Source organism: Rattus norvegicus, chromosome 1 (genome assembly GCF_021556685.1).
Source record: "Rattus norvegicus strain SHRSP/BbbUtx chromosome 1, alternate assembly SHRSP_T2T, whole genome shotgun sequence".
NCBI classification, from domain to species: Eukaryota; Metazoa; Chordata; class Mammalia; order Rodentia; family Muridae; genus Rattus; species Rattus norvegicus.
Genome location: NC_141534.1, coordinates 223,143,581 through 223,215,669, shown reverse-complemented (window position 1 = coordinate 223,215,669; position 72,089 = coordinate 223,143,581). Strand labels below are relative to the sequence as shown.

General features: G+C 37.8%; 3 protein-coding genes and 2 pseudogenes across 3 annotated transcripts; all 5 read right to left on the bottom strand.

Moving 5' to 3' along the window:
- Nucleotides 1-10,311: 10,311 nt before the first annotated feature.
- Or5b113 (olfactory receptor family 5 subfamily B member 113) lies at nt 10,312-11,238 on the bottom strand. The gene has a single exon (NM_001409149.1). The coding sequence runs from the start codon at nt 11,233-11,235 to the stop codon at nt 10,312-10,314; it is 924 nt and encodes a 307-aa protein (NP_001396078.1). The 5' UTR covers nt 11,236-11,238.
- Nucleotides 11,239-20,234: 8,996 nt separating this feature from the next.
- Or5b109 (olfactory receptor family 5 subfamily B member 109) lies at nt 20,235-21,167 on the bottom strand. Its single transcript, XM_087610537.1, has one exon. The coding sequence runs from the start codon at nt 21,165-21,167 to the stop codon at nt 20,235-20,237; it is 933 nt and encodes a 310-aa protein (XP_087466663.1).
- Nucleotides 35,100-35,973, bottom strand: Or5ay1-ps1 (olfactory receptor family 5 subfamily AY member 1, pseudogene 1; annotated as a pseudogene).
- Nucleotides 58,052-59,002, bottom strand: Or5b3l-ps1 (olfactory receptor family 5 subfamily B member 3 like, pseudogene 1; annotated as a pseudogene).
- An 8,296-nt stretch (nt 59,003-67,298) lies between these two features.
- Nucleotides 67,299-68,231, bottom strand: Or5b107 (olfactory receptor family 5 subfamily B member 107). The gene is given in 1 exon segment (NM_001000556.1): nt 67,299-68,231. A coding segment is annotated over 1 exon segment (933 nt).
- Nucleotides 68,232-72,089: the final 3,858 nt, after the last annotated feature.

The following is a 72,089-nucleotide window of genomic DNA, read 5'->3' as shown; positions in this document are numbered from 1 at the left end:
ATGATAGTTTGATGTGCTCTTGCATTCAGTTGGCCAGAATTTCATTGAGTATTTTTGCGCCGATATTCAGAAGGGAAATTGGTCTGAAGTTCTCTTTTTTGGTGGGTCTTTGTGTGGTTTAGGTATACGAGTAATTGTGGCTTCATAGAAGGAATTTGGAAGCGCTCCATCTGTTTCATTTTTGTGGAATTGTTTGAATAGTATTGGTATGAGGTCTTCTATAAAGTTCTCATACAATTCTGCACTGAACTCATCTGGACCTGGGTTCTTTTTGGTTGGGAGACCTTTCATGACTGCGTCTATTTCTTTAGGAGTTATGGGGTTGTTTAAATGGTTTATCTGTTCCTGATTTAACTTCAGTACCTGGTATCTGTCTAGGAAATTGTCCATTTCCTGCAGATTTTCAAGTTTTGTTGAATATAGGTTTTTGTAGTAAGATCTGATGATTTTTTGAATTTCTTCTGATTCTGTAGTTATGTCTCCCTTTTCATTTCTGATTTTGTTAATTTGGACACACTCTCAGGGTCCTCTTGTTAATTTGGCTAAGGGTTTATCTATCTTGTTGATTTTCTCAAAGAACCAACTTTTGGTTCTGGTGATTCTTTCTATGGTCCTTTTTATTTCTACTTGGTTGATTTCAGCTCTGAGTTTGATTATCCCCTGCCTTCTACTCCTCCTGGGTGTATTTGCTTCTTTTTGTTCTAGAAATTTTAGGTGTGGTGTCAAGTTGCTGATATATGCTCTCTCCTGTTTCTTTCTGCAGGCATTCAGAGCTACGAGTTTTCCTCTTAGCACAGCTTTCGTTGTGTTCCATAAGTTTGGGTATGTTGTACCTTCATTTTCATTAAATTCTAAGAAGTTTTTAATTTCTTTCTTTATTTCTTCCTTGACCAGGTTATCATTGAGGAGAGGATTGTTCAACTTCCATGTATATGTGGGCGTTCTTCCTTTATTGTTGTTGAAGAACAGCTTTAGCCCGTGGTGGTCTGATAGAACACCTGGGATTATTTCTATCTTTCTGTATCTGTTTTATGACCAATTATATGGTCAATTTTGGAGAAAGTACCATGAGGTGGTGAGAAGAAGGTATATCCTTTCATTTTAGGATAGAATGTTCTAGAAATATCTGTTAAGTCCATTTGATTCATGACTTCTTTTAGTCTGTCTATGTATATGTTTAATTTCTGTTTCCATGATCTGTCCATTGATGAGAGTAGGGTGTTGAAATCTCCTACTATTATTGTGTGAAGTGCAATGTGTGCTTTGAGCTTTAGTAAGGTTTCTTTTATGTATGTAGGTGCCCTTGTATTTGGAGCATAGATATTTAGGATTGAGAGTTCATCTTGGTGGATTTTTCCTTTGATGAATAGGAAGTGTCCTTCCTTATCTTTTTTGATGACTTTTAGTTGAATATCGATTTTATTCGATATTAGAATGGCTACTCCAACTTGCTTCTTCAGATGGTTTGTTGGAAAATTGTTTTCCAGGCTTTCACTCTAAGGCGGTAACTTGAGGATGAGTTTTGGGGAGAGGTTGGTAATGGGGGGAGGATGGGGAAGGGAATACCCATAGAGAAGGGGAGGGTCAGGAGTTAGGGTGATGTTGGCCTAGAAACTGGGAAGGGGAATAACAATCGAATTGTAAATACGAAATACTCAAGTTAATTATGAGAAAAAAACTAATACAAAAGTGACTAATGCATTCATGTATTCCTCAAGGAAAAAAAAAAGCAATGACTTCAGGAAATTCTCAGGCAAATGGATCCAACTAGAAAATATCATCTTGAGTGAGGTAATGCAATCACAAAAGAACACACTTGGGATGATGCATTCACTGCTAAGTGTTTATTAGCCCAAAAGCTTGGCATACCCAAGATATAATTTACAGACCACATGAAGTTCAAGAAGAAGGAAGACCAAAGTGTGGATACTTCAGTACCTTTTAGAATGGTGATCAAATGCTCACAGGAGGAAATATGGAGTCAAAATTTAGAGCAGAGATTAAAAGAAAGGTTATCCAGAGACTGCCCCACCTGAAGTTTCATCCCATATACATTCACTAAACCCAGACACTATTGCAGGTGCCAAGAAGTGCATATTGACAGGAGCCTGATGTCACTGTCTCCTGAGAGGTACTGCCAGAGCCTGACAAATACAAAGGCAGATGCTTGCATCCAACCACTGGAATGAGAACATGGTCTTCAATGGACGAGCTAGAGAAAGGGCTTAAGGAGCTGAAGGAGTTGGCAACCCCAAAGGAAAAACAAGAAGATCAACCAATGAACCACCTCATAGCTCCCAGGGACTAAACAGTCAACCAAAGAGTACACAAGTAGCAGAGGATGGCCTCATCAGGCATCAATGTGAGGAGAGGCGCTTGGTCCTGTGAAGGCTGATGCCCAGTGTAGGGAAATGCTAAGGCGAGGAAGCAGGAGAGAGTAGGTGTGTTATGTGTGAGAGCACTCTCACAGAAGCAGGTATAGGGGGAAGGTATATGGGGGTTTTGGAGGGAAAACCAGCAATTGGATAACATTTGAAGTATAAATACCGAAAATATTCAATAAAAGAAAAGGAAAAAATAGAGGAAATTGAAAGGAAAAACCAATAACCTAACTTGTTAGCAACTTTATTTGGGACTTCAAAGTCCCTAAAATCAAAGAAATAAATGTATGTTGTCTACATGTGTAGTACTGGAAATACTTGTCATTCGACATCTCAACCATTATACTATGAGTGATAATTTTGAAATTTTTACTCGAGTCAGAAAACATAACATAACTGGCTACTTCTGATATTCTGTGTGGGGGTGTAGAATGAGGTCAGGCATTTGATTACCATTTTAACATCCGGAAAAATGACATGAATATTTTGAAGTTAGTCTGGAAAAATTATGTAAATCTTCTGGCAATGGTGCTGAGGTTGCTGAATTCATTCCAATTCTCCAAGTGGATGATATGAAAACCAAAGTTATCCATGAGTTATCACAGGGGGTTTTGATTAAACTTCCATTTGAACATTCTAGGTTACTTAGAGAAATTGGCCTCCATAATGGAATAGCCATCATACAGTCATTCAGAACTCAGATTAACACATTATGCTGATCTCTCTGAACAAAAGGAATCTCTTTAACAGTTCATCTTATTGTTGATTGTACTATAAAGCTCCTCTTGAACTCTGCTTGTGGGTTTTTGACTACACTGGACCATGAGTTTTCATGTGTATTTACTGAGGTCCAATCCTCCAAATTAGGACTTGGTAATCTCCAAAATTTAGTAGTATCTATTATTTAAATAAAATATTTTAAATGTTATAATTGTGTTTCTTTGAAATACAAATGTTTTTTAAATGTTTATATTCTATACTGAAATTCATTTTTAGGGTTTGAAACTTCCATACATTTGTCCAGTGAAATTTAGTCATACATACTTCCACACCTCCCTCCAACATTGCCAAGAATTACCCAGTATGTTTTCCTTCCTAATTCATATAATTTGCTATTCAATATTGTAATCAAAATCTAATTACAATACTTTAGTTTCACCCTCCAACTGCTCACATAGCACATCTCACTTTTTCAAATTGATGGTATTCTTTTTCTTATCACCACCACCACCATTATTACCTTTGTTGTTGTTGTTGCTACTGCTGTTGCATATATGTTCATAAAACTGTCTGTATCCATTTAATGTGTCTTTTGCTTAAGAAACTTTAGGTCAGAGCACATGACATTGAATAATCAATAAAAGCCTCATCCTCCAAAAAAGTTATTTCTCCCTCTCAGTCCTAGTTGCCTATGCTTCTTGGTCTGTAGATAAGATTGTTATGCTTTCTACTCATATGTTTATAGTTGTATAATTATTGACTGGGATAAAAACCTACCAACAGACATCTTCTAAAAAAAGTAGGGGTTGTTACAGATGTCCCACTAAGGGATGAACACCACATAGTCACTTCCCAATTCTTAGTCCAGGTGGTATCCTCTCTAATATCCTCTGCTCCATAAAATAATCATCTTTGATAAGTCGAGCCGCACAAATCTATGTATGTAAGGGTTTTAAGTAATAGTATTGTCTTTTTACTTTTTCTGAAACACACATTATATATAATGTATATAGTTTATTAATTAATTTTAAGAATATACTTATGTGATGTGAAACTTACCACTTAATAAAAGATCAATCCTTCATAAAATTTACTTGAAGTTTGATGTTCTGCTGGATAAATTGAATGCCAGGAATTAAGTAGGCATAAGATGAGAAATGGAAACTAATTAGTATATATGAAGTAGCATTTCAGTAGAGCAAAAAATTTTCAGTGTTTATTAAATAATCTGGGCGTGCCTCCACAAGGCAATAATTATGTGTAATTCATTGTCATGATGGATGATTTTTTTAATTTTTTTTACTAGATATATTTCTTTGCCTGCATTTCAAATGTTATTCCCCTTCCCACTTTCCTGTCCAAAAGCCCCCATTCCCTCCCTTCGCCCTCCCCCATACAGGTATTCCACTTATACATCCCCCTTACTGCCCCTCCATATTCCCCTGCACTGGGGGTCCGAACTTGGCAGGACCAAGGGCTTCCCCTTCCCCTGGTACCCCAACAAGGCTATTCTCTACTACATATGCAATTGAAGCCCTGGGTCAGTCCATATATAGTCTTTTGGAAGTGATTTAGTCCCTGGAAGGTCTGGTTGGTTGGCATTGTTGTTTTTATTGAGTTGGGAACTTCTTCAATTCTTTCAATACTTCCTCTAATTTCCCCCAAAGGAGCACTAGTCTCAGTTTGGTGGTTTGCTGCAGGCATTGACCTCTGTATTGGACATGCTCTGGATGTGGCTCTCAAGAGAGATCTATATCCAGTCCCTTTCAGCATGCATTTTTTAGCTTCATCAATCTTATCTAGTTTTGGTGGATATATATATATATATATATATATATATATATATATATATATATATATATATATATATGTGTGTGTGTGTGTGTGTGTGTGTGTGTGTGTGTGTATGTATGTATGTATGTATATTCATATGACACAAGTTGGGCAGGCTCTGAATGGCCATTCCTTCAGTCACTGCTCTAAACTTTACTTCCATATTCCCTCCTATGTATATTACCCCCCTTTAAAGAAGGAGTGGGAGCATCCAAATTTGGTCATCCTTCTTCTTGAGCTTACCGTGGTCTGTGGATTGCATCTTGGACAATTTGGGCTTTTTGGCTGAAATCCACTTATGAGTGAGGGAATACCAAGTGTGTTTTCCTTTGATTGAGTAACCTCACTCAGGATGATATTTTCTACTTCATTCCATTTGGCTATGCATTTCATGAAGTCATTGTTTTTGATAGCTGAGTAGTACTCCACTGTGTATATGTACCACACATTATGAATCCATTCCTCTCTTGAAGGGCATCTGGGTTCTTTACAGCTTCTGGAAATAAGGATGCTATGAACATAGTGGGGCAAGTGTCTTTGTTGTATGTTGGAGCATCTTTTGGATATATGCTCAAGAGTGGTATAGTTGGGTACTTAGATAGTACTATGTCCAATTTTCTGAGGAAACTCAAGACTGATTTCCAGAGTGGTTGTAACAGTTTGCAATCCCATCAACAATGGAGGAGTGTTCCTCTTTCTCCACATCCTCACCAGCATCTCTTGTCACCCGAGATTTTTATCTTAGCCATTCTGACTGGTAGAGGTGGAATCTCAGGGTTGTTTTGATTTTCATTTCCCTGATGACTAAGGATGCTGATCATTTCTTTATTCTCTTTTTGGCCATTCAATAATGCTCAACTCGGAGTGTTTTGTTTAGCTCTGTACCACTTTTTAAAATCGGGTAATTTGACTCTGGAGAGTCTAACTTCTTGAGTTCTTTGAATATTTTGGATATTAGCCCTCTATCAGATGTAGGATTGGTTAAGATCTTTTGCAAATCTATTGGTTGCCATTTTGTCCTAATGACAGTGCCTTTTGCTTTACAAAAGCTTTGTAGTTTTACGAGGTCCCATTTGTTGATTCTTGATCTTAGAGTTTGAGCCATTGGCGTTTTGTTCCGGAAATTTTCCCTAGTGCCCATTTGTTTAAGACTTTTCCACACTTCTTCTTCTATTAGTTTGAGTGTATCTGGTTTGATGTGGAGGTCCTTGATTCACTTGGACTCAAGTGACTATAGATTAAGTGACTATAGGTGTGTGGTTTGATTTCTGCTCTTCAATTCTGTTCCACTGATCTATCTGCCTATCTCTATACCAATACCATACAGTTTATGCAGAAGAAATTTTATTCATTCATGAAATGCTTACTAAAATGTTACTACATAAAATGAGATATATGGAATCAAACAGAAGAGAAATTGGGAAGGAGCCATGAACTCAGTGGCACAGTCAGAAATTTCCTAAACAGACCTCCAAAGACTAACACTTTAAGATCAAGAATTGATAAATGGGACCTCATGAAACTGGAAAGCTTCTGTAACACAGAGGACATAGTCAATAAGACATATTAGCACCCTACAGATAGGGAAAAAATCTTCACTAAGCCCACATCTGATAAAGACTAATATCCAAAACATGTAAAGAACTCATAGTCGAGGTATCTTGAATGACTGAGAAGCACCTAAAGAAATGTTCAAAGTCCTTAGTGATCAGAGATATGCAAACAAAAATGACCCCGAGATCCCACCTTCCACCAGTCAGAATGGCTAAGACGAAAACCTCAGGTGACAACACATTTTGGCAAGCATGTGGAGAAATAGGAACACTCCTCCATGAATGGTGGGATTGCAAACTGTTGCAACCGCTCTGTGAAATCAATTTGGAGGTTCCTCAAAAAATTTAGAAATAGACCTACCTAAAGACTGAGAAATACCACTCTTGGGACTCAAAGATGCCCCCCACCCCGTCCCACAAAGGCACATGTTCCATTATGTTCATAGCAACTTTATTTGTGATAGCAAGAAGCTGGAAACAAGTCCAATGTCTCACAACAGAAGAATGGATACAGAAAATGTGGTTCATTTACACAATTGTTTACCACTCTGCTATTAAGAATAAGGATATCTTGAGTTTGGCAAGCAAATAGAAGGAACTGGAAAGTGACATCCTGAGTGAGGTTAACTCAGACCCAAAAGGCCATACACAGTATGTTATCAATGATAAGTGGTTATTAACCCCACAAAAAACCCCCACAAAAATAGTACAGAATATCCAAGATACAGTCCACTGTATCCAGGATACAGTCTAAAAGTTGATCAAGCTGAAGAGCCCCAGTGTGCACAGCTCAGTTCCACTTGGGAGGAAGAAGAAAGCAACCACAATATGGGAGGGAAGGCAGAAAGGGGTGAAGGAATGGAGATTGGCAGACAGGGGAACCTGATCTGGTATTAGGTGGAGGAAAAGGACTGAAGCCCTGAGGGCCGGCAGAAAGGGTGAAAACAGGCAACCTCTGGAGAAAGGAGATTGGGAGGACGCTCTAGAATATACCAGACACCCAGGATGTGAAAGACTCTCATGATTCAAAGTGGCATAAGACCCTAGATGAACAGCCATACACTGAGTTAGCCCTACAGTCCTACAGGGAACATATTGAATCCTCCTCCAGCAGAAAGACAAGGCATCAAGTGATGGATGGGGTTGCTATCCCATAGCCGAAGCTCTGACCCATAATTCTTGCTGTCTGGAAGAAATGCAGGAAAAAAAGGTCCAGCAACAGACCCAAAGTGTGATCCAGTTCAAGGGGAGGCCCCAAGACCTGATACCATTACTGAATCTATGGGGCATTCACAAAAAGGGACCTACCATGACTGCTGTCCAAAAGACCCATCAAGCAGCTGAAAGAGTCAGATGTAGATATGTGCATGCAACCAGTGAACAGAAGCTGCTGACTCCTTTCGTTGAATTAAAGAAAAGATGGAGGAAGCTAAGGAGGAGGGTATCCCTGTAGGGGGACCAGCAGTGTCAATTAACCTGGATTCTCAAGATCTCTCAGACCCTGGATCACCAACTAGGAAGCATACCCCGTCTGAGATGAGGCCTCCAACATATATACAGCAGAGGAATTCTGCATTCATTCAGAGAAGATGCACCTAATCCTCAAGAGATGGAGACCCTAGGAAGTTGAGAGATTTGGTGTGGTGGGTGCTATAGGGACATCCTTCTGGATACAGAGAAACGAGTGTGGGTGAAGGGGTATAGGATGTGGAAGTTTTGGGGAGAAGACCTGGAGGGGAATAGATCTGGAATGAAAAAAAATTAATTAATTAATTAGTTTAATTAAAAAGAACAAAGACGAAAAATAAATAAAAAGTTACTACTACAGAGACATCTGATAAAATGTTAACTATCATTAACTTTATCAGTATATGTTAATTATACATAAGTTTCCTTATAACAACTTTATGCAAATCAAATTGTATTTATAAGCTTTTGTCTAATTTATTTCTATCACCATCTGGTGTGTGTGTGTGTGTGTGTGTGTGTGTGTGTGTGCACGTTTCTGTGTGCACATGCGTGTGCATGCAGGTAAGTGTGTGTATGGTCATGTGTGTGTACAAGTAGAAATATATTTGAATGATATATTTGAAGAAAATAATTTCTTCTCCCATGAAATTTGTATTCCACATTTGAAAGATGGACAACATCAAAAATGTGCATAGTCAGTGAACAGTGACAAAACTAACTAGAATAATATAGGATGGCAGTTTATGCAATGAGTTCAGCATAACCCTTTTATGAAGGTTGGAAGAAGGGTCCTATGACAGAGGAACAAAGTGCAGAGATACTGAAGCAAGATAATAATTGTAGCCCTAAGAAAAAGCAATGATATACCTGGAAATAAGGCAGAAAAGAATGCAACTCATCTAATGTAGGAAATGAATGACTCTTTCAGACATGAGAGTATGCATTACTACTTTGATATAAATAATCTAAAATATTTAGTAATAGATGAAAATATTAACTTCCAAACTATTACATTTCTGGCTATTCTGACAAATTATCCTTCTGAAAATTATAATAAAAAGATATGTTTAAGCACAAATGTCAGATGAGAGATGTCAGTCAATGTAGGACATATTTCAGTAAAAGATACAAAAGAAGACACTCTGTTATTTAATAATGCATATTTTGATACTGGACTCCTAGAATGTCTGTAAAATAAATAAATAATATACAACTTTTCCATCATCATATTCAAATTTGAAATTAAATTATTGACTATGAAAACTGATAGATATTTTCTGGGCTCTCTATTGAAACATAAATGCAAAAATAGAATATGTGTTCACACATATATTTTTGAAGCATATATATATTATGGGTTTGGTTTTATGTGATAGTGGTGTATAGAAAACTCCCAATATATTGGCCAAAGTCTAGGGAGTATATTCAGTCTGAATTTGGCATCCTAAGCAAGGGAGGGAATGAACTGACTAATGACAATCTTGAAGCTCAAATAGAAATTCTCACATCAAAGAATGAGAGAAGACATATGCCATAGTTAAAGGAGGAAAGGAAGGGAAAGAAAACAGAGAGTTGGAAGAGTGAAAGAAAAGAGGAGGAAGGAAGCATGGAGAGAGTGCGAGACAGGAGAGAGAGAGAGAGAGAGAGAGAGAGAGAGAGAGAGAGAGAGAGAGAGAGAGAGAGAGAGAGAGAGAGAGAGAAAGAGAGGAAAGAGAGAGATTCAGCCACACACAGAGAGTGTGAGGAAGAACTAGAACTTTCACTGATTTCTGTTCTCTTCGGTAAAGCCAAATTGGATGTGAAATTGGCCACAAATATTGAGGGCAAATCATTATAAATCCTCTGCTGTGAGTAGAAGATATTTTTGAGAACCAGTTTTAGACATAAATAACCACATGTCTTATGAATTACCTGGATTTATCGGAGTCAATTCAAATCAGTAGATAACAATAACCTCCAGAGAAGCCATGTTTCATTTAACTCTGAAAAATTTTCTGACATCCTCAAGTGTCATTCACTGTAGAATGCCCATGTGCACATCTTCTCTTTAAAAGACTCTGTCTACACTTATGTACTCTGTATTAATATCTTATTGCCAAATGCCAGAAAAAATAAGTGAATTAATAAATATCCTGATTGAAAATTTATGTAAGCAACTCCTGAGTATTTTAGGCATTCTCATTCAGATAAGTATTTCTGGACATAACATTTTCTGTTTCTTGGTTTCTGTAAAACAATGTTTTCTATAACTTGTACAAAAGGTGGATTTTAAACATAACCCAATAACTAGACAATATCACAAATAATGAATCCAAGTATCATGGGTCTCTGAAGTGAGAAATCAGTCATAAAAATCATGTTGGCTCTAAAATGATCTTTTTGAATGCACTCTTAACCTCTTTATTCCTCAGGCTATAGACCAGAGGGTTCAGCATGGGGATGACCATGGTATAGAACACTGAGGCAATTTTATCTGTGTCCATGGAGTGACTGGAGCTCGGCTGTACATACATAAAAATACTAGTTCCATAGAAAATGGAGACGGCAGTGAAGTGGGAGGCACAGGTGGATATAGCCTTGTGGTGGCCTTCAGCTGATGGCATCTTTAGGATGGTGACAAAAATGAACATGTAAGATATCCAAATAACTATAAAGGCAAAAAATATGTGGAAGCTTACTATGTAGACAAGAACCAACTCACTGGCATGTCTGTCAGAACAAGAGAGAACCATGACTGCTGGAATATCACAGAAAAAGTGATGAACAACATTAGACTCACAGAAATAGAGCTGGAACGTATCTCCAATGTGGATGGAGGCATTCAGGAAACCAGTGACATAAGAGCCAATGATCAGCCATGTACACATACTTGTAGTCATGGTGGTGGTATAATGTAGTGGTTTACACACTGCTGCATAGCGATCATAGGCCATTGAAGCCAACAGATAATTCTCCACAGTAATAAATGCTGCAAAAAAGAACATCTGAGCAGCACAGTCATTGTAGGAAATGACCTTGTCTCCTACAAGAAAACCAGATATGACTTTTGGAGTGACTGCTGAAGAGTAACAAAAGTCTACCAGAGATAAGTTACCTAGAAAAAAGTACATGGGCGTGTGGAGCCGTGAGTCCATGAGAATCAACAGGATCATCCCCAGGTTTCCCACCAGAGTGATTGTGTAAATGAAAAGAAATGTAATGAAGAGTGGGATCTGTAGGTGTGGGTCATCAGTGAGTCCCAGAAGGAGGAACTCTGTCACTTCTGTCCTATTCTCCATGTTGAACAATCTATACAGCACTAAAAAATTAAAAAGTACAGTCTGATAAGGAAATGAAATTGTAATTCAAAGGTATGAAGGTGGTATTATTCTATGACTATAGTTAAAATTATATCAAGATTTTTCAAAATATAAGTAAACTTGAAAACAGAGGACAATGTATTAGCACAGCACCATATGTGAATGATATACCAAAATTTAACGTTTTATGAATTTGAAAACAGACATATGAACAATGTAATAATTTGATAAAAATGATTAGTGTAGCTGAACCTATTTGATAGCCCATTTCTCCTAATTGCAGTTAAACCTCACATTTCAATATGCTTACCTGTCAAAAATTGCAATGGATTTTTTTTAAGATCGTGGGTAACATTTTATTGGCTTTTATGACCTACAGGGAATAAAGGGCTTATTTTTTTCTTCCATTTTTATTAAACTGGTTATTTTTTATTTACATTTCAAATGTTATTTCCTTTCCCAGTTTCCTGTCCATCAGCCCCCTAACTCCTCTCCCTCCCCTTTGATGTAGGTTTTCCCCTCCCCATCCACCACCCATTACTGCTTATTGTACCCTCATAAAACACATTCACTAATGATTCTTTTTACATTCATATATATTAATCAACACAAGAAAGAGTGCAATTCATTAATACTGGCATGATTCTTAGTTGCAATCTTGTTTATATAATTATATGTAAGTTAAACTCAAGCTGAATAATTCTTATGTAGGTTTAAAGTAGATTTAAGTTAAATCAAATTTAAACATTAGACTTAATTCCAGCATTTAGCAAATAACTTGGTGATCAGGTCAACATGACATTCACAATAATTTTAATGTCATATGGACATGTCACCTAATAAATATAATCCTGAAGAATTACATGAGTCCTCTTTTAATAACAATTTATGATTCTTATTTGATTTCTGACTTTTTCTAAATTAGTTCATTTTATTACTTATGCATTCATACATATGATTTGTGATTATAAACTGAGGTTAAAGATGAATTTAAATACTGAATGATATCACATTTTAATACATAACTAAATACGAAGTTATCTCATAGATTATGAGAGTAATTTAAGCAGCAGAGGCAAATTTAATTGATATATATCCTGAGGTATATGCAGCACGGAATTCAGGTCTTTATAGCAGATATCTGACATTTATCTCTCAACATCATATTTCCATCTGAAATTTGAAGATTATAAATGAGACTTACTTTTAGTTAGCTCTGTGAGAATAAAATAGTATATAATACAATGTTGACATTTGAGTGTTTGCTACAGATGACTAAAACTGTCATGTTGCTATTACAATAGGATACATCAATAAATACCACATTTTGAACAAGGTTAATTCTAGCAATGCAGAGGTTCATTTGTCATGAATGATATGTTAACATTGCCAAGCCCAATTTTTCTTCTCTTAGAATATGGTATCATTGCATTTTCCAGAAAATATGTTGCCTTGTTACAAGCAGATAACTTCTTCTGAGATTTATGTGAGCAACTTACTTTGAAAAAAATTCTTCAATGAAATGCTCATATTCATTTGATCAAAAAGTCCATTACTGTTAATCTTCAATTTTTCTTTTGTTACTGTCAAATCACAGTGAAATATCATGGATTCTGAGAGTTGAAAAAGTCCCACATTATTGGCAGAATTTAGTACTTATACCAATCGTGTTGACACATTCCATCTATTCAAATATTGATTTGAACTTTTCTAGTGCAAGAACCATGTTTATTATTTCTTTATTTGAATTCCAGCTATGTAATATTTTAAAATTATAGAGGCAGTATAACACATATTCAAGATGATTGGTTAAAATGAGTATGGGTGTTTTTCTTTCTCTTTCTCTCTCTCTCCCTCTTCCTCCCCTCTCTCAGTCTCTGTCTCCCTGTTTCTCTGCCTCTATATGTCTCTCGCTGTTTTTTTTCCAACTTTCAATGATATTCAAATGTACACTACACAAGAGTCACTAGTCAATCAAAATATAATTTCTTTCACTTATATTCATATTTTACGATGCTTGACTTAAAACTGAATCTCAGAAGAACCGATGATAGAAACTGTCACAATTATGCATCATTCTTACCTCTGCTTCCTGATAAGTCTTTTTGAAATCATCTCTTTCTTCCTTCAAACAACAATTGAGAATCATCCCAATACTGTTGAATAAATTATACTTCTTACTTGAATAATCTTGGAACGTGAAAGTAGTATACTACTTAGCTATGAGAAAAAGAATATACAATTTAGAAAATGGTTTTGAAGTCATAAATACAGCTATATTATATTTAGTAAATATTGCTAGATAATATTTCCTAGGAATGGATTAAAAATACTCTGTAAAGCAGAGAAGTGTTGGGGAGATATCAACAGTGGCCAATTTTTAAATATAACCCACATTCTTTCTATATCCTTGGAAGAGTTATTTACCTCCTTATTGCTTATAAAATATACATTATTTTTCTCTCACAATTTAAAATTTCTCTGAAAATAATAAATAAGACTGCAAACTATTATACGAAGATGTTATCATTAAAGAGTATTTAATTTTTCTATTGGATCTCTTTGCTCACCATGATTGAAGCTTAACAGCAAATCATGAGGTCAGGTAAAGGCATTTGTGTACTCACAATGATTAATGTTCAGATAAATAGAGGATGTACAATAGAAAATCGTGCTTTCCTTATAAAACACATAATGTTGAGTCACTTTGGGTAATACATGGAAAACTGAAATAATTACAGAGAGTTGGATGTCTCTAGAGATTTCCCTCCTGAGAATATGTAACTCATACATCCACACATTCTACAAAAGAGGCAATTAATTTGCCTCTGGTTCTCAAAATAACTATTATCTTTTTAAAATAATATGCCTTCTTCACTATATCAGTAAAAACATTAAAATGTATACCCTAATGCATTATACCATAAGATATTCTGCACACCTCTGATATCCCTTCATCCTATTGTCTTTACACTCTTGACATCACTAGTCAATTCTCAATTTCTGTGAGATCCAACTTTCAGGGTGACATATAAATGAATGAATTCAGTCAGTAATTTTCAGTCTACTCGTCCTTATTACAAAGACCTTTGTTTCATCCATGTCATTGCAAATGGAAGTTCATTTGGCTAAGCATGAACAGGGTTCCATGATGTTCACACACCACATTTTCTTTATCCTATCAGCAACTGAAAAATGATGTGGATGTTTGCTTTTCCTAGCCTGTGCAGGGAACTACAGGGAACTTTGTCTAAGATGTATCTTTTGCATATGTATTTCTCTTTCTTTAAATTATGTTTAAAATTGGAGTGTCTAATTCATTATATGGTGTCATCAAGAAATAATTTATTCCAAGAAGTATAGTGTACATTTTTTATATTTCTTTAAAGAGTGTTAATGACATTTTCATAGAAATTCAAATTTGAAGACTATAGGTTGGTTCAGAGATTTTAACAAAGCCTATTATTATTTCATTTTGTGCAAACAAGGTGTGTTTCCATTTCATTGAGTCCACTTCTCAAGTTTTGTCGTTCATTATAAAAATGTTCACTACTATGAGTAAACTTATTTTCTTGATTTCAATTTCAGATAATCCACTATTGTTACATACGCATGTGACTGATGTTACATGCTGAGTTTGCAACTTTACTGATTTTCTTTATCAGCTGTTATAGCTTGCTGATTGATGAAGGCTTAAGAAATATTGTACTATATAAAATTATACATTGTGATAACACTAATATTTATATGTTTTTTCTACTTTACCCAAATCCATACACCAATAGACATTCAATCTTGACACTGCCTAGACCACAACTTTGTTGTGCTACCCCTGAGGAAGTATTCTCCAAAGAGTTCAGATCAATGAAGCTAGTCTGGTCTGTAATGACAACTGATTTTCTAAAACCTCATAGCCAGAAAACACTTATTTACAAAATATCATATAAATACCCTAATAGATCTTTGCTTCCATCTATAATATTATAAGCCAGACATGCAGCTTCTGTATTTTTCCAGCTTCTTATTTTAAAGTTTCTTTCTTTTTTAATTGAAAAGTGTTCGCACATAATATATTCTGATAAGGTTTTTCTCTTCAAACTCTTCCCTGATCCTTCATCACTTCCCCAACTAAACAATCCCATATCCTTCCTTTCTCTCTTTAAAAAAAGAAACAATCAAGAAAACAAATAAATAAACAAACACACCTTTATAATGTATAAAAAGAGAAGACAAAATATACAACAAAAAAGGAGAGAAAAGAAAAGAAGACAAAAGATGACACCAAAAGGCTTCACACATACCATCGAGTTTACTTAGAGTTGGTCAACTGTTCCTGGGCCTAAGAGCTACCATGAAGAGTGGATAGAGACTGCCCTGGAGAAAACTAAAACTATTTTGTTTCTTTTACAATGGTCCTGTGTTCACTTCCCCTAATCAATATTGGGACATTATCTGGCTCAACATTGTACAGGGCTTATATACAATGTCTGTCTCTGTGAGTTCATGTGTGTATCATTCATTTTGTATCTGTTAGACACTGTTTCCTATGAGTGATCTCTTACTTCTGTCTCTTTAAATCTTTCTGAATCCTTGAGAGAAGGTATTAGAGAAAGACATCATACTTAGTACTGAGTACTCTAAAGTCTCTCACTTTCTGTACATTGTCCAGCTATGGGTCTCTGTGTTAGTTATAATCCACTGTAATAAGTCTCCCTAAAGATGACTGAGCCAGGCACTGATTGGTGTCATTCTGGTTCACTACATTATTATGTACTTCTAGAAAAATGATAGTACTAAGATTTCTCCTGGACTGATGGCCTATTAAGTCTCAATATCTTGGCCTCCCAGCAGTATCAAACATTGGTTTTATCTCATAGAGCAGGCTGTAAACCCAATAATAAAAGTAGTAGGTTGCTATCATGGTTGTACTATTATTGCAACAGCGAATATCACAGTGAAGTCACCACTGCAGGTAGCAGAGATTACAGCTGGATTTATGATTACATATTTTATCTGATAACAAGGACTGTATCTATCAGTACAATGATAATAATAATGTTATAAAGTATTGTTGGGAATCAGCTTCATTTCTCCATGTGCAATGAGCTATAAGTTTTTTTGGATACCTTGCCAAAATCAATTTAAAGATTCAATACAATTTCCATGAAGATCCCAACACAATTCTTTACACTCAACGTTAGAATAATTTTCTACTTCCTATGGAAAAAGAAAAACCCATACAAGGTAAAACAATGCTGTACAATAAAAGAACTTCTGTGGGTTTCAGCATTCTTGAACTATAGCTGTGTTACGTGGCAATAGTAATAAAATTGCATGTTATTGGTGTATAAAACGACAGGTTGATGGACAAATCAAAGCAAAGACTCAGAAATAAAACTACAGCTTATGAACATTTGATTTTTGACAATGAAGCAAAAACAGACATGAATGAAAGAACTAGGAAGACCCCGGATCTACACCAAAATATTGAGACTCCAATGAATATTGTTGGGGTGATAGAATGAATTTCTGTCAACAGACTGCCTCAGAAATCAGCATATACGATAGGAAGGGTAATGACAATCTCCTACCAGATTTCTAGTCCAGTGTGGCCACTGTGGAAAAGTGTTATGGGGAAATCTGAAGGTAACACAAAATAGTGTAGACACAAAGGCTGAGCTGGGTCTGTACCAAAAATCTAATTCCCTCAAAAGCAGTGGCAGTAAAGGAGTGTTCCCATAAGCAGGATCCTACTTGTTCACACTTCTATACTTTAGTGTAAGAAAGGAAGGATAATGAAAATTACTTATCTAAATAGCAGCCTAAAAATAATCTACTTGAGTTACAGCATGATATGGCCTTCTCTCAAGCTCTTATCCTACAAACTCCAATAGAAAAGTCATCAAACCCACAGCATTCAATTGTTTTACTTTCCCTAAATTTCAAAATCTTCCTCAGTCCTTTCCAAAACAGCATGGTCATGTCCACCAGAGCAATACACCAATGAACCTGGTACCAATGGCTATTGTATCTAATTTTATTACTACCAGGTGCTAATGAAGATCATCATTTACGGATCTGGAGGAGAAAATGTTTACCCCATCTCACAGATTACACTCCTTTGAGAAGGAAAGTCAGATCTATTTGTACGTGATTCTAAAACACTTTATATAAGGAAATTTGTTCGTTATTCATAATGTTGCTGACAAAGGTTCAAAACAAAAGACGGTCTTAGATGTTTGAATTATTAGCATAAGCCATGAGTAAGTTATCTCAAAGCATCAAAGTTTCTTCTGAAAGATATTCTTATGCCCTGTTGCAAAACTGCCAAGATTGCTGATGTAGTCAGTACCATGAATGACTGCCTTAAAATGTAGATGAAATGCTCAGTCTATGTTTACTAGATAAGGTACAGTATTAATTTTTAAATGGATCTCTGAAAGTTGGAATGGAACTATTGGAAGCTTCTTTTATGAAGATGAAGACACTAATCACCTTCATTCTAGTGAGATATCCTTATTGTTTGTAAAATTCCTTTCTATAAGTGGTAGGATCAATCTCTAAATGCTACCTAGATTTCCCACAAGAACTTTACCCAAATTACAGTAATTGTATTCATGTAGTTCAATAAAGCTTTTAAGACCAAAACAAACAAACCTTGAGCATGGGAGATCTTTCCATTTTCTGATAACTACTTCATTTTCTTTCTTGAGAGACTTGAAGTCCTCTCATACATATCTTTTACTTGTCTGGTTAGAGTTACACAAAGCAGAAGGAGGAGGGCAAACCTGTAGAAGGACCAGCAGTCTCAATTAACATGAACCCCCAAGATCTCTCAGACACTGGATCACTAACATGGCAGCATACTCCAGCTCATATGAGACCCCAACACATATACAGCAAAGAACTGCCAGGCAGGTCTGTGTTCAGTCAGAGAACATGCACTAAACCCTCAAGATAATGGAGGCCCAGGAAATGGGGAAGTCTGGTAGGTTGGGGGGAAGGGGGTGGGGACATCCTAATGGTGACAGGGTGTATTGGGAAGACAAGGGATGTGGAACAGTCACAAGGTGGACAGAGAAGTGGATAAAATCTGGTATATAAAAACATTTTAAAAAACATTGTAATTGTTAAATATATTAAAGAGATTTGTAGAATTTGGAGAAACAATTGGTACTTTTTCTCAATTGAAACTAATTTAAAATAACATTCTCATTGTGCTTTAATGGTTAAATATAAGCTTTTATAGGGGTCTGGAGATAGTGGAAAACATGGTCTACCCTTGCATGCTGAGGAAGCTGTTAAGTCACCAACTCATCTAATGCTTATTTCCTAAGTTCCAAACTACATGTTCGGAAAGATTACACTTAAGAGATGGCATAAATGAATTTATTCACATGGCCCTTAAGGAGCCATTGGAAAATTGTGGTAAAGACTTAGGAGAAGTTACTACAACTACATTTACCTGGGAAAATAATGAAAAGCAATTCAATAGTCATAGAATTTGCAGAAGTTGGTGCCTCTGTTGAAATCTTAAAAGAAGAATGGGTATGTAATTTTGCTGCAAAATATTTAGTTCATCATCTTAACCTCTAAAAATAACAATGGCTCTTAGAATTTAAAAGAGATTTATTAACTTTATTTAATGAATTGTTGACTCAAGTTACAGGTACTCTGTGAGCTATGGTTGAATTGTTCTAGCAATCAACAATCAACACATATTTGGGTACTGAGTTTGCCGACATATAGATAGCATTTTTCCATACTTGCCAATAAATACTAAGTGAAGTTTTTCTTCCTGAAAGTGCTCCAACGTTGTCCTGTTTGACCTGCAGTATCAGCTTTGACATTTGAGTGATTATAACTCAGGGAACTTAGTATTATCCTCATGTAAAATTATATATATATATATACATATATATATACATATACATATGTATATATATGCCATTATATTATATACATACATATGCCATAATGTTTTGCAAAATATACTTAGTAATGAAAATATAGAAACTGCAATAGAATTAGAACTAAGGCATATAATAATGGCAGATTGTAGAAAATAATGTGAGATAAATAGTCTTCAATATAAATCAATTTTCTGGAAGCACAATGATATGGGACATGTTGACATAGTTCTTCTAAGAAAAAGGAGAAATTGTTTTATTGGACCTTTCTTATACAGCAAAATATTTCATGACACCTATGTTTCCTCTTGGGGTTTTGGAAGCAATATATTCTTTATTTAGATTTATTATCTGGGACCATTAGTCAAAGGATATGAAATTTACATTTCTAAGTAGAGTCCAGAACAACAGATTGATCTACATAGTAGAATATACAATATAGCATTCATAGCAGCAATAAGATAACAGTAAACAATACAAATTACTGAGTATATGGACAAAAACTAACTTCAGAAAAGAAAAACAAGTATAAAAATTGATAAGTTAGCCATGAAATCATTAAAATATAATTTCAGAAATAAACAATTTCAGTGGAAAATTTTCCCAACACATAGCCCATACTATTATCTGATTATAAAGAAAAACATAACCTAACTTTTCGTGTAAGAGTCTAATGGATGCTGCAACAAATCACCAAATGGACCAAAGAAGCACCAAAATGGACATCCTTAGATGTGTATTTCAATGTGGATTCAAAATCCAGTCAAGAAGATTATTAACTAGTACCATATACAAGAAAAAGAACATTAAAAGTAGATAATTAAATGTATCAATAATGGTAAAAGTATTTTTGACTAATCAAAACAAAAATTCAAAATTATACTAATTCCTATATTGTGCTTTTAAACATACTGTTGCTTCATTTGCAGGACAAAATAATAAGCATACGCAAGTATAAGCAGATTATAAACTAGATTATAATCTTAAAAAATAATCTACTATATGCAGAAGATGTCATAAAAATTTTAATATTACATCATAAAGTATTTCATGTTATTTTCATAATGATTATTTTCGATTCAGAACCACTTTCATGAATGCATGCTTGACTTCTTTGTTTCTCAAGCTGTAAACTAAAGGGTTCAGCATGGGAATTACCATGGTATAGAAGACAGACACAATTTTGTCAGTGTCCATTGCGTGTCTAGAGCTTGGCTGCAAATACATGAAGATTGTTGTTCCATAGAAAATGGAAACAGCAGTAAAGTGGGAAGCACAGGTAGAAATAGCCTTTTGAAGTCCTGCTCCTGAATGCATCTTTAAGATTGTGATAAATATTATAATATATGATACTAATATTATTATGAGAGCAAAGAAAAGAGTGAAGCTGGCTAGATATATAAGTACCAGTTCATTTACATGTCTATCAGAACAAGAGAGAGCCATGATTGCTGGCATATCACAGAAAAAATGATGGACCACATTTGACTTACAAAAAGAGAGACTGAATGTATCTCCAAGGTAAACTGAGACATTCAAGAAACCAAGAACATAGCAGCCTATGACCAGACACATACATACACTTGGAGTCATAGTGGTGGCATAGTGTAGGGGTTTACATACTGCTGCATAGCGATCATAGGCCATTGAGGCCAATAGGTAATTTTCCACAGTAGCAAAAGTAGCAAAAACAAACATCTGAGCAGCACAGTCATTGTAGGATATGACCTTGTCTCCCAATAGCAGCCCAGCCATGACTTTTGGTGTGATAGCTGATGAGTAAAAAACATCCACCAGAGACAAGTTACCAAGGAAAAAATACATGGGGCTATGAAGCCGAGAGTCCAAGAGAATCAGCAGGATCATCCCCAGGTTCCCTACAAGAGTGATGATGTAGATGAGAAGAAAGATGATAAAGAGGGGAAGCTTCAGGCCTGGATCATCAGTGAGTCCAAGCAGGAGAAATTGTGTCACTTCTGTCCAGTTCTTCAATGGTGTCATCTAACAAACAGGCAATGTGCTGTAAAATTGAGAAAGGAATAATTAATATGTCAACAAACTAAAATTTGAGAAGGATAAATAAAATATGTAGACAGTGACTGTGGTAACTAGATTGCAAAGATTCTCTACAATGGTTTTGAATTTCAGGTGCTAGCTAAATATTGGGACACATGCTCCTAAACTTGAAAGTTTTGATAAGTCACTTATATAACTTAAATGTAGTGTGTCTGGATGGCCTTTCCTTCAGTTACTGCTCCAGGTTTTGTCCCTGTGTATCTCTTAGACTGGCACAATTCCAGACTAAAAATTTTGAGATGGATAGGTGACCCCGTTTCTCAACTGGGTTCCATGCTCTCTAGTGGACATTGTTTCTTCAGGTTCCATCTCCTTTTTGTTGGGTATTTCTGCTAATATCATCTCTGTTGAGTCCTGAAAACCTCTTGAGAGGGGAAGCCTATGATCCAGCGAATATTTATTGTTCCAGCATAGGAGAATACTATACAGGTGAGTGGGTTTAGGAATACCCTCTTACAGGCAAAGGTGAGGGGGGGAAGTTGACGTTTTGTGGAGGGGAGAGAGGTAAAGGGGACAACATTAAAATGTAAATAAAATAACCAATTAATCAAAAGAAAAGTAATGTCTATCAATGTGCAGGGGATAAGACACTTTGGAACACCTTCTTCTCAATGGAAATATTTTACACAACACAACCCCATAGATTTAAGGGCACTATGTGGGAAAAGATGTGGAAAGATTATAAGAACCAGAGAGATGATGACTCCAAAGAATTAGTATCTTCCTGATAAAACAGGACTGATATAAATGTTAATTTATAGATACTATGGCAACATACATAAGACCTATACAACATTGAGCCAGTTGACTTACCAAACACTGAGATGGAAAGTGAATACACAGAACCAAGGTGTAGTCTGCAATAGATACACTCTGATAAAAGTGGAAGTACTTATCTTCAATGCAGACTCAAACTCATTGGTATATCAAACGCATTGCAGACCAGGTTCCAAATCCAGGTCCTACAAAAGTAAATGTTTTGGTTTTAGTATACATTTTATTTAGTTGTTGGATTTGGAACATTTTTTGACCTTTAAAAATTTTGGTTGTGTGTGTGTGTGTGTGTGTGTGTGTGTGTGTGTTTGTGTGTGTATCCTCCAAGGGAAAGAGATGACACATTAAAATTCAGTGTGCAGAAAAGATCTGGGAGAAGATAGGGGAGAAAATATAATCAAAATATTTTTAACAAAATTTTTAAATAAAAGTTTTTCTCCATGTGTTATCCAAGTCCTGAGTAACTGGAAAAAATATCTCACAGAATCAATGTGGTATTCACTGTAAGTTACCTAGGTAGAGTCTATATATTCAGCAATAAAGGCAAATTTGTTCCAAGACAGCTTATCATACATCTCTTTATACTTATTCTATAAGCATTCTCTTGCCCAAGAGATATTTTGCTACTCTTGATACAACGTATGCAAGGAATTTTTTAAAAACCCAAGGAAAAAATATTAGATGCAAAACAATATGAAAGAAAAAGTCATATACCTGTATGAAGAGTGAAGAACTTCAAGATGATGTCTATTGTAAATGCTTATACCCAAGGCAGATCTATGATTTTAAAGAAAAGAATAAAACAAAGTCTGAGCCCGTTAAAGTACTTAGGAAAAATTCATTATTTAAAAAAAATTTTCCTATCATCATTATTAGTATGTTTTATGTTGACTGTTTATTTTTAAACTCCTATGACAGGTGAACAAAATTTAAATGTATAACATCAACTAATACCTCAGTGTTATTCTGGCTAGTTTTTATCCTTGTATTTGCATTTCATATAGGAACCATCTGTAAATTATCTATGAATAAACGTCTCTCTACATATACACATAAGTTGGGACTTAAATTTTAGATACTACTAAAAATGTATTTTCCCTTTACAATAAATCACAGTAGATATATCATCACCTGGATTCACATGAATTACACTTCTTTTTTTTTTCTTTTTTTTGGAGTTGGGGACCGAACCCAGGGCCTTGCACTTGCTAGGCAAGCGCTCTACCACTGAGCTAAATCCCCAACCCCATGAATTACACTTCTAACTGTATAGTCACACTTACCAGTTGACTTGAAAAGAAAAGTTAATGCACCCAAGTCATTCTGATATAAAGGCAATGGAATGTGTTCTAAGTCTGATTATAGACACAAACTCAAATAAAGTTGTATTCAAATGACTATAAATCTGTGTAGAGAAAGGTGAATAATGAGCATTATCATGGATCAGTGTTCAAATTGAAAATGAATTCTTTCTGTTTTGTAGGTAATGCCATATCTGCCACATATTTTGTAGATTCCAGTTGTCAAGTCTGAATAACAAATATTACTGCAAGAACAAGACAACAATACTAAATAATATCAATGTAATGTTTATTTTGAAAAAAAAATTCTCTCACCTTCCTTTTTGTGCCTACCTAATCCTCTGGTCAAAAGGCTTTAGGGTTAATTATCTCTGAAATAAAAAGTTTGATAAAGGAAGCATGGCATGAAGTTTATTTCTTCAAAGCGATGTTATGGAGTTGTATTTGATTTTCAGAGTCTACTGAGTGCAAATCTGGAGCAAATTATAAGGACCTGACTAGTTCTGGAGAATTCTTCCAGGACTATAACTTCAGTGTCATCTCTACATTCTGAGAGGAAGCAATTAAACGACCCATGGGAAAATCATTAATTACTCTAATGTGCACACTTCTTTTCCATTATATGTTATTAATTTGTCTTAGAATCAGGTATTGGTTGTGGAGGAAAGTACTGAAGCCCTGAGGGCCAACAGAATGACTGGAAACAGGCAACCTCAGGAGGTAGAAAGTGAGGAGGAGGACAGTCCAGAATGTACTAGAGACTGGGGAGATGAGAGATTTTCAGTACTAAAAGGGAAGGACCTTAGATGAAATGGCCTATGGTAGAGAGAAGGAACTTGTAGAGCCTACCTCCAGCAGAAAGACATGGGATCAAGTGAAGGATGGGGTTGCCATCCCGCAGTCAAAATTCTGGCCCATAATTGTTCCTGTCTGAAAGAACTGCAGGGACAAAGTGGAGCCTGAAGGAAAAGAGGTCCAGTGACAGGCCCAAATTGTGATCCAGTTCAAGAGGAGGCCCCAAGGCCTGACACTATTACTGATACTATAGAGTGCTCACCAAAAGGAGCCTATCATGACTGCCCTCTGAAAGACCCAACAAACAGCTGAAAGAGTCAAATGCAGATATTTACACCCAACCAATGGGCAGAAGCTAGTGACCCCTATGTTTGAATTTAGTAAAAGCTGGAAGAAGCTGAAGAGGAGGGTGACCCTGTAGGAGTACAAGCAGTCTCAGTTAGCCTGGACCCCTCCCCCGAGATCTCTCAGACACTTTACCACCAACCAGGCAGCACACATCAGCTGATATGAGGCCCCCAAAACATATACAGCAGAAGACTTCCAGGTAGGGTTTCAGTCAGAGAAGATATACTTAACCCTAAAGAGACTTGAGGCCCGAAGGAGTTTAGAGGTCTGGTGGGGTCGGGTATGAGAGGTGGGAACACCCTCATGGAGAATAGGGGTCAGAGCATAGGATGTATGGGATGTGGAATATTCAGAAGGAAGATTGGGAGTGGGATAAAATCAGGAGTGGAAAAAAAAGATTAACTAAAATTAAAAAAATTACTGAGTTAATGAAGATCGAATCTTCTATCACCTACTCAATAATAAAACTAATATTTGAAAGGCAAATAAATAAATATATGAATAATAATATTGTAATTATTCTTTTTATTTCACTTTCATTTGTAATCATTCTGAAACATATTTAAGAAATTAACGTAGAAAATCATTTCAGTGTTTATTTGAAATTAATAAAAAAATAATGAGCATTGGTATGGCATTTTCACCTTTGTTCTTGTAGGTTCACTTCCCTTGGGCCATTATTTTATCCCCTTAAACCACTTACTTCTGACACTATTCCCTCATCCAAAAATCCTACTTCCTCAGAAAATAGTTTCCTTCTTTAATACCCACGAAGTTTGCCACTATACTTCAGTGCTTTCGAATAATTTCTGCCAACAAGAGATTGATTTGTGCTTTCAATTACACATGATAACAAGAAATTTCAAAATATCTCCTAAAATGGAAATTTGTAAAGCTAATGAACCTATCCCAGTTGACATCATATACATGTAAATAAGTATGAATATAAAAAGACACAAACACACACACACACACACACACGACACTTCTCTTACCACCTTCAGCTGATCTGTGAATCCTGAATAATACAAGTCAGTGTTCGTTACCCCACCCATCTCCCCTGCTTAGTAGATCTTCTGGAACAAGTCAAGATGCTCTGTGCAGCCTGCTAGCCCAGACAGATCCTCATTATTCCTCCACTTCTCTGCCCACCTTCATCAGACCTGCACCTACAGAACTATACAGACTACAGATTCTGAACCACACAGACCTGCAGATCTTGAACCATACAGCCCAAAGGCACCCATAAAGGACCTGCTACATCAGCACCACCAAGGTCAACAACTCTCTCATTACCTACTACAAGAATATCCAGGAATCAAAGCCATCCAGATGGCTAAAGGCCCTCAAAATAACACAATCAACAAAAGCGAATGCAAAACAAAAACTTCAGAGCACAGCTATTCTACTAGAGTGAGCCCTGAATATTCTAACATAGCAGAGAAAATGACCTTACATCCAGTCTTATAAAGAAGACATATGTCTTTTAAAAGATATGAATAGATCTCTTAAGGAGATACAGGAAAATACAATCAAACACATAAAGGTATTTTTTAAAAGAAAAAAATAAATCCCCTAAAGATAAATAGGAAAATATAAGTAAACAGGTGAAATAAATTAATAAAACTGTGCAATTACTGGAAGAAGAACTAGAATAAATAAAGAAAGAAAACAGAAACAAAGAATCCTGAAGATGGAAAACCAAGGGAAGAGAACAGGAACAATAGTAGCAAACATCACTAATAGAATACAGGAGATGGAAGAGAGACTCTCAGGCATAGATGATACTTTAGAAAAAATTGATATTTCAATCAAAGAAAATATTAAAACTAAAAACTTTTTGATGCCAAACATCCAGCAAATCTGGCATGCCATGAAAATACCTAACCTAAAAATAGCAGAAACAGAAAAAGTTGAAGAGTCCCAGTTCCACAGCCCAGACAATATTTTCATCAAAATCATAGAATGCTTTCCCAAACCTAAAGAAAAGCGATACCTATAAACAAAGAAGAAACTTGGAAACAACCAATTATATTGGACCAGGAAAAAATCTTACCACCACAGATTAAATAAAACACAAAATATAGAAAACAACAACAAGAAAGAATATTAAAAGCAGTAAGAAGTAAAGGGAATTTACAAAGGCAGACATATCAATATTATACTTGTTTCTCAAAAAAAGATTTTAAAATCTAGGTCTGGAAATATATGTTTCAAATCTTAAAAATATAGGTGTCAACATAGAGTACTATATCGAGCAAAACTCTCACTCACCATAGATGGAGAAAATAAGATATTTTGAGACAAATCCAAATTCAAGAAATCTCTATCCACAAATGCAGCCCTACAGAAAATGCTAGAGGAAAGCGTCAACCCAAGTAGGATAATTATATCCAAGAAAATAGAGGAAATAAGTAACCATACCAGGAAAAATAAGAGAACATACACACACACACACACACACACACACACACACACAAACAGAAGGGGGAGTTATATCCCCCAATATCAAAATAACAAGATATTTCAATCACTGGTCATTAATATCTCAACATCATGGATTAATGCTGTACTTCAACAACAGCAAACCAGAAAGTATAAAGAATCATGGAAATTGAATAACTTTCTACTCAATGATCTCTGGTTCAAGGAAGAAATAAAGATATTATATAATTTCTAGAATAAAATGAGTATGCAGGCACAACACATGATCATCTCATTAGATTCTGTGAAAACATTTGACAAAATTGAACACCCCTTCATGATAAAAGTCTTGGAAAGATCAGGAATTCAAGACAACTAAACATAATAAAAGCAATATAGAGCAAACCAGTAGCCAAGATCAAACTAAAAAGAACTTGAAGAAATCCTACTAAAATCAAGGAATAGACAAAGATGTGTACTTTCTCCCTACTTATTCAATAAAGTGCTTGAAGTCCTAGCCAGAGCAAATTATACAACAAAAGGAGGTCATACAGATACAAATTGGAAAGAAAGAGGTCAAAATATCACTATTTGCAGATGCTATATTAGTATATTTAAGCAACACTGAAAATTCCACCAGAGGACTCCTAAACCTCATAAAAAACTTCAACCAGGTGGCTGAATATAAAATTAACTCAAACAAATCAATAGCCTTCCTCTACTACAAGGATAAACAGGCTGACAAAGATATAAGGGGAATGACAACATTCACAATAGTCAAAAATGGCATAAAATACATTGGCATGACTCTAACCAAGCAAGTGTAAAATCTGTAAGACAGGAACTTCAAATATCTGAAGAAGGAAATCAAGGAAGATCTTAGAAGATAGAAAGATCTGCCATGCTCATGGATTGGCAGGATTAATATAGTATAATTGGCCATCTGTCAAAAAGCAATCTTCAAATTCAATGCAATCTCCATCAAAATTTCAACTTAATTCCTCATAGAGTTAGAAAGAGCAGTGGGCAAATTTACGTGGAATAACAAAAAACCCAGGATAGCAAAAACTAGTCTCAACAATAAAGATCTTCCAGGGGAATCACCATGCCTAACTTCAAGCTGTATTACAGAGCAATACTGATTAAAAAAAAACTGTATGATATTGGTACAAATACAGGCTGGGAGATTAATGTAATAGAAGTGAAGACCAGGAAATGAACCCACACACCTATGGTCACTTGATCTTTGACACAGCCAGTGAAAAATGGCAACATTTTCAACAAATGGTGCTGGTTCAACTGGAGTCCATCATGTACAAAAATGCAAATTGATTCATTCTCATCTCCTTATACAATGCTCAAGTCCAAGTGGATCAAGGAACTCCACATAAAACCAGATACACTGAAACTAATAGAAAAGAAAGTAGGAAAAAGGCATGGGAGAAAAGTTCCTGAACAGAACCCCAATGACTTAAGCTCTGAAATCAAGGATCAACAAATGGGACCTCATAAAACTGCAAAGCTTCTGTAAGGCAAATGACACTTTCATTGGGACAAAACAGCAACAAACAGATTGGAAAAAGATCTGTGCCAATTATACATCTGATAGAGGGCTAATATCCAATATATACAAAGAACTCAAGAAGCTAGGCTCCAGAGAATCAAATACCACTATTAAAAATGACATACAGAGTTAAACAAAGAGTTCTCAATTGAGGAATATCAAATGGCTTAGAAACACCTAAAGAAAGTTGCAATATCCTCCTTCATCAGAGAAATGAAAATCAAAGCAACCCTGAGATTCTACCTCATACCAGTAAGAAATTCAGATCAAAATTTCAGGTGACAGCAGATGATGGAGAGGGTGTGGGTAAAGGGTAACACTACTCCATTGTTTGTGGGATTGCAAGCTGGTACAATCACTCTGAAAGTATGCCTCGTGGTTTCTCAGAAAATTGGATATTGTCCTTCCTGAGGATCCAGCTATACCACTCCTGGGCATATACCAATACGATGTTCCAAAATATAAAAAGAATGCATACTCCACTATGTTCCTAGAAGCCTTATTTATAATCGTGGCAAGCTGGAAAGAACACAGATGTCCTTCAAGATAAGAATGGATACCAAAAATTGGTATATTTACACAATGGACTACTACTCAACTATTAAAAACAATGACTTCAAGAACTTCTTAGGTGTTAGGCTTTTATATGCCCATATATCCCTCAGCTTCAAGTGTCTGTACCCATCCTCTCTCCCTCCATGCCTTCTTCAACCATCTGATTCTTCTTTTTATCATCCTTACCTGTCCCTAGTCCAACATAAAATCTATGCTGTTTCTCCATCGTATGGACATCCATGCATACTCCCGAGATTCTTTCTTGTTACATAGCCTCTCTGAGATTGTGGATTTAATCATGGCTATTCTTTACTTACCAGGTCATATGAGTACTTACCATGTTTGTCTTTCTGGGTCTGGTGTATTTCACTAAGAATGTTATTTCTAGTTCCATCCATTTGCCTAAAAATCACATGATATAATTTTTAACAGTTGTATAGTGCCTGCTGTCTAAATGTATCACATTTTCTTTATTCACTCTTCAATTGAGGCGCATCGAGGTTGTTTCTTGTGTCTGATTATTATGAATAAAGCCATTATAAATGCAGTTAAGTAATGCCCTCTCCTGTGATACAACACAGATGCTTTGGTTATATGCCCAAGAGAGGAATATAGTAAATTTTTGAAGAGCTGTCATATGATTTCCACAGTGCCCATACAAGTTTGCAATCCTGCCATCAATTGAGTGTTCCCTCTTCTCCATATCATTGAGAAAATGAATGGCTACTTGTGTTATCAATCTTAGTCATTCAAACATGTGGAAGATGGCATAGCAAAACTGTTTTATTTGCCTTCCTTGAATGTTGAACATTCATGAAAATATTTTTCATCAATTTGAGTGTCAACTATTGAGAATTATCTGTTTACAGCTAAACCCCATTATATTGGATTGTTTGGTCTGTTAAAATTAAGGGTTTTGTTTCTTGTTTTGTTTATTTGTTTGTTTTATTTTGTTTTGTTTGTATGCTTACCTTTATGTATTCACTTTAAATCCCACTAGCTACGCTCCTTCCAGCCACCTGTTCCACCACCCAGCTCCCCATCCCCTTCTCCTTTGAGTTGGTGAGGGTTCCCCTAAGTATCCACCTATGGTGGCACAAATCTTTATAGGGCTAGGTGCAACCTCTCCCACTAAGGCCAGACAAAGAAGTCCATCTAAAATAACATATACCACAGACAGGCAACAGTTTTTGGGATAGTTCCTGTTCCATTTGTTTGGGAACCACATGAACACCAAACTACTCAAAATAATTGCTGTGATTTTATTATCATCTTAGAAATTCTCCCTTGTAATGATTAGATTTTATGAGTAAAGAAATTATTGAAAACACTTCACATATATGATAAATAAACTATTTTCACTGAAATATATGTGAAGGTTAAAGAAAGTAAGAGGTAAGAACTATTTTTTTTGCTATTTTATTTATTTACATGTCAAATTTTGTCCCCTTTCCTGGATTCCCCTCTGCAAACTCCCCATTCAGCCCCCATTCAATCCCCTTCGTCTTTGCCTCTAAGGGTACACACACACACACACACACACACACACACACACACACACACACACACACTCCTGCCTCCTCACTTCTGTAAAGTCCCCAAAACATTGGAGCATTAAGCCTCCATAGGACCACAGGACCAATAGACTCCTATTGATACCAGAAAAGGCAGTCTTCCGTTAAATCTGTAGCTAGAGCCATAGACTCAGATGAGTATACTCACCGGTTGGTGGTTTATTCCCTGAGAGCTCTAGGGGTTCTGGATTAGTTATTATTTTTCTTCTAACTATGGGGTTGCAATAACTTTCACCTTCTTCAGTCTTACCTCTAATTCTTCCATTTGGGGCCCAAGGGATCAGTCTGAAGGTTGGCTGTGAGTATCTGCATCTGTATTCATCAGGTGTTGGGAGCACCTCTAACAGGACAGCTATACCAGATTCCTGTCAGCAATCACCTCATGCTATTAGCAATACTGTCTGGGTTTGATGTCTGCAAATGGGATAGATCTCTATTAGGGCTTTTTGTGGAAGGACTTTGCTTCCACCTCTGCTCCATTTTTGTCACTGTTTCCTTTAGACAGGAAAAAGTCATGGTTAAAAATTTTGAGATGTGTAGTTGGCCCCATCCCTCAACAACTGGGTCTCATGCCGATCTACTGGATCTGTTCTCTACAGGTTATATACCCCTCTTTTGGGAATTTCAGGTAATGCCATCTCCATTGTCTTCTGGGATCTTCTTGCTTCCCTGGAGTCTGGGTCTTGAAGTTTCCCTTGTTCCCCACCCTCCCCTACTACATATTTAAATTCAATTTCCTAACTGTCTGGACTTCTCTCCTGCCTCTTCCCATGAACCTGCTCCCCTTTCCCTCACCCTCCTCTCTCATTCCTAGGTGCCTCCCTCCCTCTAGTTCCTCTGATCATTTTGTTCCTCTTTCTAAGTAGTACTGAAGCATCCACACTTTGGTCTTTCTTGTTCTAAAGCTTTAGATAGTCTGTGAGTTGTATCATGGATGTTCTGAGCTCTTGGACTAATATCCACTTATCAGTCAGTACATACTACGTATGTCCTTTTGAGTCTGGGCTACGAAACTCTGGATGATAATTTCTAGTTCCAACCATTTACCTGCAATTTTCATGAAGTCATTGTTTTAATAGCTAAGTTATGCTACATAGTGTACATGCATCCCATTTCTGTATCCATTTTTTTTCCATTTAAAGACATCTGGGTTGTTTCTACCTTCTAGCTATTATAAATAAGGCTTCTATGAATGTTATGTCCTTGTTATACGTTGGAGCATTTTTGGGTTATATGGCCAGTAGGGGTATAGCTGACTCTTCCAGGAGAACTATTACTTTATTTCCAAGGAACTGCAAGACTAATTTCCAAAGTGGTTTTAACAGCATGCAATTTCACCAGCAGTTGAAGAGTGTTTCTCATTCTCCACACCTGGCCAACACCTGATATTATCTGGGATTTTTGTTTGGCTGGTTGGTTGGTTGGTTGGTTTGGCTTGGTTTTGGTTTGGTTTTGCTTGTTTGTTTGTTTTTATCTTTGCCCTTCTGACTGGTGTGAGATGGAATCTCAGGGTCATTTAGATTTGCATTTCCCTGGTGTATCAACATGTTGAACTTTTCTCTTGTTATTAGATATCTTATATATTTACATTTCATATGATATCTCCTTTCCAGGTTTCCACCCATGCAAACATCATATCCCATTCTTTCTCCTTCTGATACCATGACAGTGCTCTACCACCCACCCACCCAATCATACCTCACTGCTCTGGAATTCCTCTATACTGGAAATAAAGCCTTCATAGGACCAAACATCTCTTCTACCATTGATACCAGACAAGGCCATCTCCTGGTACAAATGCATTTGGAGCAATGGGTCATGCATGTGCACTTTTAGGTTGGTGGTTTAGTCCCTCGGAGCTCTGGAGGGTCTGGTTGTTTGATATTATTGTTCTTCCTAGGGGTTGCAAACCCCTTCAGCTCCTTTTGTCCTTTCTCTAACATTTCCATTGGGGTGCCCGTGCTCAGTCCAATGGTTGGTAGAGAACTACTGCATCTTTATTTGTCAGGTTCTGGGAGAGCCTATCAGGAAACAGTTATATCAGGCTCCTGTCAGCTATTATTTCATGACATTTGCAACAGTGTCTGAGTTTGGTGTCTGTATTTGGGATGGATCCCCAGGTGGGGCAATCTCTGGGTGGCCTTTCCTTCAGTCTCTGCTCCATGCTTTGTCACCCTACTTCCTTGAGAAAGGAACAATTCTGCATTAAAATTTGGGGGATGAGTGGGTGTTCCCAATCCCTAATCTTGCCTAAACTCTGGATATGGTCTTTACAGGCTCTCCTTTCCCTTGGTTGGGCATTTTACCTCACCACATCCCCATTGGGTGATAGGAAACTGTTGCTTTCCTGCCATCTGGTACTTGCTGGTACCTCTAGTTTCCTATTGTTACATACCTCTGTTCAAATCCTTGACCCTATGTATATCATCCTTATCTCCTCCAATACCTGATTCTGTCCCTCTTTATCTTCTCCTCCTCATCTCTTCCTCCCAAGACTCTCCCACCCTCTACCTCCTGGAATTATTTTGTTCCCACTCATAAGAAGAACTGAAGCATCCACACTTTGGTCTTCCTTCTTCTTAAACTTCATGTGGTCTGTATATTGTATCTTGGGTATTTCAAGCTTTTGAGCTAATATCCACTTTTTAGTGAGTACATACCGGGTGTGGGTTTTTTTTTCTTGTTTGTTGTTTGCTTGCTATTTTTTTTGGGGGGGGTGGGCTCCCTCACTCAAGAAGTTATTTTCTAGTTCCATCCATTTGCCTCAGAATTTCATGTAATCTTTGTTTAATAGGTGAGTAGTACTCCTTTGCACAAATGTACCTGTACATTCTGTATCCATTTCTTCTGTTGAAGGACATCTGAGTACTTTCCAGCTTTTGACTATTATAAATAAGGCTTCTAGGAACATAGTGCAATATGTGTCCTTGATATATGTTAGAACATTTTTTGGGTATATGCCCAGCAGTGGTATAGCTGGTTCCTCAGGGAGTACTATGTTCAGTTTTCTGAGGAACAACCAGACTGATTCCAAGAATGGGTGTACCAGCTTGCAATCCCACCAGCAATGGAGGGGGGTTACCTTTTCACCACATCCTCACCATCATCTGCTGTTGCCTGGGTTATTGATCTCAGCCATTATTATTGGTGTAAGGTAGAATCTCAGGGTTTTTGATTTCCATTTCCCTGATGACTAAAGATGTTGAATATTTATTTAAGTGCCTCTCAGGCATTCAGTATTCCTCAATTGAGAATTATTTGTCTCTCTGGAGTCTAACTTATTGAGTTCTTTGTATATATTGGATATTATCCTTTTATCAGATGTAGTTTTGTTAAAAATATTTTCTCAATCTGTTGATTGCTCTTTTTTCCTATTGCCTTGTAGTCATTAGATTCCTAATTTGAGAATTCTTTGCTTAGCTTTGTACACTATTTGTAATAGAGCTATTTGGTACTCTGGAATCTTGAGTTCTTTGTACATAATAAATATTGTCCTATCAGGTGTAAGGTTGGTAAAGATCTTTTACCAATCTGTAAGTTGCCATTTTGTCCTATTAACAGTGTCCTTTGTCTTAAAGATTATTTTCAATATCATGATGTCCCATTCATCAATGCTTGATCATAGAAGCTGAATCATTGTTCTTCTTTTGAGGAAAACTTCCTTTGTGCTGATGAGTTCCAGTCTTTTTCCCACTTTCTTTTCTATTCAATTCAGTTTATCTTTTTTTATGTGGAGGTCATTGATCCACTTGGACTTGAGCTTTGTACAAGGACATAAAAATGGATCAATTTGCATTTGTCTACACATCAGCAGCCTCTTTAATAAGCACCATTTGTTGAAAATGATATCTTTTTTTTCCCAATGGGAGAATGTGGTTTATTTGCCAAAGATCAGATGACCATAGGTATATGGGATCATTTCTGGGTATTCAATTCTCTTCCATTGATCCACCAGTCTTTCTTTGCACCAATACCATGCTGTTTTGTCACTATTTCTTTGAAGTAGTGCTTGATATCAGGGATAGTGATTCACCCAGAAGTTAATTTATTGTTAGCGATAATTTTCTCTATCCTGGGTTTTTGTTATTCAAGATAAAGTTGAGAATTTCTCTGCTTATGTTTCTGATGAATTGAGTTTGAACTTATTATGGGGATTGCATTGAATTTGTAGATTGCTTTTGATAAAATGGCTACTTTTTCTATGTTATTCCTGCTGATCCATGAGCATGGGAGATTTTTTTCCATCTTCTAAGATCTTCTTTGATTTATTGAACTATTAGCTATTCTGATTCTAATTCTAATTAGGTATGCATTTTTCTGTCTTAGGAAACATCAGATATTAAATATACAAACAAACCACATTTAGAATGTCAGCGTAGACCTAAAATATAATTGAATATATAAGGGATATATAAGAAAAATGAATTATTGCTGAGGATTACAAATAGTGTAGAAATGAAATATTCCTAAATGTTTTTTTCTCTTCAAAAGTATATACATTCTTTAGTTTTAAAATATACTCTTATCCTCCTTGTTCCTCAGAATGTACACCACAGTCTTCAGCATGATGAAAAACATAATGTATAACCAGATGCAATCTTGTCTGTGTCAGTTGAATAACTGGAGCTGAGCTGCAAATACAAAGAGATGACAATTCCTAGAAAATAGGTATTGTAGTGAAGTGGGAGGCACAGGTAGAAATAGCCTTGTCATGTCCATCAACTGTGTACATTCTTAGGAGAGTAATAAAACTAAATATGTAAGATATCAACACGGCTATGATATCCAAAGGATATGAAAACTTACTACATATCAAGAATTAGCACATCAATATGCACATCAGAGCAAAAGGGAACCATGACTCCTGGAATATCAAAAAATATATGATGGATCACACTGTGCTCACAGAGAGAGTGAATACAACTCTAGTGTAGGTGGAAGCATTTAAAAGTCCTAAAGCATAGCAGCTTATGAACAGCCATATGCACACCCCTGTTGTCATGATGGTGGCATACATAGCATTTGTGTGCCTTTGAGACTAACAACTAATTTTCTACACTGTCAAAGACAATGAAACAGAAAACCTGAGTAGCACAGCAATTGTAGGACATGACATTGTTTCAAGTAAAAAGCTCAGCAATCACTTTTGGTGTAACATTTGAATATAGTTAAGGTTCAAAAAGAGACAGGTTAGATTAAAATAAAAGTTCATTGGAGGTGTAAAGCTGAGAGTACAGAAAAATCAACAGGATCATCCCTCAGTTTTCCCACCAGGATGATAATGTATATCAGAAGATAGTTATAATGAGGGGAAGGTGTAGGACTGGCACATTGGTGAATCCTATCAGGAATGTGTTACTTCTGTCTTGTTCTCTATCCAGGTTACTGGAGATCATTGGATGTTCTGGGACCATGAGAACAAGAAAAGGTGATTGAAAAGAGTATAGAAACCACTGAGTTAAGATTTGCAATTTGAGCTTACTCAAAGAAAGCCAGGCAGGCAGCATACACTAGCTAAGGCCTCCAACACATTTACAGTAGAAGACGCCCAGGTCTGGATTCAGTCAGAGAAGATGCACCTGACCATCAAGAGACTTGAGGTTCCAGGAAGTTTAGAGGTCATGTGGGGTGGGTGGGGTGAGGACTGCTTATCTTGAGGTTCTATCTCTCCTAGGGGCTCTTGGCTACTCTGCTGGCCTGTAAGCAGCTCAAGCACACTTCCCTGCCATTCTTCCCTGATTTCACTCAGTGTTTTCCTGAGATGTTGACACCACGCCTGTCATTACATCCAAATTCCCAATGCTTCCCTCTACCACACACTCTCTTGAACTCAATTAAGTCACCACATGAAAGAACACAGCACAAGATAACCTCTGTCAAATTGATAGGATATAATTTGTCAGAGCTGACCCAGTCCCACAGCTCTCTGTATTTAAATCCCATAGGGGAGAGAGCTAGACTCTAAAACCTGTGATTCTAAGAGCTCAGTATAGAGCACCACTTCTGCTCACATTCCTCGCCCAAGAGAAACTGACATAGAGCCTCTAGAATCATGAACCTAAGAGTAGTCAGGGACAGGATCTTTCCAGTCTCTGTCTGCACCCAGAGCTGAAAGGCAGTCTCCAGGAGCTCTGATACACCTGTGCGCAGAGGTAAGACAATCACTTGTGTTTTGAGGGACCTGCCTGGAGCCCCCAGGACGCAGGAACCCAAGAGCACTCTGGGGCAAAATCCTTCCAGTTTCTGCCTGTGCTCTGAGCTTACAAGGTGACACAACCCTCTGTACCAAGAACCCACAGGAAGAGAGCTGCTCTCCAGGAGTGCTGACACATAAGCTTACAGGAGGGTCAAGCCACTGTCAGAGACAGCAAGACCAGCTAACACCAGGGAGAATCAGATGGCTAGATGCTAAGGCAAGGACATAAGTAACAGAAGCCAGGGCTAGGCGGCATCATCAGAACCAAGTCCCCCAAACACAGCAAGCCATGGATATCCCAAAACATTGGAAAAGAAAAAAAATTGATTTAAAATCAGATCTCAGGATGATGACAGAAGACTTTAAGAAGGACATGAATAACTTTCGTAAAGAAATACAGTACAACACAGGTCAACAAGTAGAAGCAGTTAAAGAGGAAACACAAAAGTCCCTTAAAGAATTATATGAAAACACCACCAAACAGGTGAAGGAATTGTACAAAACCATCTAGGATCTAAAAGTGGAAATAGAAACAATAAAGAAATCACAAAGGGAGACAACCCTGAAGATAGAAATTCTAGGAAACAGAACAGGCAACATAGACCCATGCATCACCTACAGAATACAAGAGCTAGAGGACACAATATCATGGGCAGAAGATACCATAGAAAAAATTGACACAACTGTCAAAGAAAATGTAAAACACAAAAAGTCCCTCACCCAAAACATCCAGGAAATCCACGACACAATGAGAGGATCAAACCTACGGATAATAGGTATAGAAGAGAACAAAGATTCCCAGCTTTAAAGGCCAGTAAATATCTTCAAAAATTATAGAAGAAAACTTCCCTAATCTAAAGAAAGAGATGCCCATCCTCACAATTCCACTAATAATAAACCTCATAAACAACTTCAGCAAAATAGTTGAGTTTAAAATTAATTCAAACAGATCATTGGCCTTCCTCTCCTCAAAGGATAAACTGTCTGAGAGAAAAATTAGGGAAATGACACCTTTCACAATAGTCACAAATAAAATAAAATACCTCGTTGTGACTAACCATGCAAGTGAAAGATCTGTATGACAAGAAGTTCAAGTCTCTGAAGAAAGAAATTGAAGATCTCAGAAGATGGAAACACCTCCCCTGCTTATGTGTGGGGAGCTGACTTGCCTGAGACCCCAACATTGAGCTAATTAGGACAGACAAATTACATATGAAAGTTAATCTAAAGCACAAGCTCAGTGGAAAAAGACCCAATGTCCTAGCTAAGCTTACGGAAGTGCTGATACAAATCTGGTGGTCAGTGTTGCTTAGTAACAGGCTTCTCAAGTGGAGGCTTGTGACCTTTTCTTGGGAGCTAGCCTCCTACAGACCTAAGGCTTGTGACTTTTGCAAAGAGCCAGCTTCCTACAGAGCCCTACAGACTTAGAGCTTTTGACTTTTTCCGAGAACCAATTTCCTACAGACCCAGGGCTTGTTACCTTTGCTAGGAGCCAGCTTCTTACCTGACCTAGGCCAACATTCTGTAGGTGTTAGCCACTTACCTTATTGGCTAGTACATCAAGGTCTCCCGACCCCCTGAGGATTTCCTCCTCCCCTAGCCTTGTTATAATATAACCAAAGCTTGCAAGAATTAAAATTGTCACCTTGATCAGACTCTTGTCTTGGCATACTTCTTCATGTCTTTTGTTCCCTATTCTCTTCCAGATACCTTTTAGACCCTCATTGACTATACTGCAGATTGGGACAACTGGCACCCAACATGGGGCTGTTTGGGGGGTCTCCTGGTAGGGAACATTATCCCTCATGTACAGACAGGCCTGTCTTGCTTCTTCCTCAGAGCCTTTGCCCCCACCCCCTCTGGCTTCCATGGGCAGCCCAACCTCGGTTTAGCCACTTGGTGTGTTTCTCTTCAGATAACACAGATCTCACTGGTGAATGACAGGACAAGCATTCTACAGTCACCTTTTGTGACAGGACTCCATTCTCTTCCAGGCACCCTCTGAACTGTCCTGCAGGATGGGACACTCAAGAGTTGGCATGATTAATATAGTAAAAATGGTCTTTTTGCCAAAAGCAATCTACAGATTCAATGCAATCCCCATCAAATTTCCAACTCAATTGTTCATAGAGATAGGAATTCAATTTGTAAATTCATCTGGAATAACAAATATCCTAGAATAGTTGAAACTATCTCAACAATAACAGAACTTCTAGGGGAATGACCATACCTGACCTCAAGCTATATTACAGAGAAATGGTGATAAAAAACTGTATGGTATTGGTACAAAAACAGGAAGGTGGATCAATGGAATATAATTGGAGACCCAGAAATGAACCGACATACCTATGGTCATTTGATCTTTGACAAAGGAACTAAAACCATCCAGTGGAAAAAATATAGCATTTTCAACACATGGTTCTGGTTCAACTGTCAGTTAGCATATAGAAGAATGCAAATCAACCAATTATTATCATCCTAGACAAAGCTTAAGTCCAAGTGAATAAAGGACCTACACATAAAACCAGATACACTCAAAGTAAAAAAAGAAAAAGTAGGGAAGAGCCTCAAACACATGGGCATTGGAGAAAATTGCGTGAACAAAACACCAAGGCTTATTCTCCAAGATCATGAATCAACAAATGGGACCTCATAAAACTGCAAAGCTTCTGTAAGGCAAAGGACATTGATTGTCATTAGGAAAAAAACAGCAACCAAATGATTAGAAAAATATCTTTACCAATCCTGATAGAGGACTTATAGCTAATATGTACAAAGAACTCAAGAAGTTAGACTCCAAGATCCAAATATCCCTATTAAAAATAGGATACAGAGCTACACAAAGAATTCTCAGCTGAGGAATATCAAAAGGGTGAGAAGTACCTAAAGAAATGTTTGGGGTTGGGGATTTAGCTCAGTGGTAGAGCGCTTGCCTAGCAAGCACAAGGCCCTGAGTTCAGTCCCCAGCTCTGGAAAAAAGAAAAGAAAAGAAAAGAAAAAAAAAGAAATGTTGAACTCCCTTAGTCATGAGGGAAATGCAAATAAAACAGCCCTGAGATTCCACCTTACATAAATCAGAATGCCTAAGATCAAAATCTCAGGTGACAACAGATGCTGCAGAAGATGTGGAAAAAAAGTAATACTCCTCCATTGTTGGTGGGATTGCAAGTTGGTACAATACTTCTGGAAATCATTCTGGACATTCATCAGAAATTTGGACATTGTACTAACTGAGGACCCAGATATTCCTCTCCTGGGCATATTCCCAAATGAATCTCTGACATACAACAAAGATATGTGCTCCACTATGTTCATAGCAGCCTTATTTATAATAGTCAGATACTGGAAACAACCTAGGTGTCCTTCAACAATGGAATGGATACAGAAAATGTTTTGCATCTGCACAATGGAGTACTACCCAGCTATCAAGAATAATAACTTGATTAAATTTATAGGCAAATGGATAGGACTAGAAAATATCATTCTGAGTGATTTACAGATAAATGAAATTATCTAAATTAGTGAGGAATCATGAGATTTTTTTTACTTTTTATAAATGTTTATAAATTATAATTGTCAAGTTTGCTCCTTGACAATCTTACTGTGTTATGCTATGTCTTTTATGCTCTCATCCCAATCTTAAATGTCTGCATTTTAACTGACCTCCACCCATGATGTTGGGAATTCATAACCAGGACTACATATATAGCCTGAGGTTTTCAACTATTCTGTATTACCTGGTGGACTCAATAGCATGTACACAACTGAAGGATGTGATTGTGTCTCAACCATAGTCTGGCAATGGCTAACAGTTCAAGGATGTGGAGAGCTCGGTGAGCCCCTCCTCTTGGCATAATTGACTTTGACAGGCCTAGTTCAACACAAGCAAGTCCAAAGAAGCAGAAGTTTCTGAAAAATCATAATTTCAATGGCTGTGTCATTCTCCCAGCACTTTTAACAGCCTTAAGTGTCTGTATTCATCACCATTCATACCAAAAAGGAAAGTCTCTGAATAAGGCTAGGAGTAGAATTTTTCTATGGTTAAAGCTGAGGTATAGTGTTTTTCTTCTTATGTAACATAAATATTCAGAAAGTAGTTTGGTACCATGTCAATTTAGATAAAAACATTAGTAGTATGTGTACCTACCCAGCCATATCTCAGGATATAAGATTTCCTCAACCACAATACTTTTTTTTACTGGAAGTACTGGCTTTATCTTCCATCTTGTAGACTAGACCTCAAATCAAGAGGACTGCTGGTTGCTCTCATAATGAGTCCATATTGCCTGTGAGATTAGTATTATAGTTCACAATAAGTTATGTATTTCATATAAGGTTCACAGCTGGATAAGATCATTGAAAACTTTTTTTCTCACAACAGCATTTCTAACACCTTCTGGCACCTTCTGGGACTGCAAAAGTTTAGGTAAGTGATAGGTTCTTTCTACCTTGCAATATATTTTAAGACTACCTTCAGCTATACAAATTATCAACTATTTAAACTGGGTAACAGAAGAATGACAAAAATCTGTATTGTTTTGACTGCCTCCACAGACTCTTACCAACAACTCATAAGACAACATTCCAAAAATCAGTAGTGTGATTTTTGTAACTCAAAACCTTTTAGTATTTTACTATTTAGTATCATAGGATATTTACAGTCTTATGCATCTTACTTTTGCATTATATGCTCTCACTGGCTTATAAAGAAAAAGGTTTTGTTATAAGAACAATTTTTATATTGTTGTTAGGAATTGTGTTAAGTTTAGTAAATTTGAAGTTTTAGGTTCACTTCTAATAGCCATAAATTAATAAGCAGTAAATAGTTATAGATTTTTTTTCAGTACCAGGGTCTGACAGCAGGTACTTTCCATTGGTTTGGCTGGGGAGCTTGGGAATACCTCATCTACATGTGGGAAGTATAGGTCAGGGTCTGATAGTAGGTATTTCCTATTGGCTTCACCTGAGAGCTTGGAAATGCCTTATCTACATGCCAGAGGGCATTGTCCTGCTTCTACATGATTGATGGCCACAAGCCTCTCTACAGGGGTGTGGAGGGCCTGTATCTATGGGAGAGTGTCTGGCCTCTTGGGAGTTTAGGGAAATGACTCCTGTTCTTTTAGTGTCACTGAAGTTTCAATCTTGTCTCAACTCGGAACCAGGATACCTTTCATATCCTGCTATCCCTCACAGTCCTAATAGATACACATACAAAATTTTCCAGCACATAAGTCTCAGAATACATTGCTGAAGAGAATGTGAAATCACTGTAAGAACCAGAGTATCAGGGAGTTTGCTATGACACTCTGGCTCCTAGTAAAATCAGAAAATATACCAATAATTCCGATCAACATGATTGGCCAATGGATATGCCAAAGTGAAGAGAGAAAAACCCATAAGGCCTCAAGGCTAAACAAAGTTCTATAGCAACTGCAAAAAGCTGAAAGAGAAGTAGATTTCCAAAAACACAAAAACAAAAACAAAAAAAACAAAAACAAACAAACAAAAACCAAAAACATAACAATTAGAAACTCTGGTTATATTTCAGAATATATATGCATAAAGATGCACGCGTATACTAGGAATAACAATTAGTGATAAAGAAGGCTATAAATTTGATAGTGAGGAAGGGTATATTTGAGAATTTAGATGGAGGAAAACCGAGGGATAAATGTTGCAATTATTGTATACTATCTAAAAGAAAAACCACAAAAGAATTCTAAAAATAGTATACATTTTCAAGTGACCTTATAAAAAGTATTTTATTTATTTACATTTCTGTAGGGAGCGGCACATATAGATAAAAGATGGCGCTGACATCTGGTGGTCGTTTGTGGTTAACACCCACAAAGCACATGTCCTTGGCATTTCTCTGGCAGCTTCAGGCTGGAGTGATATTCATGCTAATGAGGTATTTCATGCTCCACCAATCCCTAGAGGACAAGTATATAGCCATAGCCTGTCTTGTATATAAGGCTAGTGCCTTTGTTCCTCGGGGTCCCCTGTATCAAGAATGAGGTGTTCCTGCAATAAAGGCTGTTGAGAGGAATCCAATGGTGTTGCGTCTTCCTTGCTGGATGAGGTGGGCATTGCAACTGGTGGACATGTACGGAGACCTGTGGACATCCCTCATGGATTCAGAATTCTTCAGCTTCAGGATGGCAAGATCGGTAAGTTCCCAGAAGGGGCAATAAAGCTCCTGGATAAGGGACTATAAAGCTCCCGGGTAAAGGGACTATAAAATTCCCTAATAGGGACAATAAGGCTCTCTGGAGTAAGCAGAGACGATGAAAGCCTTGGTTTAGAGGCAAAAAGGTTTGTGGAACACAGCAATGTTGTTTTCCCCAATTGATCCTCTGTGGGTTGGACTAGCACTTTTGCCTTTTACCCTTTTTGTGTGGTGGTGTTGTTACTGTTTGAATTACCACCGTCCAGGACACAAGTGCATTTGCTGGGAAGAGCCCACTAATGATGAGCTACAAGACGGTGTGTAAATAAACATGCCACCTCGCCCTGCTCGTAAATTGATCGTAAATAAGCTCGTAAAGCATGGGAAACTCACACTCCACTCCACTCCTGTCAGCTCTTCAGGAGCTTCTTGGTCAGTGTAAGCTTAAAATCGAAAAGAAAACCCTGTTGAGTTTTCTTGTTGAATGTGATCGTTGTGCTCCATGGTTTATAGTGTCAGGATCTCTTACTTTAAGAGCATGGGACAAGTTAGGAAAAGATCTGGATATGGAAACAACAGAGGGCAAGCTTAAACCAGGGACAAAGCCGCTTTGGTGAATGGTCCGTGCCTGCTTAGAAGATAAATGATGTGAAGAAGCTGTTAGGACAGGTCACAAAATCCTTATAGAGCAACAAGAAACTATGTCAGAGGGAGAGAACGTTTTGAAGGAAAGAAATAAAAGAAAGGGAGAAAAGGGAGTAAAAGAAAAGACAGAAAAAAACAAGGAGAGGATAGAGAAAGACAAGAGTAATAGTCTGGACCTAGAGACAAAGAAAATATATCCCTCTTTAAAGGCATTGACCTTGGGAATGTCTAGTAACTCAGAGCTTAGTGAGAATAATTTGGCAGACCTTGAGGAAGAAACCGCTCATAAATAAAAGTTCCCCAGATAAGGACTCCAGCTATGGAGCAAGTGTAGTGAGTAGGAAATTTAATTTTATGGACCCCGCTCTCATGGCGGTGTGTTGGTTGATAGCCAACATTATTTTTTTGAAGCATAGTGTTTTATCTGTGCTCGTGCTCGCAGCCCACACAGTAGTGGGGAGCGAATCTAGCTGCAGATCCCTGGCAGTGAGCATGGGGACTTCTCAGTCTCACCCAATTTTTCTGGCTCTTCAAGAGCTGTTTGAAAGAAAAAGGCTTAAGATGAAAAGAAGCACTATTGAGAGATTTCTTAGTGAGTGCGATGCCATTGCACCTTGGTTCACTGTCTCTGGGAATCTCACGGTGGACAGCTTGGATAAGCTGGGGAAGGATTTAGATTTTGCTTGGGAGCAAGGAATCTTAAAGGTGGAGTTTCAGCCAGTATGGCACTTAGTGCGTAGCTGCCTAGAAGATCAGAAATGCTGTCAGCAGGCTATAAAAAAGGGACAGGCTGTGTTAGAAATGCTGCAGGAGGAATGATCTGAAAAGACTGAGAGTGAGGCAGGGAAGACTCTAAGGAAAACAAGAACAAGAAAGGAATTTATCCATACCTCAAAGAACAAGATCAGAGCAAAAAAAAATTCCAGTTGCTGGCTTTAGTGGCCTGACCTTCAACACTTGCTCACACAAGGAGAGTGTTCATTAAGACAAGTTCTTTAAGGGAGCCTGCCTTATCTGCTGGCCTTATTCCAAGAGAGGAGTTGATCGCCAACATTAAGTTACCTTTTCCATTGCTCATCATTAACATGGAGAGTGCCTTTGATTTTATCCCCTCAGCAGCCAGTTCCTGCCTCTATGGTCAAAATGCCCCAGGCTTGGGGACACGGGAGCCCCTGAAGTAGTTTCAGAAAAAGTTTATAACAGACTGTGAGTAACTTTGTTTTGCCAGACAGAACAGGCTTTACTCTAAGATGATAAGAGGAGAAAGTCTTGGCACCAGCTCTTCAGCTTACTCCAATTAGAGGCTGTGACCAAGGTCAAGATTAATGTTTTCTTTTCCATGGCCTTTTAGCCCACTGAGACAGTTTTGATAAAGGGCTGCTACTGAGGTCCTGAAATTCCCAGGTGAACTGGTTACAATGCTTTTGTCAGCCACTTACGAAAAGATCATTTAAAAAACATTAAATGACTTTCAAAAATTACTAGGAAGCATAAATTGGATTTGACCCTATATTAAAATGCCCAATGTAGATTTACAACCACTCTATGAGATCCTGAAAGGGGATTCTCAGCTTACTTCACCCCGTGCTTTAACCAAGGAAGCATGATTATCCTTAAGGAAAGTAGAAGAAAGACTGGAAAAGGCAATGCTAAGAAGGTACAAGGAAAAGGAGGATCTTTTTTTGTGTATACTGAGAACCTTTCGTCAGCCTACAGGAATGCTATGGCAACAAGGACAACTTCTGTGGATTTATCCTCATATTTTTCCTAATAAGAACCTTGAACATTACCCTTCTGCCATTGCACAGCTTGCTATGTTAGGTGTAAAATCTTGCATTCAGCATTTTGGTATTGTACCCAAGAAATTTATTATACCTTACACTACAGCTCAGATGGAAACATTGTGTGCCCTGATAGATGATTGGGCCATATTACGCTATAGTTTTGATGGAGAGTTTGACAATCATTATCCTAAGGATCCTTCGTTACAATTTTTTACTGAACATCCAGTGATTTTTCCTAAGGTCACTGCCTCAGAGCCTTTGTCTGGAGCATTAGATATTTATACAGATGGCTCCAAAAGAGGTGTAGGTGCCTATATGGTTGATTCTCAAGAACCAGTATTAATTCAATGCAGTCCAGGCACCCCCCAAATTACAGAATGTAAAATTGTATTGGAAGTTTTTAAAAGATTTCATGATTCTTTTAATTTAATTTCTGATTCTGCTGATGTAGTTAATGCTGTGCACTCACTTGAAATTGCAGGGCCAATTAGGTCAACTAGTACTGTATGTCAAATTCTTTTAGAATTACAAAAATTGATTTGGGCCAGAAAAAATAAATTTTTCCTACAACATATTCAAGCTCATACTAATTTGCCTGGTCCCATGGCCAGCAATAACGCCCTGGTGGATGCTAGTACTCGTAGAGAGTTTATTTTTCATGCAGCTCCGGTTGATCTCACTAGAGAATTTCATCAAAAGCTTCATGTTCCTGCCTTCACTCTTCAACAAAAATTTAAAATCTCTAGAGCTACAGCTCGTGATGTGGTATTACGTTGCCAGAATTGTGTTCAATTTCACCACCCTCCTGAGGTGGGAATTAACCCTCATGCTCTGATTCCGCTAAAACTTTGGCAGATGAATGTTACACACATATCTCACTTTGGAAATTTAAAATATGCTCATGTTTCTGTTGATACCGGTATTATACACACTACTCTGATGACTGGTGAAAAGGCTCATAATGCCATTAGTCATTGCTTAGAGGCGTGGGCAGCCTCGGAAAAGACTGATACTCTCAAGACAGACAATGGGCCTGACTACACTGCAAAGTGCTTTCAGGCATTTTGCCAAACAATGCAGCTCAAGCATACTACTGGATTACCATACAATCCCCAAGGTCAAGGAATTGTGGAAAGAGCACATCCTACCTTAAAAGAGCTTATACAAAAACAAAAAGAGGGGATTGCCAGTGGCCAAACACCAAAAGAACAACTTTCTTTAGCTTTATTTACTCTAAATTTCTTAATTTTGGATGTGCATGGCCGCTCTGCTGCGGATCACCATGCTGCTACTAAACCTATGACTAATGTAGAAGTAAAGTGGAAGGATGTTTTAACTGGTGAATGGCGTGGCCCAGATCCCATAATTTCGAGATCTAGGGGAGCTGTTTGTGTTTTTTCACAGAATCAAGACAATCCAATTTGGGTGCCTGAACGTTTGACTCGCAAACTACCTCCTGCTACTCCTGACAATGGAACTACACACTCTATTATTGCTGGAATGATAATCAGCAATGAATTAATGAATCAGGTTGATTCACTCAACCTGTGGGCTGTTGCCAGATCCTGGCCAGTACTTATGCCAGTTAATAACAATTCTACTGTCTTGCCAACCTTTTTCTCCACCTCCTGTTTGCGTGATGTTCCTTGTATGGTGCCTAATGGAGAATTGCCCCAACGGTATACTGCCACTAATCTTTCTTTATTACATACATTATGTTTTACTCTTTTTTTTTATTAACTTGAGTATTTCTTATATACATTTCGAGTGTTATTCCCTTTCCCAGTTTCCAGGCAAACATCCCCCTCCCCCCTCCCCTTTCTTATCGGTGTTCCCTTCCCCACACTCCCCCCATTGTCCCCCTCCCCCCAACAGTCTAGTTCACTGGGGGTTCAGTCTTAGCAGGACCCAGGGCATCCCCTTCCACTGGTGCTCTTACTAGGATATTCATTGCTACCTATGAGGTCAGAGTCCAGGGTCAGTCCATGTATAGTCTTTAGGTAGTGGCTTAGTCCCTGGAAGCTCTGGTTGCTTGGCATTGTTGTTCATATGGGGACTCGAGCCCCTTCAAGCTCTTCCAGTTCTTTCTCTGATTCCTTCAACGGGGGTTCTATTCGCAGTTCAGTGGTTTGCTGCTGGCATTCGCCTCTATATTTGCTGTATTCTGGCTGTGTCTCTCAGGAGCGATCTACATCCGGCTCCTGTCGGTCTGCACTTCTTTGCTTCATCCATCTTGTCTAATTGGGTGGCTGTATATGTATGGGCCACATGTGGGGCAGGCTCTGAATGGGTGTTCCTTCAGTCTCTGTTTTAATCTTTGCCTCTCCCTTCCCTGCCAAGGGTATTCTTTTTCCTCATTTAAAGAAGGAGTGAAGCATTCACATTTTGATCATCCGTCTTGAGTTTCGTTTGTTCTAGGGATCTAGGGTAATTCAAGCATTTGGGCTAATAGCCACTTATCAATGAGTGCATACCATGTATGTCTTTCTGTGATTGGGTTAGCTCACTCAGGATGATATTTTCCAGTTCCAACCATTTGCCTACGAATTTCATAAACTCGTTGTTTTTGATAGCTGAGTAATATTCCATTGCGTAGATGTACCACATTTTCTGTATCCATTCCTCTGTTGAAGGGCATCTGGGTTCTTTCCATTTTCTGGCTATTATAAATAAGGCTGCGATGAACATAGTGGAGCACGTGTCTCTTTTATATGTTGAGGCATCTTTTGGGTATATGCCCAAGAGAGGTATAGCTGGATCCTCAGGCAGTTCAATGTCCAATTTTCTGAGGAACCTCCAGACTGATTTCCAGAATGGTTTTACGAGTCTGCAATCGCACCAACAATGGAGGAGTGTTCCTCTTTCTCCACATCCTCGCCAGCATCTGCTGTCACCTGAGTTTTTGATCTTAGCCAATCGCACTGGTGTGAGGTGAAATATCAGGGTTGTTTTGATTTGCATTTCCCTTATGACTAAAGATGTTGAACATTTCTTTAGGTGTTTCTCAGCCATTCGGCATTCCTCAGCTGTGAATTCTTTGTTTACCTCTGAACCCCATTTTTTAATAGGGTTATTTGTTTCCCTGCGGTCTAACTTCTTGAGTTCTTTGTATATTTTGGATATAAGGCCTCTATCTGTTGTAGGATTGGTAAAGATCTTTTCCCAATCTGTTGGTTGCGGTTTTGTCCTAACCACAGTTTGCCTTACAGAAGCTTTGCAGTTTTATGAGATCCCATTTGTCGATTCTTGATCTTAGAGCATGAGCCATTGGTGTTTTGTTCAGGAAATTTTTTCCAGTGCCCATGTGTTCCAGATGCTTCCCTAGTTTTTCTTCTATTAGTTGGAGTGTGTCTGGTTTGATGTGGAGGTCCTTGATCCACTTGGACTTAAGCTTTGTACAGGGTGATAAGCATGCATCGATCTGCATTCTTCTACATGTTGCCCTCCAGTTGAACCAGCACCATTTGCTGAAAATGCTATCTTTTTTCCATTGGATGGTTTTGGCTCCTTTGTTCAAAATCAAGTGACCATAGGTGTGTGGGTTCATTTCTGGGTCTTCAATTCTATTCCATTGGTCTATCTGTCTGTCTCTGTACCAATACCATGCAGTTTTTATCACTATTGCTCTGTAATACTGCTTGAGTTCAGGGATAGTGATTCCCCCTGAAGTTCTTTTATTGTTGAGGATAGCTTTAGCTATCCTGGGTTTTTTGTTATTCCAGATGAATTTGCAAATTGTTCTGTCTAACTCTTTGAAGAATTGGATTGGTATTTTGATGGGGATTGCATTGAATCTGTAGATTGCTTTTGGTAAAATGGCCATTTTTACTATATTAATCCTGCCAATCCATGAGCATGGGAGATCTTTCCATCTTCTGAGGTCTTCTTCAATTTCTTTCCTCAGTGTCTTGAAGTTCTTATTGTACAGATCTTTTACTTGCTTGGTTAAAGTCACACCGAGGTACTTTATATTATTTGGGTCTATTATGAAGGGTGTCGTTTCCCTAATTTCTTTCTCGGCTTGTTTCTCTTTTGTATAGAGGAAGGCAACTGATTTATTTGAGTTAATTTTATACCCAGCCACTTTGCTGAAGTTGTTTATCAGCTTTAGTAGTTCTCTGGTGCAACTTTTGGGATCACTTAAATATACTATCATGTCATCTGCAAATAGTGATATTTTGACCTCTTCTTTTCCGATCTGTATCCCTTTGATCTCCTTTTGTTGTCTGATTGCTCTGGCTAGAACTTCAAGAACTATATTGAATAAGTAGGGAGAGAGTGGGCAGCCTTGTCTAGTCCCTGATTTTAGTGGGATTGCTTCAAGTTTCTCTCCATTTAGTTTAATGTTAGCAACTGGTTTGCTGTATATGGCTTTTACTATGTTTAGGTATGGGCCTTGAATTCCTATTCTTTCCAGGACTTTTATCATGAAGGGGTGTTGAATTTTGTCAAATGCTTTCTCAGCATCTAATGAAATGATCATGTGCTTCTGTTCTTTCAGTTTGTTTATATGATGGATCACGTTGATGGTTTTCCGTATATTAAACCATCCCTGCATGCCTGGGATGAAGCCTACTTGATCATGGTGGATGATTGTTTTGATGTGCTCTTGAATTCGGTTTGCCAGAATTTTATTGAGTATTTTTGCGTCGATATTCATAAGTGAAATTGGTCTGAAGTTCTCTTTCTTTGTTGTGTCTTTGTGTGGTTTAGGTATAAGAGTAATTGTGGCTTCGTAGAAGGAATTCGGTAGGGCTCCATCTGTTTCAATTTTGTGGAATAGTTTGGATAATATTGGTATGAGGTCTTCTATGAAGGTTTGATAGAATTCTGCACTAAACCCGTCTGGACCTGGGCTCTTTTTGGTTGGGAGACCTTTAATGACTGCTTCTATTTCCTTAGGAGTTATGGGGTTGTTTAACTGGTTTATCTGTTCCTGATTTAACCTCGATACCTGGTATCTGTCTAGGAAATTGTCCATTTCCTGAAGATTTTCAAATTTTGTTGAATATAGGTTTTTATAGTAAGATCTGATGATTTTTTGAATTTCCTCCGAATCTGTAGTTATGTCTCCCTTTTCATTTCTGATTTTGTTAATTTGGACACACTCTCTGTGTCCTCTCGTTAGTCTGGCTAAGGGTTTATCTATCTTGTTGATTTTCTCAAAGAACCAACTTTTGGTTCTGTTGATTCTTTCTATGGTCCTTTTTGTTTCTACTTGGTTGATTTCAGCTCTGAGTTTGATTATTTCCTGCCTTCTACTCCTCCTGGGTGTATTTGCTTCTTTTTGTTCTAGAGCTTTTAGGTGTGCTGTCAAGCTGCTGACATATGCTCTTTCCTGTTTCTTTCTGCAGGCACTCAGCGCTATGAGTTTTCCTCTTAGCACAGCTTTCATTGTGTCCCATAAGTTTGAGTATGTTGTATCTTCATTTTCATTAAATTCTAAAAAGTTTTTAATTTCTTTCTTTATTTCTTCCTTGACCAGGTTATCATTGAGTAGAGCATTGTTCAATTTCCACGTATATGTGGGCATTCTTCCCTTATTGTTATTGAAGACCAGTTTTAGGCCGTGGTGGTCCGATAGCACGCATGGGATTATTTCTATCTTTCTGTACCTGTTGAGGCCCGTTTTTTGACCAATTATATGGTCAATTTTGGAGAAAGTACCATGAGGAGCTGAGAAGAAGGTATATCCTTTTGCTTTAGGATAGAATGTTCTATAAATATCCGTTAAGTCCATTTGGCTCATGACTTCTCTTAGTCTGTCGACATCACTGTTTAACTTCTGTTTCCATGATCTGTCCATTGATGAGAGTGGGGTGTTGAAATCTCCCACTATTATTGTGTGAGGTGCAATGTGTGTTTTGAGCTTTAGTAAGGTTTCTTTTACGTATGTAGGTGCCCTTGTGTTTGGGGCATAGATATTTAGGATTGAGAGTTCATCTTGGTTGATTTTTCCTTTGATGAATATGAAGTGTCCTTCCTTATATTTTGATGACTTTTAGTTGAAAATTGATTTTATTTGATATTAGAATGGCTACTCCAGCTTGCTTCTTCTGACCATTTGCTTGGAAAGTTGTTTTCCAGCCTTTCACTCTGAGGTAGTGCCTGTCTTTGTCTCTGAGGTGTGTTTCCTGTAGGCAGCAGAATGCAGGGTCCTCGTTGCGTATCCAGTTTGTTAATCTATGTCTTTTTATTGGGGAGTTGAGGCCATTGATATTGAGAGATATTAAGGAATAGTGATTATTGCTTCCTGTTATATTCATATTTGGATGTGAGGTTATGTTTGTGTGCTTTTCTTCTCTTTGTTTTGTTGCCAAGACGATTAGTTTCTTGCTTCTTCTAGGGTATAGCTTGCCTCCTTATGTTGGGCTTTACCCTTTATTATCCTTTGTAGTGCTGGATTTGTAGAAAGATATTGTGTAAATTTGGTTTTGTCATGGAATATCTTGGTTTCTCCATCTATGTTAATTGAGAGTTTTGCAGGATACAGTAACCTGGGCTGGCATTTGTGTTCTCTTAGGGTCTGTATTACATCTGTCCAGGATCTTCTGGCCTTCATAGTTTCTGGCGAGAAGTCTGGTGTGATTCTGATAGGTCTGCCTTTATATGTTACTTGACCTTTTCCCCTTACTGCTTTTCATATTCCTTCTTTATTTTGTGCGTTTGGTGTTTTGACTATCATGTGACGGGAGGTGTTTCTTTTCTGGTCCAATCTGTTTGGAGTTCTGTAGGCTTCTTGTATGCCTATGGGTATCTCTTTTTTTAGGTTAGGGAAGTTTTCTTCTATGATTTTTTTGAAGATATTTACTGGTCCTATGAGCTGGTAGTCTTCACTCTCTTCTATACCTATTATCCTGAGGTTTGATCTTCTCATTGAGTCCTGGATTTCCTGTATGTTTTGGACCAGTAGCTTTTTCCGCTTTACATTATCTTTGACAGTTGAGTCAATGATTTCTATGGAATCTTCTGCTCCTGAGATTCTCTCTTCCATCTCTTGTATTCTGTTGGTGAAGCTTGTATCTACAGCTCCTTGTCTCTTCTTTTGGTTTTCTATATCCAGGGTTGTTTCCATGTGTTCTTTCTTGATTGCTTCTATTTCCATTTTTAATTCCTTCAACTGTTTGATTGTGTTTTCCTGGAATTCTTTCAGGGATTTTTGCGATTCCTCTCTGTAGGCTTTTACTTGTTTATTAATGTTTTCCTGTGCTTCCCTAAGTGTGTTCATGTCTTTCTTGAAGTCCTCCAGCATCATGATCAAATATGATTTTGAAACTAGATCTTGCTTTTCTGGTGTGTTTGGATATTCCATGTTTGTTTTGGTGGGAGAATTGGGCTCCGATGATGGCATGTAGTCTTGGTTTCTGTTGCTTGGGTTCCTGCGCTTGCCTCTCGCCATCAGATTATCTCTAGTGTTACTTTGTTCTGCTATTTCTGACAGTGGCTAGACTGTCCTATAAGCCTGTGTGTCAGGAGTGCTGTAGACCTGTTTTCCTCTCTTTCAGTCAGTTATGGGGACAGAGTGTTCTGCTTTCGGGCGTGTAGTTTTTCCTCTCTACAGGTCTTCAGCTGTTCCTGTGGGCCTGTGTCTTGAGTTCACCAGGCAGATTTCTTGCAGCAGAAAATTTGGTCTTACCTGTGGTCCCGAGGCTCAGGTTCGCTCGTGGGGTGCTGCCCAGGGGCTCTCTGCAGCGGCAGCAACCAGGAAGACCTGTGCCGCCCCTTCCGGGAGCTTCAGTGCACCAGGGTTCCAGATGGTCTTTGGCTTTTTCCTCTGGCGTCCGAGATGTGTGTGCAGGGAGCAGTCTCTTCTGGTTTCCCAGGCTTGTCTGCCTCTCTGAAGGTTTAGCTCTCCCTCCCACGGGATTTGGGTGCAGAGAACTGTTTATCCGGTCTGTTTCCTTCAGGGTCCGGTGGTGTCTCTGGCAGGTGTCCTGCTGCTCCTGGGCCCTCCCCCACGGGAGCCCAGAGGCCTTATACAGTTTCCTCTTGTGCCAGGGATGTGGGCAGGGGTGAGCAGTGTTGGTGGTCTCTTCCGCTCTGCAGCCTCAGGAGTGCCCACCTGACCAGGCGGTTGGGCCTCTCTCTCACCGGGTCTGGGAGTAGAGAGCTGCTGAGGGCCGGGATCCTCGGGTGTGGGCATTATGTTTTACTCTTAAAAATTCCTCCCAGCCTTGTATATGGCTGTGAAGGACCACATTGGCTAATTGGTTGGATCCTATGTGTGACAGTGCTATGGGCCCTGGGACCATCCTGGCTGCTTTGAGTCAAATTACCCAAGGAGCCTCTTCAGGCAGTGGAGACATATCAATCAATAATTCTGCTAAGTTGAACATTACAACTTTGATTAGGATGCATAATTGTAGTTTTCCATCACCCCTGGGGCAAGACAATCATATACTGGATAACTCTACCTGTCGTAGAGTCCTACCTACTTGCCCCCCATATCAAGCGTTTCCACCTAATTTTACCCCATGTCAGAGTGCATTCCATAGAGCAAAACAATTCCTACTGGGATTTGAATTTCCCCCTCCTCTTGGCAATGTACAATATGATCGGGGGAAAAATAAGACTGGCAAGCGTAATTTTTGGCCTTGGTATCAATGGGTATTACCAAATGAGCAGGGAGCATACACATCTCTAATTCCTTTTGCTCGATTATTAGGTGAAGACTTTACATTGTATAATATTTCAGCCACTAGAACAAATAATAAAACCAGTTTAGTAAATGTAAAGATTAATGGCCTTTTAGGAAATGATACTGCCGTTGGAGCTTCAGTATGTGTTAGACCACCTTTCTTCTTTCTGATAAGCACTAATGTAAGCGATAATGCTTTAAATTGTAATAACTCTGATGTAGTCTGCTATTTAGCTGAATGCTGGGATGGCACCAATGATACCACAGTGATGATCAAGATTCCCTCCTTTGTGCCAATCCCAGTAGAGGCCAACCCAGATAGCTTTCCTATACTTCATTTACTAAGAACCAAAAGGGATTTTGGTATTACGACAGCTATAATTTCGGCCCTTGTACTATCAGCCACTGCAGCAACAACAGCCTCGATTGCTATGACTAATCAAGTACAGACGGCTGAGACTATCAATCAGATTGTGGAAAGAACCACAGTGACATTAGAGATACAAGAAGAATTCAATGCCCACTTGGGATCTGGCTTTCTATTACCTAATCAACAAATGGATATAGTTCAAGAACAAATTGAAGCACTATATCATATGACACAGCTGTCCTGTGTTTCCTCCCTTAGAAGTTTATGCATTACTCCTTTGCAAGCTAACTTTTCTCAGTATTCTCAACAGAGCAAAGAAATCTCGAATTATCTGAAAGGAAACTGGTCCATGAAAGTGAAGCAATTATCGAGACAATTGCTGATGCATAGTGCTGTCCTTAACAACACTAGATTGGAACCCATCACGGTTGGAGATTTCACCTCATGGATTACCAATGCTTTCTCCTTTTTTAAAGAATGGGCTGGCATGTTTGCCTGGGGGGCCATTGTCCTTTTGGGATGTGGAGTATGTCTATGGCTTTTCTGCCATTTACAACGAGAATATGCCAGACACAAAGCGATTGTTTACCAGGCTATGGTCGCCATTGAAAGTGGTGCTTCTCCCAACATATGGCTGGCCTCTTTAAAAAATTAAGAGTTCTCCCTAGATCGTATTTTGTCACGGTCATGTGAAGCCATGCAACTTTCCTTGGGCTCGGACCAACCTAAGTCATGGGTCCGGTGGGGATAGGGTAACCCTACGACGGGGAAGACCGAGTGCCAGGAGGAACGACCTAAGACAGGAGCAATGGCAATATTGACATGACACCCTGATCTAGACCAGTAAATGACAGAGGTGGCTACACCCCGTTTGAACATACGAGCTAGTCTAATGCTCCTCTACCCAGTTTCTCCCCAAATAAACACACACATATAGCCCAGAACGGTGTGTTACAGCACAAGTTTATTTATTGCCATTGGGGTGCAGTCCTAACTGCAAGAGTGGCTCTCCATAGCTGAGCTGGGCACTCTGTGAGACATGTCTGATCGCTCTCAGACCACTACCTCCATCTAATGGCTTCTTTTTTTATAATACAAAAAGGGAGGAGTTGTAGGGAGCGGCACATATAGATAAAAGATGGCGCTGACATCTGGTGGTCGTTTGTGGTTAACACCCTCAAAGCACATGTCCTTGGCATTTCTCTGGCAGCTTCAGGCTGGAGTGATATTCATGCTAATGAGGTATTTCATGCTCCACCAATCCCTAGAGGACAAGTATATAGCCATAGCCTGTCTTGTATATAAGGCTGGTGCCTTTGTTCCTCGGGGTCCCCTGTATCAAGAATGAGGTGTTCCTGCAATAAAGGCTGTTGAGAAGAATCCAACGGTGTTGCGTCTTCCTTGCTGGACGAGGTGGGCATTGCACATTTCAGCCATCACCCCACCCTGTCCTCACTTCCACAGTTACTCATCCAATTCTTCCTCCCCTTGACCTCCTACAGGATGCTCCCCTGCAGTTCACCACAAAGCTTCCCCCTTTCCGGGGTCCACAAGGATTAGACACATCTTCTCCGACTGAGGACAGACCAGGGTACTCTCTCCTATATACATGCTAGTGGCCATAGATCAGCCCGCATTTGCTGTTTGGTTGGTGGCTCAATCTCTGAGAGCTCCCAGTGATCCAGATTTGTTGAGACTTCTGGTCTTCCGATGGGGATGATTCCATATTTAGCTTCTTCAGACACTCCTCTATTTCAATTATAAAGGTCCAGATTTTCAGTCCAATGATTGGGTGTTAATATCTGCATCTGTCTTAGTCAGCTGCTGGTAGGGCCTCTCAGCATACCCTCTGAGAATGGTAGACAGCCATGCTAGGTTCCTATCTATAAGCACCTCATAGCATCAGTAGCAGTGTCAGGATTCGGTGTGCTTTCTTCTGTCCCAGAAGAAATGGATTCCAAGTTGGGGGAGGGGGTCACTGAACATTTTTGTCACTGCACTTCTTTTAGACAAGAACAATTCTGGGTCAGAAATTTTTACTGTGAGTTGGTAACCATGTTACTCTACTTGATTCCTTGTCTATCTACTGGAGGTAGACTCTTTGAGTTCTCTATTCTGAATGTTGGCCATTTGGCTAAGTTCACCCACATTGTGTTCAGTCCTGAGAGTTTGTCATCTAATAGGTCACTGGTACTTTCTAGAGTGTCCCCATCTGCCTCTGACCCCACAAGCCTCCATATATCCATTCATTCTTCTGGTCCTCTGGGCTTCTCTCCTGGTTAGCTAATACTTCTCTGTTCTATTTTTCCCTATCCCTAATTAAACCTCAATTATCTCTAGTATATTATTGTTGCTATAATAGATTGTATGGATCATTAGTATACGTTATATATGTTTTTTGAGTACTATACTCTTTTTGTTATGCAATCAGGGAAAACATTTATGTTTTCATTGCCTTCCCTATGTATTGTGTGGGCCATGGTTTGTTGCTCTTCTTATTTTCAAACTTATTTCATTTCTTTTGAATTTTTACACAATATTGTAGTTTGGGATGCTCTCTATAAGTATGCAGAGTACTTATATTAATCTATATTTCTGCCATAAATATGCAAGAGTTACCAATATTCATGTCTTTGATAGAGCAGTTTCTGTGTTAAGGTGACAAGCCACTTGTTGGAAAGACCATAACAGTGCCAGGATAATAGATGCATAACACTGTACCTAGACTTCACATAGGTTCTAGGGATCAAACTCATGAACTTATGTTTGTACAGCAAGCCATTTACCCACTAAAACATCTCTGAAGTGTTACAGATTTATTTTTCACAAGAAGTTCTTGAGATTAGAGACAATAAACTCCTTGTTTGAATCACTTTTTTAAATGAAGAGACAAGAAGGGTAGCCAAATGATTTCACTTGAGCTCAAATACCTGATAATGATGAAGGATAAGTATAATTAGTGTATGTCTGGGAGACTGAGAAAATGAGAACATAAGGGAGAAGAAAGTTGGTGATAAATCTCACTCAAACTTATTTCAAGAAGGAGGTAGCTCTTCTTTCCATGACTTTTGGCTCTGTCAAGGTGAGGCTTAATAAGTAAAAGGGTGCTAAGTACTGACATTACTTAAGTAAGTCCACTTCTTTTAAGTATCAGTATTAAATACACCCTCATTTTCTAACCATTAAATAAACACAAAATGTTTGCTATCTACATCTGTAAAATGAGCACAATTCACTGAAAATAAACTTAGACAAATGATAAATCTATGGTATAATTTACTGCAAAAATTCTGACATATATTCATATAAGTCTTCACAAGAAAATTATTAGTATATTTTATAACGGGCTTTTCATATACCTGCTTACATAAATTTGTATTGAAAACAAAGAAAAATATTATTCACAAAAGAATTTAATCTGATAATATAGTCAATTGGGTCTTTTTTCACAAGCTGACATAAAATTATTATAATCATTTCATGCATATTTTACTATTCTGGACAATTTCTTATCTTTTTGATAGTTAACACACTATTGTAAAGGTGAAGACATCACTTTAATTTCTTTTATTCAGTGTAGGGTAGGAAAATGCAATTCAGTATAAACTTAAGGTGAAAGGAATGGATTCATGTGTTTTGCATCTTCAAACGGGAAAACAAAAGCTTTAAACATTATTTTGACCTCAATACAATCTTTGTAAAAGCATTATTCACTTCTTTGTTCCTTACACTGCAGACCAGAGAGTTCAACATGGGGATGACCATTGTGTAGAACACAGATGCAATTTTGTCAGTGTCCATAGAGTGATTAGAGGTTGGCTGCAAGTACATGAATATTAGAGTCCCATAGAAAATTTAGACAATTATGAAGTGTGAGGTAGAAATAGAGAGAGCTTTGAGATATCCTGCAGCTCAATGCAACTTTAGTATATTAGTAAAAATGGACATATGGGATATTAAGATGAGTATAAGAGCAAAAAGGATATTGAAGCTGGCTACTGAAATAAGAACAGGTCATTAACATGTCTATCAGAACAAGCTACTATCATAATTGCTGGAATGTGACAGAAAAAATGATGGACCTAACTTATAGAAGGAGAGACTTAATGTATTCGCAGTATAGATGGAAGCATTCAGGAAGCCACAGATATAAAGACAATTACCCCCCAATTAACCACCCCAAACACACACACACACACACACACACACACACACGTGTTGTCATGGTGGTGGCATAATGTAGAGGCTTACACACTGCTGCATAGCAATTTAGGCCATTGAGACCAAAAGGTAGCTTTCCACATTGGCAAAGGTAGCAAAAAAGAATATCTGAGAGGCACAAGCATTGTAGGACATGATCTTGTCTCGTGTAAGAAATCCAGCCATTACCTTTGGAGTGACTGTTGAAGAGTAACAGAAATCCACTAAGGACAGGTTACTTAGAAAAATGTACATGGGGGTGTGGAGACAAGAGTTGAGGAGAATCAGCAGGATCATCCCCGAGTTCCCCACTAGAGTGATGATGTAGATGAGGAAGAAGGTGATGAAGAGAGGAAGCTGGAGTTGTGGGTCATTGTTGAGTCCCAGCAGGACAAACCATGTCATTTCTGTCACATTCTCCATCAATGATATCAATTAATCAACAGAAGCCCTTAATTTTTTGATAAATAAAAGAATAATTTAAGGAGTTAGAGAGATTTTTTGATGGCAATATACCCTGGCTCTCTATTGCAAATGAACCAGCACCTAGAAGGAAGCTCACAAATGTCTCTAGTTCAGTATCAGAGGATCTGTTAGCCCGCCAAGCATGAAGCATGCATTGTGCAAAGGCATACAAGTAGACAAAGCACATATAAATGGAGAAGTCATTTAAAGCAATCTTTAAGACCAGCAGATAGACAGGGCTCCCAGTAGAGGGATGGAACCACCCACCTAACTTTGAATTTTTTTGACCCAGAATTGTTCCCGTCTAAAAAAAATGTATGCACAAAAATGGAGCAGAGACTAAAGAAATGGGCAACCAGTGACAGGCCTAACTTGGGATCCATCACATGTGCAAGCACCAAATCATGACACTATTACTGATGCCATGTTGTGCTTACAGAAAGGAGGCTAGCATGACTGTCTGCTGAGAAGCTGTACCAGCACCTGACTGAGCCAGATGCAGACACTTGCAGCCAAGCAATGGATTTTGGTCAGGGACTGCTTTGCTTCTATTAACAAACTGGACCTCTAAGAGCTCCCAGAGACTAAGAAAGTAACCACAGAGCATGCATCAGCTATTTTGTGGCCTAATGCACAAATGTAGCAGAGGTCTGCCTTTAGGGGGAAAGAATGTGTCTAATCCTGTAGAGACTTGAAGCCCCAGGGAAGGTGAATTCTGGGGGTGTTACCTGGCTGTGGGTGTGAGGTGTGCACCCTCCCAGAGACAAAGTGAAGGGGGATGTGGTAAAGAACTCTGGGTAGGTAAACAAGAACTTGGGAGGCAACATTTGCGATGTAATAGTTTAATTGAAAATAATTTAATGTTTAAAAAAGGAAAAAAAACAAAGAATAGAATAGTAAAGAATTGGAATCTTTGTAATTTTAACTGACTTTCTACCAAACAATGAAATGGAAATTATATATGCATATATCTGTTAGCTACATATAGAAAATTTAGTAACTGTAAAAAATGTATATTTTAATGTGTCTAAGTACATGCTCACTTTTCCTGGGCTGTGAAAAACTAACACTACTGTACTTACAGTCCAAAAGGCAGTATACAGAGAAAATGTTCTATTTTAATAGCATGCCATTTATAAAGTATTACATTCAAGTAAATTGTCAACCACAATAGATATAAATTTTCTGTATGTTTTAATAAAATAATTGCCAGTTTCTCTTCTGGATTCTGGTAAACCTCTCACCAATTGCAAGCTAACATTCCAAAGTAATTATAATTATAAAGAATAATTGTTTTATTTTGTTTAACCACAATGAACTGAGTGGCACATTGTTTGGTAATTTGGACAGTATAATGCTGGTCTTGTTAAAAAATAAATCAAGAAATGCATTCCTACTTTAACTGTGAAATGTTTCTTCTGAATACTAGAAGGTAATGAATAACGTAATGAGCTCTGAACTGTATTTTAACTTTTTTTTTAAAGATTTATTTATTTATTATATATAAGTACACTGTAGCTGTCTTCAGATACACCAGAAGAGGGCATCAGATCTCTTTACAGATGGTTGTGAGCCACCATGTGGTTGCTGGGAATTGAACTCATGACCTCTGAAAGAGCAGTCGGGAGCTCTTAACCGCTGAGCCATCTCTCCAGCCCAACATTTTTTTCCCAAACACATTCTCGTGTTTTCAGATAACAGACATAAGGATATATCCATAAGCATAAAGGTATGATTAGCTCACAGGTGGCTTAAACTTGAATCAGTATTGTTCTACTTTGTAATTACTAGTATGGCTGAACTTACAGGTATGTTGGGAGAATGTTCAACCTCAGAGCTAGTTTAGAGTGAAGACATGTCATTAACTAAAATACAGAGAGTTCAAGTTCTCGGAATAGATATATGCCACATATATCCACTAACTACCTAGAAAGTGTCTAACTACTCTAAACACCATATTGGCACCGGAAAAATAAAGACAGTAAGGGAAGCTATTTTGCAACCTTATTGCAAAAGCAAATAATATATCACAGGCAATGAGGTGCTGGCTTTTAAGCATGACTTAGGGAGTATCACCCATCATGTCATTAATAGTATGTGATAGTAATCTAGAGGCTTTAATTCTGGGTAAGTTTAAGTTCATCCTGGAAATACTCTCTGCAAATTGTCCTTTGTGTATTTGGTATTGCATGTGACTTCTCATGATTTTGGGTTTGTTTTCATTCTAACACTATACGTGCTAGTCATGGAGTCCTACATAGACCAATCTTTTCAAAAATATCATTACTGTAATCATTTTTAGATAAAGCATTCTGTATTTCTTAATTATTTTTACTTTTATTTTTCTCAGGATATTTTCCTACAACAAGAACAGAGATCAAGGTGAAGAAGTTGTAAGGTTTGTTTATTTCAGTCATACATGCTTTTTACAGTCTAATGATAGTTAATTTTTCTTGTATGCCTTGGCATATTTGTAAGGATATCCACACGAAATAATTATTAATTTATCTTATCATTCCTTAAGCCCACTTTAATTATTTGTCTATACGCTCCACTATGTTCATAGCAGCCTTATTTAAAATAGACAATCAATGGACAGGTCATGGAAACAGAAATTAAACAGAGACATAGACTAAGAGAAGTCATGAACCAAATGGACTTAACAGATATTTATAGAACATTCTATCCCAAAGCAAAAGGCTATACATTCTTCTGACCACATCATGGTACTTTCTCCAAAATTGACCATATAATTGGTCATAAAACAGGCCTCAACAGATCCAGAAAAATAAAAATAATCCCATGCGTCCTATCAGACCACCACAGCCTAAAGCTGGTCTTCAATAACAATAAGGGAAGAACGTCCACATATATGTGGAAGTTGAACAATCTTCTACTCAATGATAACCTGGTCAAGGAAGAAATAAAGAAAGAAATTAAGGAAATGACATCCTTCATAATAGTCCCAAATAATATAAAATACCTCGGTGTGACTTTAACCAAGCAAGTAAAAGATCCATAAAATAAAATTTCAAGCCTCTGAAGAAAGAATTTGAAGAAGACCTCAGAAGATGGAAATATCTCCCATGCTCATGGAATGACAGGATTAATATAGTAAAAATGGCCATTTTACCAAAAGCGATCTACAGATTCAATGCAATACCCATCAAAATAGCATTCCAATTGTTCAAAGAGTTAGACAGAACATTTTGCAAATTCATCTGCAATAACAAAAAACCCAGGATAGCTAAAACTATTCTCAACAATAAAAGGACTTCTGGGGAATCACTATCCATGAACTCAAGCAGTATTACAGAGCAATTGTGATAAAAACTGCATGGTATTGGTACAGAGACAGACAGATAGACCAGTGGAATAGAACTGAAGAATAGAAATGAACCCACACACCTATAGTCAATTGAGTTTTGACAAAGGAGCCAAAACCATGCAATGGAAAAAAGATAGCATTTTCAGGAAATAGTGCTGGTTCAACTGGAGGTCAACATGTAGAAGAATGCAAATTGATCCATGCTTATAACCATGTACAAAGCTTAAGTCCAAGTGGATCAAGGACCTCCACATCACACTAGATACACTCAAACTAATAGAAGAAAACCTGGGGAAGCATCTCGAACACATGGGCACTGGAGAAAATTTCCTGAAGAGAACACCAATGGCTTATGCTCTAAGATAAAGAATCGGCAAATGGGATCTCATAAAACTTCAAAGCTTCTGTAAGGCAAAGGACACTGTGGTTAGGACAAAACAACAACCAACAGATTGGGAAAAGATCTTTTCCAATCCTACAACAGATAGAGGGCTTATATCCAAAATATACAAAGAAATCAAGAAGGTAGCCCACAAGGAGACAAATAACCCTATTAAAAATGGGGTTCAGAGATAAACAAAGAATTTGCAGTTGAGGAATGCCGAATAGCTGAGAAATAACTAAAGAAATGTTCAACATCTTTAATCATAAGGGAAATACAAATCAAAACAACCCTGAGATTTCACCTCACACCAGTGAGAATGGGTAAATCAAAAACTCAGGTGACAGCAAATGCTGTCGAGGATGTGGAGAAAGAGGAATACTCTTCTATTGTTGGTTGGATTGTAGACTGGTACAACCATTCTGTAATTCAGTCTGAAGATTCCTCAGAAAATTGGCCTTTGAACTACCTGAGGACCCATCTATACCTCTCTTGGGCATATACCCAAAAGATGCCCCTACATAGAACAAAGACACGTGTTCTACTATGTTCATAGCTGCCTTATATATAATAGCCAGAAGCTGGAAAGAACCCAGATGCCCTTCAACAGAGGAATGGATTCAGAAATGTGGTACATCTACACAATGGAATATTACTCAGGTATCAAAAACAATGACTTTATGAAATTCTTATGCAAATGGATGGAACTGGAAAATATCATCCTGAGTGACGAAACCCAATCACAGAAAAGCACACATGGTATGCACTCATTGATAAGTGGCTCTTAGCCCAAATCCTCAAATTACCCTAGGTGCACAGAACACATGAAACTCAAGAAGGATGACCAAAATGTGAATGCTTCACCCCTTCTTTATAAGGGGAACAAGAATACCCTAGGGAGGGAACAGGGAGGCAACGTTTAGAACAGAGGCAGATGGAGCACCCATTCAGAGCCTGCCCCACATATGGCCCATACCTATACAACCACACAATTAGATAAGATGGATGAAGAAAACAAGTGCAGGTCAACAGGAACTGGATGTAGATCTCTCCTGAGAGACAGAGCCAGAATACAACAAATACATAGGTAAATGCCAGCAGCAAAACACTGAACTAGAAACGGGACCCCCGTTGAAGAAATCCAAGAAAGAACTGGAAGATCTTGAAGGGGCTCTAGACTCCATATGAACAACAATGTCAACAAACCAGAGCTTCCAGGGACTAAGCCACTACCCAAAGAGTATATGTGGACTGACCCTGGGCTCCAACCTCATAGACAGCAATGAATATCCTAGTAAGAGCACCAGTGGAAGGGGAAGCCCTTGGTCCTGCCAAGACTGAACCCCCAGTGAAAGTGATTGTTGGGAGATGGTCGGTAATGTGTGAAGGATGGGGAGGGGAACACCCATAGAGAAGGGGAGTGGGAGGGGTTAGAAGGATGTTGGCCTGGAAAGTGGGAAGGTGAATAACAATCAAAATGTAAATAAGAAATACTCAAGTTAATATAGATGGAAAAAAACAGTTAATTAATGGCTGAAGCATTAACCAACAATGTAAATCTCAATAGCTGCACTGTTATCTATACCTTCTTGGAGGAAAAAGTAAGTTTTCTTGAATGGAATGGCACTGGGTATATCAACCATTCCAAATCAGGAGTAGCTGACTTCCCAGTTTTGGGACTATGAAAGCTTGGGACATTGATTGACTGCGTGCATGTTTGCATGCATGCATGCCTGTGTGTGTCTGTGTGTGTGTGTGTGTGTGTGTGTGTGTGTGTGTGTGTGTGTGTGTGTGTGTGTGTGTGCGTGCGTGCGTGCGCATATTTTTGTTTGGTTGGGTTCTTTTTCCTGTTTTGCTGTAGTTTTATTGTTTTTCCTAGGGATATTTGTTCCATTTTTGGGTTCTTATTGGGTTCGTGTGTGTCCAAATATGTTTGTTGTATATATATATTTCTACGGCTCTTGTTTTGTGTTTGCATATTTTGTCTTATTCTGAACTGTTTGTGTTGTATTTTTGCCCTCATTTATTTATTTATATTCCAAATCCTGCCTCCTTTTGGTTGCACCTCAATTTTGCCTTTGAGAGTGTGCCCCGTTGGTATCTCCCACCTTGATGTATCAATTCTTTGTATGATTAGTTGCATCATCTCCCAGTGAAGCCAGGCAAGGCAGTCTTCTGCTACATCCATGCCAGGGGCCTGAGATCAACCCCTGTGTGTTGTTTGGTTGGTAGCTCAGTCTCTAGGAACTCCCAGGGGTCCAGATTAGTTGACACCATTGGTCTTTCGGTGGGGTTGTCACCCCTCTGGGGCTTTTAAGCCTTCCCGTAACCCTTCTACAGGGTCCCCAAACTCAGTCCAATGTTTGACTATGGGTATTAGCATCTGTCTCAGTCAGATGTTGGGCACAGCCTCTCAGAGGACAACTATGCCTCCTGCCTGTAACCATAAGAGAATATCATTAATAATGTCAGAGCTTGGTGCCTGCCCATGTGATATGCCTCTCAACTTGGGCCAGTCATAGGCTGGCCATACCTTACTCTCTGTTCCATCTTTGTCCTGGCACATTTTTGACACAAATTTTTGGTTGAAAGTTTTATGGATGGTATGATGTTATCCATTGACTGGGGATTCTACCTGGCTATACAAGGTGGTCTCTTCAGATTCCATGTCCTCACTGCTAGGCCTCTCACCTAAGGACACCCACAATGACTCCTGGGAGTCCCCCATCCCAGTTCTCTGTGAATTCTTAGACTTCCCTCTCCTGAACCCTCACACCATGGCAACTACCTGTTTTCATTCATTCTCCTGATCCTCTGGGCCCCTCTCTCATCTCTCCCTTTACCTGATCCTGTTTCCCTGTTCTCCTCTCCCTCCTCTCTTTCACCCAAGTATCTGATTACCTCTGCCTCCCATAACTATTTTTGTTCCCCCTTCTAAGTGGGATTCTTTGGGCCTTTCTTCTTATTTTTATTCCTTGAAGACAAAAAAGAGTGTGGATTTGGATGGAAGGGGAGGTGAGAAGAGACTGGGAAAGGTGAGGGAGGGGGATATATTGTATAAATATTTTAAATAAAAGAAAAAATATAAATTCTGTGAATATACTTCTTTGATGTTCAAAGTATAATTAATAATTGAAGACACCCAATAGAGAAAAGTAAAACTTTTCAAATTGAACCATTTTTAACATGATAGATACCAGATAAAAAAACCTGCACTCTAAATGAAAGAATGAGTGAAATTTCTATAATGAACAGATTATTGAAAGCAGTAGTTAGCATAATGTGTTTGGCATGTGAACTACTATAACACTGATGAGCTGACCATGATGTCCCTGAAACCACAAAGACATCAGAAAATTTTAAAATGCAGATATATTCATAGCAAATGATTTTTTTATATTTTCAATGAATAGTAAGTGAAATTGTTTTTATTTCTTCTAAAAATGCTCCCACAGTATTCTGTCTACCTCCAATATTACCATTAGGATTATGTTAGTATATCTCAGAGAACTTAAGACATTCCCATATATAAAATTTTATAGGCACTCTACATCAAGAATATGTTGCTAAATGAACATAGTGAACAAGTTATAGCAACTTTGCTGAACTTACAGGTAGAGCATAATAGAACTGCTTACCAAAGCCAAATCAAGATAAATTTAATAGTTTCTATCTCAATCAATGTTATAGAAATATAATAGTGTGGGACATGTTGACACAGCTCTTTTAAGACAAAGGACAAATAGTTTTCTTATAAAACAAAAAGGTTGATAATACTTATGTGTCCTCGTAGGGTTGTGGAGGTAATATAGTCCTCATTTAGTTTTATTATCTGAGAGCATTTATCAAATGATCTGAAATGTCTAATTCTGAATGGAGGCCAGAACTACAGATGTCTTTATAACAGAATAATCTATAAAGCCTGCATAGCAGCATGTTAGAAAACAGCAAAGAAATATGAATTATTGAATATATGCATACTGACAAAACTAGCTTCAGAAAAGGAAAAATATAGAAATTAAGAGGGTAGCAAAGAATCATTCAAATTTACATAATTCTATGGATATACAATGTTCATGATAAATTCTTCCAGTACATAGTCCATAGCAATATCTGAGCATAAAGGAAAAAGTAAGATAATTATACAAAATAGACCCTTAAGGCTGATGAAACAAACAACAAACAGCAAACATAGAAGTAACAAAGGCAAAATCCACAGAAGTGTATTCCAATTATACAAAAAAATCAAGTTAGGCTTACAAGAATGATTATCTACACCATGGCACAAGAGAGGGAAAGTTAAAAGAAAATAATTTAATGTATCAATAATTGTAAAGCAATGAAAAAAATCAAAAACAAAACCTCAAACTTTTTCTCATATTATACTTTTAAATATAGTGTTCCTTTATTTCTAGGACAAAATGATATGCAGATGCTAGAATAAGAACCCAGATCTTGAGCTAAAATATAATCTACATATACAGAAGATGACATAAGAATTTTAATATTACATCACAAAATAGTTCAAGTTATTATCATAATGATTATTTTTCTTTCAGAACCACTTTCATGAATGCATTCTTGACCTCTTTGTTCCTCAGGCTGTAAACTAAAGGGTTCAGCATGGGAATAACCATGGTGTAGAAGACAGATACCACTTTATCAGTGTCCATTGCATGTCGAGAGCTTGGCTGCAAGTACATGAAGATTATAGTTCCATAGAAAATAAAAACTGCAGTTAAGTGAGAGACACAGGTAGAAAGAGCCTTCTGAAATCCTGCACCTGAGCGCATCTTCAAGATTGTGATAAAAATTATAATGTAGGACACTAATATCATTATGAAAGCAATGAAGATATTGAAGCTGGCTAGATAAATAAGTACTAGCTCATTCACATGTCTATCAGAGCAGGAGAGAGCCATAATTGCTGGCATATCACAGAAAAAATGATGGACCACATTAGACTTACAGAAAGAGAGACTGAATGTATCTCCAAGGTAAACTGAGACATTCAGGAAACTAAAAATATAGCACCCCATGATTATATACGTACACACATTTGGAGTCATGGTGGTGGTATAGTGTAGGGGTTTACACACTGCTGCATAGCGATCATAGGCCATTGAGGCCAAAAGGTAATTTTCCACAGTAGCAAAGGCAGCAAAAAAGAACATCTGAGCAGCACAGTCATTATAAGATATGGTCTTGTCTCCTATTAGCAGCCCAGTTATGACTTTAGGAGTGACAGCTGAAGAGTAGCAAAAGTCCACCAGGGACAAATTACCAAGGAAAAAGTACATGGGGAAATGGAGCCGAGAGTCTAAGAAAATGAGCAGGATCATCCCCAGGTTCCCTACCAGGGTGATGATGTAGATGAGGAGAAAGATGATGAAGAGGGGAAACTTCAGGCTTGGATCATCAGTGAGTCCCAGAAGAATGAACCATGTCACATCTGTCCAGTTTTTCACCAGTGTCATTTTTATCAAAAATGTGATATCCTGCAACAATGATATAGAAATGTCTTATAATAATGACCCACATATTAAGAGATATAATCAAAAGATATAGACAATCATTGCAATAACAACTTGTTTGGAAAAATTCTCTACAGTAGCATGGATTTTGATGCAAATTTCATGTTTGTTTCATATAGTGTCACATGCTAATAAATTTGACATTTTTTAGTAAATGATATATGCAATTTAAAAGTGATGCCTATTAGTGTGCAGAGAGTGAGACACTTTGGAGTAGCTTGTCCTAAATGGAATGTATTTCTCTAATGCTATCCTACAATCACCAGAGCACTGTGTGGAAAAGACTGGAAATTTTTCAAAAGAAAGAAAACTGGAGGGAGCTAAGGAGGAGGACAACTGTCTAGGAGAAGCAGCAGTATCAATTAACCTAGACCCCTGAGATCTCTTAAGACACTGAATCACCAGCCAGGCAGAATACACCAGCTGAGATGAGGCCTCCAACACATATGCAGCAGAGGACTCCCAGGTCTGGGATCAGTCAGAGAAGATGCACCTAATCTTCAAGAGACTGGAGACCCCAGTAAGTTTAGAGGTCTGGTGTGTGAGGATAACCTTGTGGAGATGGGGTGGGAGGAGTGCAGAAGTGGAAGGTATGGGATTGGAAACCCTCTGGGGTGAAACTAGATGGGACTATAATCTGGAGTGTAAAAATAAATTATATATATATATAATTTCATATATATATGAAATACAGGTGGAAGACTCTGAGAAAACAGTGTATTCCAGATAAAACAGAGCTGATATAAGTATGAACTTACAGAGAATATGGTAACATGACATTCATCAAGTCATATGTGGCCCCAACACTAAGAGAGGAAATGGACCCAGGCTGTTACCCATAAACAAGAAGCTATCTAATATATATATATATATACTCTGAGAAAGGAAAAACACTTTTCTCCAATGTGATCATGCTGGATATATCAAACACACTTTCAGCAGGCCCCATACCCAGGTATAATTGTCCTCCACATCAGCTCCATGGTTTTGGTGTACCTTTTGTTTTGATTTGTTTGTGAATTAGGAGGGTTTTTTTGTCTTACAAGTTTTTTTGTTATTTGTTGTTGTTGTTGGTGGTGGTGGTGCTGGTGGTGTGTGTGTGTGTGTGTGTGTGTGTGTGTGTGTGTGTGTTTACAAATGTGCATGCAATCATGCAATGGAGAGGATGAACACATAAATTTCTGTGGTTTTAAATAGAATGAGAAGCATTAGGGGAAGAGAGAAAATATAATAAAATATATTATATGAAATTTTTAAATAAAAAGAAAGCCAAGTTTTTGTTCATGTGCTAACCAAGTCTTGAAGATTTTAAAAACTGGACAATGGTATTTCACAAAAACATATCTGCCATCTTATTTCTAAACTCAGTGAAGTTTGATTTTTTATATCTATCACCTATCTAGAACTAATTTAAACAAATTACATTTAATGCCTTTTCTTAATGTGAGTTTAAAGAAAAGGATAACAAAAATATCAGTATGTTAATTTACTTAGAATAATTTGATAATTTAAAAATAATTACCCTTTCTTTTTGGTAGCATGTTTTATGTTGACTATTTTTTATCTTCTATGATAGATGAACAAGCTTTAAATATATAACATCAACTAATCTGTCTCAGTGTCATTCTGCCTAGTTCTTATTTGTACTTTTTCATATCAAATGAGAACAATCCATGAATTAATGATGGTGAAAATAGCTAAATTTGCAACTCCCACAGAACTTAGATTTTGGAAACTACTAAAAATATTTTCACTTGCCAATATGTCAAGTGGATATATCTTCACCTCTTTGTGATGAACTACATTTCTTACTGTATAGTCACTCTTATCAGTCGGCTTGAAGCAAATCTGTAAGTCTCTCAAGTCAGTCATTCAGTCTGATATTACAACAGCAATGGAATGTGGCCTAAGTATGATTACAGACACACTCTCTCTCTCAAGTTGTATTCAAATGATTCTAAGATCTGTGTGCAGAGAAAAGAAAAAAATGAACATTGCCATGGAACAGTGTCCAAGTTGACAATAATTTGATTTTTTATAAGTAATGTCATATCTCCCACATATTTTTCAGAGCCCAGAAGTGAAGACTGAATAAGAGACATTACTGAACATCTCAAGAAGTTAACAAATTAAAAATATATCAGTGTAATGTTTATCTTTGAATATTTTCACTCACCGTGTTTTAGGTGCTGTGCTAATCCTCTGATCAGAATGCCTTATGGTTAATTAATATCTTTCAACTACAAACATTGGTGAATGAAGCATGATATGAAGTTTAATTCTTCAAAGCTGGTATTATGAAGTTGTATTTGAGTTTTAGAATCTATTGTGTGCAGATCAGCAGCAAATTATATGGACCTGGAAAGCTCTAGAGACTTCCCCCAACAGTCTCCCTACAACTTCTTTACTACATTGTATAAAAGAACTGATTAAATGACCCATGGGAAACACATGCACATACCTTTTGAATTATATATTATGAAGTTGTTTTGTAATCTAAAATTAGTATTTATTTTTCCACTGTACTTTTGGTTGTGGCCATTCTAAATATATTTCAAGAAATCATCTTAGCTAATAGTTTTAGTGTGAGTTTTAAATCAATGCATAAAATAATGTGCATCAGTATGGTATTCTCACAACCTTATTTTTGTTGGCCCTCCACATGTAGTCCACCAATTTATCTCCTTACACAACTTCATGCTGGCACCATTGATTCATACAGCAATCCCCCTTCCTCAAAAAATAGTTCTCTTCTTTAATACCCAAATAATTTACCATTACAATTCAATCCTTGAGGATAAATTTTGCCAACAAGAAATAGATTCATGTTTTCAATTACACGTTTTTAATGTGTCCCAAAACACAAAATTTTAAATTAATAAATCTCTCCCATTGAAAAGCAAATAGAAGCCAAGAAGGGTATACACAGGCAGAAACACACACACACACACACACACACACACACACACACACACACACATGTATACACAAACATACTGATAAAACCACTGCAGGTCAAATATAGGCTCAGAGAACCTCAAGAAACACACAGCTTGTTACCAGTATAAGGAAAAGATTCTTAGACAAAATAATGAAGTACTCTTCATCAGGAATCATGGGATCCATAAACACTATGAGACTTCAATCTTTAAAAATGTAGAAAGAACAACATGTCAAGTCATTAGGCAACTTTGAAGAAAGAAGAATAAAAAGTGACATGAAGAGATTGATCTTTGAGAGCTAATACAGATAGTAGTTGTCTTTTGTTTGTTTGTTTCTATTAACAGTGGCACAATCAAATACAAGAGGATTTTTCAATCTCCATGATGGTAGGAAATTAATTCCAAATAATTGCTTTGTTCTTTCTGTCAGTCTCAGATATGTCTACACACAGACACACACAAACAGACAGACACATAGACAAACACACACAAAAAAATCATACACAAATACATACACAAATACATACACAGGGCATGAGCTTGGTTCCACAAAATAACTTTCATTCATTTGTATTGAATATTTTAGGTATTTACATTTCAAATGGTATCCCCTCTCCCCCATCTCCAATCCTCCTACCCTTCACCCTGCTTCTATGATGATTTACCCACTCCTACCTACCCACTCCAACCTGAGTGCCCTGACATTCCCAAACATGAGCCTTCACAGTACCAAGGGTGTCTCCCCCTATTGATGCAATACAATGCCATCCTCTGCTACATATGCAACTGGAGTCAAGTGTCCCTCCATGTATACTTTTCAGTTGGTGTTTTAGTCCCTGGTTCAGCTCCTTCAGTCCAT

Coding starts and splice junctions, on each gene's coding strand:
- Or5b113 (NM_001409149.1), bottom strand. CDS start 11,235: ATGGAGAATAGGACAGAAGTGACAGAGTTCCTCCTTCTGGGACTCACT.
- Or5b109 (XM_087610537.1), bottom strand. CDS start 21,167: ATGACACCATTGAAGAACTGGACAGAAGTGACACAATTTCTCCTGCTT.